Source organism: Polypterus senegalus, chromosome 6, assembly GCF_016835505.1.
Source record: "Polypterus senegalus isolate Bchr_013 chromosome 6, ASM1683550v1, whole genome shotgun sequence".
Classification (NCBI taxonomy): Eukaryota; Metazoa; Chordata; class Cladistia; order Polypteriformes; family Polypteridae; genus Polypterus; species Polypterus senegalus.
The window spans coordinates 94,969,949-95,023,570 of NC_053159.1; the positions used below are offsets into that span (position 1 = coordinate 94,969,949).

A 53,622-nucleotide genomic window follows, 5' to 3' on the forward strand; every position below is an offset into this window, starting at 1 on the left:
GAGGTAAGTTGTAATTATGTAAAATTGAACTTTTAGATAATATATCTGGATTGTTGGTACTGTTTGGAGATGAATACTTTTAAACAGTAAATTGAAATAAATGCTGATGAACACGGTTTTCATTTTAGGATTTATTAATTCAGGGTGAGCCAGAAGAAGATGTACAGATATGGTCAGATCGTGAAAAGGTCAGTAGGAAGCAAGAGATGTAAGCATCTTTAACCCAGGGTCCTGCTGTTTGAGGAGATCAAAGTACTTTACATATTTGAAATACTGTATATTTAAAGTTTATAAAAATGTATATAACCAAAACATTTATAAAGTTAAATATTTTAAATGCCTAAGGGGCCATAGTATATGTAATTTTAAGACAGACAGTAGTAGTTGTAACATATGTTAAATATTTCATCTTTTCAAAGGTGCTCCAGATAGATGCATTTTGGATATATAGACACTTATTTTAGATAAGTTACTGTTGTAAACAAATGGAAAGCACATCTAAAAAGACAGACCTTTAATATTAATTCTTATACTAAAAATCAAAAATAATGCACCAAAATTGTTCCTAACAGCATAAAAATCTAAAATCATAACAGTTACCAAACGTGTGGGTGGCCAATAATTGTAGTAGTATTTTCTGGTGTAGAGCAGAGCATGGTGACACTCTTACTTGTATATCTGACAAATAAACGACATGCACTCTCAAGTGCCATTCTACTGTTTTTTGTTTTTTTTTTTTAAACTATGCCTGGCTTCTCTTTCTCTCTCCCCCAACTGTGCCCTTGTTCAGCACTCCTCTCAACTTCAAGTTCGGTTTTCTAGTGATTGGTAAGAAATTTTAAGTCTTAAGTCAGAAACCACATCTAAGTATGTCCCAGGAATGTTGTCTAGGGGTCATAAATGCCCTTGGCAACTCCTGGGGTTTTGAGATTTCCAGTCCTGAACTAGAGTTCATTCATAAAGGGTTAAGCAACCTGCAGATCGATGGCTCATTCCAGTTTGTAGCAGGTACTCATATAAAATATATGGCCACACTGCTTCCTTTCATTGGATTGAGGTATTTCTGCAACATAACGCTTGACTGGTGCAGTACTGCCATTATATCCTTGTGCACAACTGTTTCTGGGGTATTCTGTGCATTTATGGGGCACAGCCATACCACCTGCACTTTAGAACAGCTTCTTTTACCTGAAGCCAAGCATGTTTGGGCTTAGCTAGTACTGTACCTGGATAATGTGGACACTAGAGGGCACTGTTGCTCCTCAACCCCAACACAACAGACACCAGGCACTAGTTAAAAACAGAAAGAGCTTTTTACTTTAAGGAAACTCTTCATAAAGTGTTTCCCACCACCTCTGCCACAAGTAAATAATAAACAACACACACAATCTTTTTCAGTCTTTTCTCCTCCGCTTCTCCCACAAGCTTCATCCACCTTCCACCCGACTCTTCATTTCTCTGAGGTTAGTCCTGTCCTTTTACATTGGCCAACTCGAAAGTGCTTCTGCTGTTCCACCCACATGATCTGCAAGCACTTCTGGGTTAGGCGGAAACATCGTGCTCCATGTTTCATCCACAGCACCCCTTGGTGGTACCCACAGTACCCAACAGGGCTAAGATATTGAATTCCAAGTCCTATGGTGCCCTGTGAGAATCTAGGGCATCGCTGTAAACCAGGGGAGCTGCCATCTAGCGTTTTGGGGGAGACAGTGCCCTAAAGCAGCTGCCTTCCCCCATACTTCCATCTTTTGAGCATGCCAGCCAGGTTGGGTTGCTGGCTGTCTCTTAAAATGGGTAAAGCTTGGGTTGCTGCTGGAAGAGGTGTTGGCGAAGCTAGCAGGTAGTGGTTACCCTGTGGTATGTGTGTGTGTAGACCCCAGAATGTTTACAATGTGTGTGCAGTAAGGGGGGCACAGTTGTGTAAAAATTGGCACTGTCCTTCAGTTGAGATGCAAAACCAAGGTTCTGCCTCTCTGTGGTCATACAAGATCCCTGAGCATCCTTTGAAAAGAGAAGGGTGTTTTTCAATGTCCTGGCTAAATTGCCTGGTTATTCTTGCCCCCGAATCACCTCCTGACACTGATTGGTTAACTACTTTCACCATCTAATAGCTAATGTGTGATGAGCGTATTGGTGCATAAATGGTGTAACATTGCATGGGTGCTACATATTGGTTATTGATTGACGTGATTCCTCTTGTCTATGTAAAGCACTTTCAGGTAATTAGAATAGTGCTATATAAATGTAATTAATTATACTCTCCAGTGGTAGTAAACAATAACAATAGAAAAATTATAGTGTCATGTAACAGTTGGGCACTGCCAGTCCACAATCAACCAAGGTTCCCTAGAAACTTGAAGCCTGATGAGAATGGTACTGTACTGTCTGCCACTCAGATAGGATTACCTTTACTATATATTCCTTAAAGAAATCAAATCTTTTTTTAGTTGTTATTTTTAATTTTTATTGCTTTTCCGTGGTAAATTAAATCATGTGATGACAATGCATACATAAATGTTGCCATTACATAAGGCAGGGGAAAATGTTATATAAAATATAGATTATAATTTAAACTAAAGAATATGTATATATCATATGAGGAAGAATTCCACAGTTCATCTTTGCTCAGTTTTGTGCATAGTGTTTGGTGACATACAAAAGCTGTTAACTTTGTACTAATGCTACTCTGGCCATTGTACATTTTATGTCTGTAGATTTTTCTTTTTCTCCAATACAAAAACATTTCCATCAGAGTTTCTTTAACTAATTCTGTAATGGCATGAGCATTGGTATAGAAATGAACCTGTGAATATAGGAATTCTCCGAAGGAGCTGGGAGCTGTTGCTAAAGATGCGGTGCCTGATATACCCTCATCAGAAAAAGTGGACCAACACTGAATTTATGAAAATGTTTAAAAAATAATGCACTTATTATCACTGAAAATCTTTTTTGTGTGTGTGTTTTGTTTTTTCTAATTAATCATTAAACAAAATATTTAGTGCTTCATCCAACTCCCAAACACAGTTTTTAGTTGTTCACTGAAAATTTATGTGTGGTGTATTTTTTTCTTTTCTTATCAACACAAAATTTTTCTTTTTACAATATCTTTGGCATGCTGTTTTTATTATGCTGGCTGTTCTTCTTTTGCCTAAATAATCTAATACAGTATAAGCAGTTACTGATACAGTATTTACATTTTTCTATTTTATTTTACAATTTCTGTTTAACACATTAGAAAAAAGTATGCATGGCATCCATTATCCAACCCACTATATATATATATATATATATATATATAACTACAGGGTCTGCTGGAGCCAATCCCAGTCATCACACCCTGGGCAGGGTGCACACACACACACACACACCCAAACACCAAGCAAACACTAGGGACAATTTAGAATCGCCAGTCCACCTAACCTGCTTGCTTTGGACCGTGGAGGAAACCGGAGTACCTGAAGGTAACCCACACAGACACGGTGGGAACATGCAAACTCCACGTAAGGAGCGCACTACCGATTGCGCCACCATGACGTATGCATGGCATATATTAGTTAATTGTTTTGAAAGTGGTTGCGCTTTTAATTTTTATTTATGTCTTCAAAGAGACACATACAGCACTGTAACAATAAGACATACCTAAATATAACGGTCCTAGCAGAATTTAGTTACTGGTACATTTATTAGTAGAGTGCATAAAATGCATCATTGATTAGTAGTATTTTATAATATATTGTATTTATAACAGCTCAAATAGGCTAGTGGCAGATTCCAACTCAAGCTGAATTTAAAAATAAATTGCTGGATGCACTATTGTGAATTGTCAAAGGAGATCTTCTGGTCATAGTGATAATCTGTATAGGATGCACATCTAACTGTATGATTATTCATTATTTTAGGAGCAGATGCTGCTGAACATTAATGAGACTGAGGTAAGAGAAGTCTTGTGTTATTGCTAGACATTTATTTAATAGTATAACTTCCTATTTATTAATAATATTTGATAAATGTAAAGCTCTTACTTAAAAATAATGGTGTCATGTTCAAAAATTAGTAGATTAATAGAGAGATGTTACGATACTAAGAACTTCTTTGATGCTATTGATCCTCTTAGTGAAACAAGAAAGCTCGGCATGTGCTTGGAAGTCAAAGAGGTAAGATGTCATTTTGCATAGGGCATCCTGCATTATTAGGGGTATTCACCGAAGACTAGAATCACACTTTTCTTAATGTATTTACATTCATTTTTATTTATTAGATTGTTTACTTCATTTTTTCCTGCTTTTGATATGTATCTTTTTTTTAAAATATTGGAGACATTTAGATGGAAATCTTTCACCTTCCTGAAACAACAGAGGCACAGGCTACGGAAACGTAAGTCTGTGTTCCATAATTTTAACAATGCCTGTTGCTTCCATTTCTATTACATACACTAATCTGTAATAGTAATTTATTTTCATTAATGCAGAAATCTAGCAGTCGGCTTTAATTTAGTTGGTTAGCCGGTTGCTTTCCACAATATGTGTTACAGGGAATTGGAAGCATACTGCAGGATAGCTTTCAAAAAATAACGCCTAAACTTGTTCAAAATGTATGCTCATTACTTCTTAAAAGCATAATGGATACTATTGGGAAAGCATAAGGGAAAAAGTACATGGCCAAAACCAGTGAAAACTTCCTTCCTGCTTGGACTTCCTTCGTGGTTATTTATTCTGTGGGGTGACTTCTTCACTTTCCCACCTCCTTTGTATCACAAAGCATTCACTTACTGCCTCTCTCTCATGGCCCTCCTTAATCCCACCATTATGTCATAATTCTTTGTTCTGGTTTATGATTGTGTGATTTATGGAGTAATTTATGTATTGTTTCTTAATTTAATAATTTTTTAAAATTTTTTACCATAATGTTTTGGATGCCATTCAGTGATGTCTTAATTCTTGAATATCACAATATATTTTTATAATATTTCTTTTATAACCTTTTTATTGAGGTTTTTGTAAGCTATATAATAATCAACCTATCACACACACCTTATTCAGTACTGTACTAGGATTCTTATCACCACTTCTGATATTTAGAGTCTCCTCCTTAAATCTTACCTCATTTCCACATAACAAAAAAAATAGGAGAGATCTAATCTAAGATCTGGTGACCTGAAAAAGATACGCTTTATTTAAAACAGACTACCATATCTAGTAAAATCTCTAGATTAAAACCATTTGAGTAAATTGTTCTGTTTTGTTTACAGATAATTAATCCTAATATGATTAAAATGCCTCAGACACAAAAGAATTCCAAATAAAAAAATCTTGAAATAACTGCATTGACTTCTTGTGTTGTTGTTGTTCAACATACCCAAACAGAAAGCTTCACTTTTTAAATTGACTCTCGTACAGCTGCTTATTCATAAACTGTATATGGAAGGATTGTTCAGTTTTACATTTTTAGTGTGTTTTTAAGAGAAATCTGTCCATTTAAGGAATAACCAGCTTTGTGGGTTGTTAAGGTTATTTCATCTTTCTAATAGGTTTCCATAAGAAAAAGTTTGTACCTTCTGTTGATAAGGGGTTGGCATTTTGGATAGAAAACCTATATAAGCAGAAACGAATTTTTCATAAGAGATTTCGCCAAGCAAGTGAAGCAAGGACTATCTACTCACTGGTAAGTTGGCCCCCTAATTTAGATCATATACAGATTCATTCATTCCTCCTAGGATGGGATATGTGGTTACATCAAGCTTGTGAGCTACATGTTTATTGGCAAAAGTTACATCTCCAGGATTTTTTTGTTTGTAAGCAAGTTGACTTGGAACAGGAATATAGTTTCTGTAAATATTTAAACATACACAGATTGTTCATCATACAGCCTAGTTTTGATAAAGGGACATGTTTGAAGATTCAGGAAGAATGAGTAAAATAATGTATGAGTGTTAACACTCCTCTTAAGTTGATAATGTGTTCTATTTAGAATTTCATATTATCTGACAATGTTATTTATTTTGATTTTCAGGAGGAGCAGTGCTGGATGATTTATGAGCTAATTAATTGGGTATGTTTTTGTTTATTCTAATGTTTGCTAGCTGACATCACTTAATGTCTTTGTAAAAAAATAATATAAAAGCTCTATTAAATAATTGTTTGAGTGCTTGTAAATATTAGATGAGAGATATTGCATATTGGATGGATTAGGTCTACCTTTGTAACCAATTGAGCAACCGTTTGATCATTCTTTACAGTTGGTGTTTTACTGAGAAAGGAAAATGTAATACTGCATAAAGAAACTCAAGCTACCAAAGTCACTTACAAGCAAGATCAAATCCAAGATGAATTCCTGTGATTTTTAATTCCAATTGTTTTCTTTCAAAAGATTTTAATTACCATGATTGATTATGTAAATATATTACTGCCAATTACAGTCCATGGTGATGCCTGATTGTTTGTTTCTTTTCAGAAATTGGAGTACTGGATGTAATAATAAATCTGATAAATCTGGTATGATCATTTTTTATTTTTACACGTTAAATAAAGTCTGGAAGATACGTGAAACATATTTATTATCCACGTATGACTTACGAAACATTGTAAGCCATTGATTGGAGTTTCATTGTACACGTTATGTGTATACACTTATTAAATTGTCAAAATTTTAAATATGAAATCACTATTTGCCTTGACATGTATTCTTCAAAGAATATTATTGGCCAATATTCTAAAGAAAGAACTTTAATACATGTGACTATATTCTGAACGAAATTATATAACCAAGGTAAAGAAACACAACATTATCATCATAGTTCTTGTTATGGTAATAAAATAATAATTTGCTTCTGACTTGAATTTTCTCAAAGCTACTCCACCTCCCAGTCCACTATTAGTTAGGGTGAACACTGCCGTGTGTGGCAGTTTATAAGACAATCTATATATATATATATATATATATATATATTGTCTTATAAACTGCCACACACGGCAGTGTTCACCCTAACTAATAGTGGATATATATATATATATATATATAATTGACTAAGTCGCCCGACCATGGGATATGCACGACAGAGCCCCGCCGACCAACTCTAACCCTCCTCCCGCGTCCACCCTCGCTCTCGAGGCATGCGCACTGCCTGCTCATGTGCCCGCACAGAGCACCTCACCAAACACAGCCTCAGTCACTTTCATCTCTGCTACAGTTTACATGCACCTCTGAGCCACGTTGACTCTTACTGTTCTTTTCAGTTCCGGCTGCTTTTCTATATATATAATCAACCAAGTCGCCCAACCATGGGGTACAATACTCTCGAGGTATCGTCTTCTCAACTGTCACTCCGGAACAACTCAGTACTCGAGCTATATTAAGCGTCCCCAACGAAGACTCGCTACACCTTTATGAACAAGTACTGAAACTTATCCCTACCGATGAAGTAACTTTCACCAGCATTGACTCCATCGTCACGGACAATCCTGCAGATCAACTTTCATTCCCCGAAGAATTTCTTAACAGTATTACTCCCACTGGCATGGCTCCACATAAACTCAAAATTAAAATTGGTTCAGTCGTCATGCTTCTCAGAAACCTCATACCAGCAAGAGGTCTCTGTAATGGCACTAGACTGACTGTTACCAGCATTCACCACAATGTACTGGAGTGTAAAACTATTGCAGCTGCTACCTTTCAAACTGTCCTTATTCCCCGGATTTCCCTGACCCCATCAGATTCAAATTTGCCATTTACTTTTACACGCAGACAATTTCCGTTAGATTAGCCTTTGCAATGACAATTAATAAAGCACAGGGCCAAACTTTCAAAAAGATATGCCTGTTTCTGCCAAAACCAGTTTTCAGTCATGGACAATTGTATGTTGCTCTCTCCAGAGTTCCATCTTTTCATTCACTCTGTCGCATCCTCAAACCCACCCCATTTGGACAACTGTGTCTTTCAGGAAGTGTTCACCCATCAATAAATAATTATGCGGTGTATACTACGCCGCGGGTCAGCTAGTAAAACATACACCTACAAGATTTAAGTGGGAACGTTTTACACAGTGTACTGCAAAGTAAATGACTGATGCAACAAATATTGCACCAATTCATTTTCTGAACTAACTTTTACCATAGGCTGGGTTCTAGTGAGCCGTGGAACCTAATCCTGGCAATACTGGTTACCAGGCAAGAACCAAACTGGATGGGATGCCAGTCTGCTGCAGGGCACACTCATGCACACACATAAAATTAGCAATTTAGCTAATATGTGCATCCTTAAGATGTTGGATAAAACCAGATGGTCAAGAGAATACCCATGTAGATAGACATGGAAGGAACATGTCAACCTGACACTAAATCACTGGAGCTGTGAGGGTGGTGTGTTAACAACTAGGCTGCCCTACCGCTCATAAAGAGCCTTCATGCCTTTGTTATAAATATTACACCATCTGTCTTTTAATACACTGTATTCACATGGTGTTTACCATAGATATCTACAACTAATAAAACATTATACCTTGCATATTATGTAGTGCAGGTGTGTAATTTCTCCACTGCAAAACATTTGTAGATATATAAATATAACTTATTTACTCACTCATGCTTTTTCATTTGGAGTACATCAGCAGGTTAAAAGACTTGCTCAGAGTCCGTGAGTCAGTAGAATGGACTAAATGTGAAGCCTTGTGGTTTGACTTTAAGATTGGGTCTGCCAAATATTAAAACTTACATAGAACACATGATATATTTTATAATCCATGTGTCATTCTTGCACTTTTGTGTATTGTATGATTAATTAATCCTCTGGGATAGAAAATGTAAAAATGCTTAAACTTTAATCAAATAATTTGTATTTTACCTAGAATTTTTCATGATGAACACTCCAAAATACTTTACAGGTACTGTGTAAGTTTTTTTTCTTTATATACAGTAATTTAAAAACAGGCAGATTAAGTGATTTGCCCAGGCTGACATAGTTATCCATTTCAGGATATAATTCTGTGATTTTTAGGATTTCTTATTTAGCACTCTTGTATATTGTCTAGTTTGCGACACACAACTTGAAGGGATCAGATGGAAAACTGAAGAAACGTTTATATAGCTAATTAAATGTATTTCAATAAGGTCACTATTTATTTACTTTGTTATTCACACATTATTCTTCAGCTCGTATTGCTTTTCCACAATTAACAGAAATCTGTCTTATGGCTTCAGTTTATTAGATTAAGTACATTGCTAGATAATGGTTTTTGAAATCATTTGTCAGGCTGCTCAGTATGAAATTGTACTTTAAATTTAAAACTTATTTAATCAATTTCATCTTTCAAAGGAAACAATAAATGAGATACCTGTATTTATGGCCAGTTTCTGCAAAGAGGAGCTAGGCTAAGATGCTGAAAATATCATGCTGCAGGAGAGAACTACACTGATGCCTGGGAGAAATCAGGCTTTCAGGTTGTGTGTTAAGGGTTATTGTGCTAGACTAAAGCGACAGAGTGTCAGGTAGGTTTTTATCTGCAGAAGATGTTACAGGCAGTGAACAACATCTGAAGGGAAGTTGCAGGTGAGTCCAAACATCAGGATGCTATGCTGAGTGGGCTGTTTGGGCGACCATTTCCCTCAATGCTGCCAACAGATTATATAAACTTGCATTGAATCAGTGTCAGTATGTAAACAAGGAGTAGACTGATTTTGTTGCAAAGTGCTGAGGACTCCATTTTTAGATCAGATGCCACTTGTTAAAAGAGATTGTAGGATTGCATTATGGAGCAATGAGAAAATTAGTATATCTAAGGTGTAAGGATAGTGGAGAATGCAGACAGCCAGCATGAAGCCCATGAGTCAATTAACTGGTGTACGCATGTCAAGAGTGGAGCTTGTTATTAAATAATTGTTTCCTGAAATTAATAATATGTGATGATTGAACATTGATATCTGATATGAGGTAGGCCAGCAGTGTGTGGATTAGTTGAAAGTGTAATATGGATACCCTAAATCCTCTAGCGTTGCTTGTGTTCAGCATGAATTGTATTAGATGCACTGAGAGTAAATTCGGAATTTATTGCATATTGGACTCTTTTTAATATATGACGGTTTATGCAATGCTGAATTGGTTTAGGTGGGCTAACAGTTGAGAGATGAAATGGAATCTAGCATAGAAAACATGTGGCTTTTTATTTGTTTGTAAAAGATACTTTTAGGAATAATGATTCTAACCTGAATATGTAGCGAAAGAAAGCTGAGATATCTGCTATGGAGCTGGACGAGTGTCGGGTCTGGGAAAGTGGAGCTTTTTTCCATTGAATGAAGTTATTCCACATAAAGTGTAAGAGGATTTTTAACTGTACAGTATGTTCTAAAAGACACAGTGGTACCAAAGATAATGCCTAAATGTTCAGACCAAGTGAGTGAAAACATGGCAGAATATTGTTGTGGCCTGCATCATTCCTTTCAATAAATAACATTTCTGTGTTCACTGTATGCAATGATAAGTAGTTATCATCCATCCACTCTTTTAAATCACTGAAAAAATTATTTATGGACGATATTGGAGAATTGACATTTGCTTTAAAAGAAGCGTATGGCTGGATATCCTCTGCATATGAGTGAAAATGAATGTTAAGTTTCCTAACGATAGTTCCCAATGGAAACATGCAAAATGAAAACGGTAGAGTACTGATCTCTTCGGGGCATCATCTTTGAATTCTGAATATAATAACAGAGTACTGTCTTGTCAACACACTTCTGTACATACTGAAATCAACGAACTGAGGAGTGTATGCTAGGTACCTGACTTAGTTTTGACGTCATCAAAGACTGTACCTTCTGAATAACCAAAAGACTCATTTACCTAATGTAGCATGAACATATGGAGATAATGTGGAGCAAGTGAGAGTATTGGGAACTTGATGTAATTGGTTTGTGTGCATTGTATCTGCTTGGGGTTCATTAATGCTGTTGTGTATTCTGAAACAGGTGGTGGGAGAACAAAGAATGTTGTTATTATTGAGCTGATATGAGTGTTTGGGTTAGTTAGGATAAAATCTGTTATAAGTGCATTAGATGAAGCTTTCATAATATGAATATGGGAAATTTACCTGTAGCTTTTGGGGTATATGGGGTGAGACTGCAAGGGGTTTCTAATGGAACACAGCAAACTCTCGGGTAAGTATATACATGTTTGAGGTGTGGAGAATGTGGAGCTTGCAACTGAATACAGGTACAGTATGTATCATGGTGCAGGTAGGTCTTGTAGAATTTAGAAAAAATATTTTTAAATGGAGTAAAACCTGTTGGGAAATTAAAATGCAGGCTAGCATGGATAAAATTAAGCACGTGAAGAAGGAATGGGTCTGTTTTAAGGTAAGTAAATAAATTGAATGTGACACAACAGTAATCTGGTGAATATTGTTGCCATGAAAATCTGGACACCTGAGGCCTCATGTATAAAAATTGCTTACTGTTAGAAAAATGCTTAAACTATTTTTTATGCAAAAGTTCAGATTTTTAAAACAGAAACTTGGCTTAAAGTTGTGACAAGTTTCGACCAGCCCTAAGTCCTACGTGGGCATTTTTTTGGTGTTGGCAGTTTAGTGACTTCAGGCAACAGAACAATGAGGTGAACAGAAAATCTGATTGCATTGTACATTTCAATTATGTGTCAGTCACATCCCATTGTTCATTTCCACTGCTGTGTTCAGTGTTGGAAATAACACCTTTTTTTTTTTGCTTAATGTCAGTTGCTTTTAGGGTGTAGCCAATTTTGTCTTACAAAAAAAAAAGTGTGCAGTGTGTTGTGTGACAATAACTGGCAATGACAGCACTGGCTGTTTTGGGGCATATTGCCAATGACAGGCTCAAGTTAGTTTTCAGGGACTGCAATGATTTTTTGTCTCATAACTATGACTGGATTTAGACTTCCTAGAGCTATCCTCTTGGAGTTGCGTGCTAAATTAGAGCCTACGTACAGAGACCTTCACACAAAAACCTTGTGATCCCTGTTCCATTAGGTTTTGGTGTCAGGTGTTTTTCAGCGTCAACTGGCTTACTTTTTTTAGAATATCGCTGTCACATTAAGCCTGTATGGGATACTTACACTACTCAGATACATGCAATATCCTTACCATCAGCTTGAGCAAGCTGAGATCAATTTGCAGCAATTGCTGATATTACAAATGTAGTCTGCAAAATTTGCTGCACACATGTTGTGATAAATGCACCATCATAGAATGAATTTGCTTTTATAATGTGTCCAATAGGGGGTAGCACCAAGCCCCAAACCTTAGACAGAATTGCACCAACTCCGTTCTGGATTTAAATCAAGAGTACTTTTAATATGCATGGTTCCTTTTTCAGGCTCTTATAATCAAATATCCACCTTCCATTCATTTGTTTGTTCATTCTTCCCTCTATCACTCCTCCTTATCTTCTCTAACAAGTGTTGTCTTCTTCCATCCAATTCTGACCTCGAGTGAGATCAGGTAGCCTGGTTTATACAAATGTATTTGACCCTGGGGTACTTCAGGTGTGATAGGATCACAACCAGGAATTACCTCTGAGACAGGCTGAGGAACCATAGGACAGTGAAGTCTTTTTCTTGTATTGCACCCAGTGTCCCCTGTGGAGCCCAACAGGGTTGTTTCCAAACTGCACCTCCCATGTACAGTAAATGGAAGGCACTTTCAATTAATATTTTAACTGATATGTGATACTCAAATGTGTCTGTCTAATGTAGTTGCTCAGCTCAAACCACAATTCCTTTTATTTTATCAACTAGTAATGTTAAAAACAAAGGGTCATGCTTTATGTGATGGTTCGCTTCTTGGTAAGTAAGCTTAACTGATACAATTGCAATTCAGTTTAGTACATTGCAGACAACTTCTATAATCTTTCTTTCAGGTGATAGCAAGAACGCCACAAGAGAGGAGATATAATGAAAGATAGATGAATAGACCGGTTTTTATTTGTCCTCGGGAACAATTCGGCTCACTAAATAAATGCAGCAGAATCACTTAAAAGAAAGAGAACTTCTGACTTGCCAGTCACAGTCCCAGTGATGTATTATTGAGTCGTATTACTATTTCTATAAAGAGGCCACAATAGCATTTCTTGGCACGCTTATGCTGAACAATTCATTGCTGAAAGCACTTGGTGTGTCAGAGAAATGATTTGCATCATTGGTCACAATGAGCACTCCGTTTGTCTTCATTCTTTCCTTTGCTAATACCTCCAGTCCAGAATGCATCCCATAACCAAGCCTTCCCTTTCAAATAGTTTATTGACTCGCTGGACCTCTCATGAAGTGATGTTTACTGGCACAACACACCACATTTGCAGAATATGTGAAAGATGTCTTAACACTCATTAAAGGAACACAGTCTCCTAAGAATAAGAGTCTGCTGTGCCCTTTCTCATTTAGATCCTCTGTTTTATGAGACCAGTCCAGCCTGTCATTGATATGGACCTCCAAGTACTTGTAGCAATGCACTAAAACTATATCCATTTTGGTGCAATGAAGATCAATAACCAGTTCCTTGGTTTTGCTGATGTTAAGTTGCTCACAATTATTTCTGGACACAGAAACAAAGCTATCACCTTGACTCCTATACCCTGTCTCATCCCTGTTATTGATGCAGCTCTTAAGTGCAGAATCGCCTGAGAATTTCTGTTTATGACATGACCTGGTATTATATTTATAGACTGAGGTGGACAGAGTGAAGAGAAAAGGAGACAGGGTTGTCCCTTGTGGTGCATATCAGAGACACATTCATTGAGTCTCAGAAACTGCAGGTCTACTGGACAGATTGTCCATTATCCAGGACACCATAGGCTCATCCACCTGCACGTCTCTGAGTTTACCCCATGACAGGGATGACTGGATGGTTCTGAAGGCACTGGACAAATCAAGAAACACAATTCTCACAGTGCTGCCAGCTTTGTCCAGGTGAAAAAAAAGTCTTATGGAATAGATAGATAATTGCATCTTCCTCTCCAATCACTTTTTGCACCGTTAATGACAGACTGAACAGATGGAAAAGGCACTCCCACGCCTAATTGGTGATAGAGCGGACCATTGCTTCTTTAAAAGGTATTTTGCAGAGTTCGGAGTTGTTGGATGCACACTGCTGTACAGCCCCACAAAGTTTTGCTGCATTGTGATGGCTTATCCTTTGCACAGAAATGTAGATGGCCTCAGGACATCAACGCAATGGCAGTTCAAATACATTTGGATGTTGCATGTTACTTGTAAAGAAACTAGTATTGAGCAACACTGACATTTACTTGGCAAAATGTTTCTTATATTTTTTTTATAGAAGCTCAATAATGATGTTCTTAAGTATAATGCAGGTCTGTGCATACAGCCTGAATCAATTCATGCTGTGTACTGGTGGCAGTCTGGGCACTGCATGATGGCACTTTGCTATTGCTCTCACCTCTCATCTGCTCCCACTCTTGTTTTTCTCTTTTGATTGTGACTCCCACAGAGAAACCAGAAAAATGGAATGGTCTTGTGATTCTCCTCTTCAGTCAGAAATACCTCAAGTTCACATTCACTTATTTTTCATTTTCTGCCTTTTTTTCCTTCCGTTTTTCCATGGTTTGTAATAAAGATATCACTCAGGAATATGGACAAATTTTATATGATGATTTGACTGAATATTCAAAAAAGGAGTTTTTATGACATATATGGTTGGTGACAAAGAGTGAATAAAAGAATGTGCACAAGTGCATATCTTTAAGTTGATTTGAGATTTATAAAGTAATTTGGTATAGCACATGGTGTATAATACGGTTTTATAAACCCAGCTTTTTTTTGTGAGTATATAGTTTTTGTCTTATGAGTGTAAGCATAATTTTAATATGGAATCTAAACAAGGTTTTTAAACATGAGGCCCCTGGTGCAAAACAGATTGTGCTGTTGCTGTTATCAGCAGATAAAACCTGATTGAAGTTTCATATGTGTCCGGTGTGCAGTGTACGGTGCTCAAATTGAACAAGTACAGATTTTTAGCATGTAGGAGGAGAATTGAACGAATCAAATATTATCTATAACATATAGTCAATATAAACATTTATGGCGTTCTGTTATTCTAAATTTAATAATTATGAACTCCAAATCCCTTATATACAAGTATATATTTTTCCTTATTAAAATATTTCTAACATTCCATTCCCTTGTCTTGTGTTAAGTGGACATAATCAGCAGCTAAATGATACGAACACTGATCCTCTCCAGATGACCGCAAATGGGATAGGGTAAGTTTTCTGAATGTTTTAATGTGTGTATTATAATGTTCAAGTCCTGATTATATGTAATCTTTACAATAGGTTTTCCCAGGTGGTATACAGAGTTCTAGTTTCAACCCTACACTATCTTAGGAATGCTCACTGTCTTTTTCTTGTAAATTTTATTTGCAGAATACTGAGGATATCCTCAGTGATACTTAGATACTAGGACTCACATTCTGCCTGTCTTTGTAGGCTGGGAGATAAGTCTGAAATTTATAAAAGTTATGAAATCTGTCACACATGGGCACCTGAGGATCATCTTTCTGGCTTAGACAAGGTATGCAATACCCCACTGAGGCCAGAGGGGGCTCCAGTACTAACAATGCCATCTCCTTTCTTCTCCATAGCTCCAAGAAGCTGCCAAGTGAGGGCACCTCCGCCACACCCCCATTCAACTAAACCACAGTGCATGTACACCTTTTGCCCTAGAAAATGTAGACTTGGCACATACAATAGGTTTATGTTTTGCACCAAATTCTATTTCTTTATTTAAATATTTGGTTTTTGTTTTAAATAATTTTAATATTTATCTTGTAAAAGTTCATATAATCTTCGCTTCCCGGGTCCTCCCTGCATGGAGTTTGCATGACATGCAAGTTAGGTGGATTGGTGATTCTAAATTGGCCCTAGTGTGTGCATGGTGTGTGGATGTGTTTGTGTGTGTCCTGCGGTGGGTCGGCACCCTGCCCGGGATTGGTTCCTGCCTTGTGCCCTGTGTTGGCTGGGATTGGCTCCAGCAGACCCTCGTGACCCTGTGTTCGGATTCAGCGGGTTAGAAAATGGATGGATGGAAGTTCATATAATTTATAACTGAAACTATTTATACATCTATTAAAATGTCACAATATTTGAATATTGATTACATGTTGATGTTGATAGGAAAAGAACATTTTTCAGAATTCTAAGTCTTGAGAATCAGAGTGAAAGCACACACAATTTTTGCTTTGTTTTAAAGAATGTTGACAAAAAGGGCTGGCGTATCATATCCTTAAATACCAGCTGCCTGGTGATGACACAAGTTCTGTGGGATGCCTGGTAGAAATGGGAGTAGTTGCTAATGGCGTCACCCATAAAAATAAAGGAGAATCTAAAAAGGTGACTTTAACTATAAACAAAATAATATTAAACAAAATCCCTGAGTGGGGAAAAAAATACACAAGTGTCACAATTTAAAAAAACACATAAACCCAGAAATTTGTAACAGTCTTTGTCTCTTTCTCACTCTGGTGTCTTTAAAGTATCTGTTCCTGTGTGTCCAGCATGCACCAGCTTACTGCACCCACAGAGGCGTGTGTGCAGAATGGGCCCTGGGACTTCTCTTCATTAGGCAATAGAAGGCTGGATTTGTGCTATGCGAGATACTTGTCCTCAGCTTACCACAGACATCAAAGTATTTGTGCAAATTCTGGTGGGACATCTCTGGGTCCACAGTTCTTGAGGCTGATCCTCCAATTAGCTATGAACCACCCAATCTCACGGAGATTGCACAGGTGATGAGCCAGATGAGGATAGGGAATGTGGCAGGGATCTGTGGTATCCAGGATGAACTTCTCTAGGCTGGTGGTAAGGCTATCCTCATGGCATTGCAAGCAATCTTTGCTTCCATCTTAGGAGACTGGCGTCATCCCAACTGACTGGAAAATGGGACTTGTCGGCCCTGTCTGGAAAGGGAAGGGTGATCGCCTGGATTGCAGCAACTACAGGGGGATAAAACTGCTCTTGGTGCTGGGTAAGGTCCTTGCTAGGGTCATCTTCAATAGAATCTGTGATTATTTGCTCATCTGGCAGTGACCAGAGCAGTCTGGTTTTACGCCTAAGAAGTCTACCATTGACCAAATCCTGGCACTTAGGGTTCTCATCGAGCACAAACACATATATTGGCAGTTTATTTGCAGCCTTTGTTGACTTTTTTGTAAAGTGTTTGACTCAGTTGATCAAGCTGCCCTGTGGGACATCATGAGGCTTCACAGGATCCTTCTGAAGTTGCTGAATATCATGGCCAGCCTGTAAACTACTACTGTGACCACTGTGCAACGTGGAGGCAGAACCTCTGCATTTTTCCCAGTTGATTCAGGGATTTGTCAGGGGTGTGTTCTTTAATGACCTCTTGGGCACAGCCATCGGCAGTGTGTCTGTCTGTGGAGAGAGTGTTGCCCTTGTTGAGAGGTTCATCTACTTTGGCAATGACATTTGTGTCTGTGGAGACTCTTCCTATGAAGTCAGTAGGTGGATTGGAAGAGCACGGGGGTCATGAGTTCGCTGGAAAGGGGTATGTGCCGCTCCCAAATCTCTGCAAAAGTATGGAGGTCCAAGTCTTTAGAGTCCTGGTGCTCCCTATTTTGCTATATGTTTGCGAGACATGGATGTTATCCAGTGACCTGAGATGAAGACAGGTTCCTTCGCTAAAGTGTATCTTAGGAGAATCCTTGGGTACCGTTGGTTTGACTTTGTATTGAATGAGCAGTTGCTCACAGAGTCCCGAATGAGGCACCTTACCTGCATTGTGAAGGAGCATCCATTACAACACTACAACCATGTGATATAGTTTGCTGAGGGTGATACAGCTCATAGGATTGTAATTGCTGAGGACTCAAGTGGCTGGACCTGGCCAAGGGCCTATCCATGTATGACCTGGCTGTGACAGATAGACGGTCATTTTCTGAGGGTGGGATTAGACTGCATGTCTGCCTGGGGGCGGGGGTTGCAACCGGCATCTCGTGATATTTCGTTGTGTTGTGGGTGTGGCAACATGCTGTACCAGTACATGTTCCCTGACGTGACCTGGTCAAGGGAAAAAAAAAGCTAAGCAATACAATGATTAAATTCAAAAAACGCAACTGCAAAAAAAAAATATATGTATAGAGTCCAGAAACAAAATGTTTCAATACACAAATCCAAATCAGAACAAAATGACTAAGCAGAGTCCTAAAAAAAAAAAAAATTCCAAGACTGACCAAAAAAAAAAGCTAGGAGGAAAATCGAGAAGCGCTGTACATGCTGGCTGCAGCAAAGACAGGAATACCATTGGTTGAACATCAGCAATATCCGTGACACTCCTTTTTATGCCTCTTGGCTCTCCCTCACATGATTGCAAACAAACACAGATGGAAGACCCCTGGGTTAAAGGATTAGAAGTGGAGTAGTTCCCCATTATGCCACTAGAGACCGATGACATTGTGTGTTTACTTAACTACTGGTCAAACTTCTGAAAAACTGTTTAGTGTCAATCTTATCAATATAATGGTATCTCATTAACTACCAAATAATTAACATATTCCATTCATCCTTAACAAAGTTCTACTCCTGTGAATACTGTATTTATGAATTAATTATAAACTGAGCTCAAAATTACCACTCACAAATATTTGCCTGACAAACTTGTGTGAATGTTTAGTATTCTACTTTACTTTGTACATTCCAAAGAGATCAGTTTATCAAGATTCAAAACATTCATTTTGGTTTAAATTTTCAATAAAAATCTGAACCCATTGATATAGTTTTCCAGTCATCAGTTTTTGCTGTATGAAAGACTGTGTGCTACTTTGGACCTGACATGGAATATGGTAAGTTCTGAAAGGATCCCTTTTTAAATAAACTTGCATTGTCACATCAATTTGTGTCACTATTTAATTACAGCTACAAACATGCATATTAAAGTAAATGCATACAATTAGTTCTGTGTCATTTTTATGATAGAATATCTTGTGAGTCATATTTTTTTTGCAGGTTCTGAACAAAAACAACATTTATCATGCTGCCAGGAATGATACAGTATATATATATATATATATATATATATATATATATGTACTGTACACAAATTGATTCTGGATGGGGCATCCTATTGTTCTCAAAACAGCCATAATGTGTTGGCATCAACAAAGTTTCTACAGCTGCACATTCATGCTGCAGATTTCAGGGTTTATCACATCCCAAAAGTTTTCTACTGGATTCAGATCAGTGACTAAAAAGTACACTGGAAAAATTGTCATGTTTGTGAAACCAGCTTGAGATAACTTTTTATTTGCAACATGGCTCATTATCATCCTGGAAGTAGCCATCATTGGATTGGTAAATTGTGGCCATTAAGGGATGCATATGGTTAACAAAAATTAGAGTTTGGGTTAGAATAATGTTAGGTTAGAATAGAAAACATTTCCCAAACATTTAAGCCACCACCACCAGTCTGGACTGTTGACATCAGGCAGGTCGGGCGCATTGATTCATACTCTTGATACCAAATTCTCCCCTTATCATCTGTGTGCTTCAGCTGAAAGTGAGATTCATCCCAGCAAGCTACGTTTTTCCAGTCTTCAACTGTCCAGTTTTGGTAAGCCTGTGCCCACTTTAGCCTCAGCTTTCTGTTCTTAGTTAACAGGAGTAGAAACTGATGTGGTCTTCTGCTGTTGTAGACTATCTGCCTCAAGGTTTGACATGTCGAGTGACGTCGGATGCATTTTGCAGATGAGTTACTATAGCCTTTCTGTCATTTCATTTCAAAGCAGTCTGACCATTCTCCTCTGACCTCTCTCATCAGCAAGGTGTTTCCACTTGCAGAACAGATGCCCACTGGATGTTTTTAGTTTTCCACACCATTCTGAGTAAACTGTAAAGACTGCTGTATGTGAAAGTGCCAGGAGATCAGCAGTTTCAGAAATACTCAAACTGGCCCACCTGGCACCAACAATCATGCCACACTTGAAATGATTATTGTCATGGATGAACTAGCATCCCAGAACGGCATGCTTTACATACTTCCAGCCAAGTCTTGCCATTGTGTGCAGTTTCTTGGCCATGAAAACTCATTTCATGAAGCTCTAGCACACAGTTCTTGGGCTCATGTTGCTTCCTCAGGCAGTTTGGAACTCTGTTGTGTGTGATGCAACACAGAGTAGGCGATTTTTATAGATAGATAGATATATATGCACTTAAGGATGCACAGGCTCCACTCTTGAGAGTTTGTGTGATCCATCACTTCATGGATGCTTCCACTGCCCAATAATAGCCCTGGGCAGATTTAGCAGAGTAGTATGAACTTGTGGTCAAGGTGGCATCCTATTGCAAAGGTCACTGTGCTCTTTAGTATGACCCATTCTACTGCCAGTGCTGGTCAATGGAGACTACAAGCTGTGTTCTTGATATTAAGCACCTGTGTGGCTGAAACACTTAAACTCAATCACTTGGAGGGATGTCCTCATACATTTGGCCATATAGTGTTATTTAGTATGTATCTTCTCTATAGGATTTTGCAGCACTTTTTGACAAATTAATCTGTTCAGATATTTAATGAATGCCAGTGAATAAATCTCATTTAAGAAATAAATATCCCTTTAAGTAGACCACAGTTGAAACAGAAGAACCATTTGAGGAGATTGACAGGGATGAGTGCCTCCGCACTCTTAAAAAGAATACTTTCTTAATGGCATTTGATGGTTCTTAACTGAGGTGTATAGTAGAACTAAGCAAGGTTCAATTCTGGGAAGGGTTCTTGGCATATGAAGTTGGTTCTTTGTGCTTTGAAAAACATCCTAATATACTGTATGTAGAAAAGAAAAAAAATAAATCTTGAATATATAATAGAGTACTTAGCAGGACACTAACAGATTAAGAAAACTAGTGTTATTATATGCAGTGAGAGTCCTTTTACAATTATGAGCCATTGGTATTTCACAAATCTATTACCATTCATTCATGGTTCTTTACTGGATGGATCGAGATAAATAAAGGGTTCTTTCTGGAACTTTCATATGGTTGAGTCTTTTGGGAACCAACAATGGCTCCACTATGGCATCATTCTGAAGAACCACTGTGGCACCTTGATTTGTAAGAATGCAGTATAGCTTTGCTGTAAGAACAACTAGACATTCTCGACATTAGATGGCAGCATATAAAAGGCAAAGCTTTTCTTTTATTTCAGGTCCTCTTGTCTTTCCTTCCACATTCCAAACACATGTCTGTTTCTGTGAAGTGGCCATGTGTTGGTTTGTTTTCACAATTCTGCCCTGGTTGATGTCCCATCCAAAACTGGCTCCTACTCTGTGCCCAGCACTGCTTTGCCAACCTGTACTGGATTAAGTGGTGTCATAAAGTGGATGGGCAGATGTATTAGCGTGTTTCCACAGTTTTAAAGTAAATTCTCATTTTAATTCTATAGTTTTACAGGTGTTGATGTCCAGCCTAATAACGGTGACTATAAAAATATTTTTTAGTGCCTACGTCATGATAGAAATTATTTCCAATTACTGGGTTTTGTCTGCAGTGGGCTGGCACCCATCCCGGGGTTTGTTCCTGCCATTCGCCCTGTGTTGGCTGGGATTGGCTCCAGCAGACCCCCATGACCCTGTGTTAGGATATAGTGGGTTGAATAATGGATGGGTGGTTTTTGTGTTCGCCTTTTTAATGGTGGCTACAAAAACAAATGCTTTAGTGTCTACATATTGATAGAAGCTAATTTTGATACTTAAAACAGTTACCAAGTCCTTGTATCTGCCACTTTTTAGACAGTAATGTTTCCAATGCATGCTTTGGTTCTAGTTACAGTGGATGCAGCTTCTAGTGTGCAGCATTACAGACATTGTTTAAATGTATGTTTCTAGCAGTATTTACACAGTTTCTACTGTTCATTTATTTTTATAGTTCTTCTTTGGCTCAATTGGATGAGCACTATTTGGGGAAGGAAATATGGCTGAGTGGCTAACACGCTATTTTAAATCACAAGATTTGCAGTTAATTTCCTGTCTTGACTCACTCTGTGCAACTGGCCTGCTTGTATTAATGTAAAAAAATGGTATTGTATTACTATAAATAGAAAAGATGTTTTATATGTGTAGAGCACTGAGTTAAAATTCACTACTGAATGACGCTATATTAAATAATAGTTGGTGTTTTTGTTATCTGTTTATTTAAGATACCCGCACTGGTTTGAGTATATAGAAATGTCTTTCATCATTCGTTTTTTAAATGCTTATTCACTGCGGTTTTTAGGTAGACCAAATGATACAGTGGCCAAGGCACTGGACTCAAATGTGGCCATTTCAGTCCTGTTACTCGCTGTGTCCCTGACCAAGTCGACTTACTGCAGAACATCCATATATCTCCTGTCTGAAGTCACCGTCTTTATCTGAGGGCCCTGGTGGTGTCAGCTGCAAGCCAAATGCCAAGTCAGCACAAGGTGCCAGTCCATAAAAAGGTACAATCATTTACACCTTGTGAGACTGCCTGGGGGAACCCATTGTTCTATGCCGTCTCCATACAAACAGGCCACAAGTTTGAACCAAGGTCATCTGAGCTGTGAGGTGGTAGTGCTAAACACTGCGCTACTGTGCCACCCTTCTGTATTACAGTCATGCTATATACTGCTTTGGATGGGGTTAAAACGTCCACATATTGATCCACAAGTAAACAGGCTAATCGGAGGGGACCCAAGGCTGTGCTGGCAGCACCTGGCACAATGGATCTCCTCACAATGAGGTGCCCGGCACACTCACTGATACAGCGCCAGTTTGGAGTCGCCAAATAGTCAAAAATGTGTTTGTGGCAAGTGGGGAAAACCCCATACAAGCCTGGCAAGAGCATAAAGACTTTGCAGAGACAGCAGTGCCCATGGCACCCAGGTGCAATCACGAAATGAATTTAGTCTCTTTGTTTAGATGTTGTTTCCAGGCTCAACCATCTGTCAATATACATCCAATGTTTTTTTGCTTTGATTTATCCATTTAAGGTGGTTAGGGGTTTTTAATTGTTTCTGGTTATCTTAAGTACTAATTATATGTGTATCTAATTATTATTTAGACTATTTTTAGTATTTGCTTATTCTTAAATTCTGTTTTCGGTGTCCACTTATTTTACACACTCACTAGTTTCTGCATATTGTGCGAGTCGATTCTATTGAGCTCCTGTTTTATTTTGAACCCTGGGGTATTAAGACTGTGTTTACACCTAACGCCGACGCGTTTGCGTTTCAATTCACAATTTCTGGTGCTTAAACCTCCGAGGCCAGTATTAGAGATTGCCTTCCTCGGGGTGGTGACTGGGAGTCCTGCTCGATGCGGTCTGTGAGCGGCAGCTCTACCTTGCTCGCTGGGGATGACTGTAAGCTGCAGCGGACGATGCGCTGCCAATTGATTTTAGGCCAAATCCCACCCTTGGGGTGCTTGGTCAGTCGCACGTCTTGTCTGGGAGATCCCTGAGTTGGTATTCTCCATCCTTGTGAAGCGGAGATCGCAAGACGGGCCGAGGCGGGGCAGCGCAGCCCGGAGTCGCATGCAGCGCAGCCCTTTTCCAGCCTTGGCATCACCGCTCGAGTTGCAGCTCCATTGCAAAGCTTCAGCAGGTTGCCCAGTAGCAGCCCAAAGGTATGGTGGTGATCTCGGGTCACGGAGCGTCTGCCAACCTGGATGATGCAATGTCGAGCTCAGACTCCGCTGAAGAGGACTTCAGGAAAACCACGGCTGCAGTCCCCCGTGTCGGTCTGGAAAAGGCGACGCTGGCAGGGGCCACGCTGCAGGAGGTGAGGTTTGCTTTAGTACTTGGGTGTGGGGGTCGTGCCAGTTCTTTTCGGTACCCTCTACTAGTTTGCGGCTACCGTCTCGTTTTGCTGAAAGTTCATTGGTGCCGCGCGCGCCTGAAAATCCGTGTACGCGTGCCGATTGGTTAGCGCAGCACAAGTGTGATGGACTGACGACTTTATTAGATGAAACCGGGCTTCTTAGAATCGGGCCAGTGTCAGTTGCAGAGGTACTGCATCCACGGGTGTTTCGATTATGTGAACGTCTCCTTCTACCGCTTTTACTGTGGAAAGCTAGTCCTGCACTATAGAACTTTAAATAGCGTGTCACGCCCCAGGATACAACAAAACCGTTAATCTAGAGCTTGTTTACATCCCGACTTCAAGTGCAGGTTGCCATGTCAACAACGTTTAACCAATTAGGTGATCACGAGGCAAAACAGCATAAGTGCTGGGTCGCGGATTGGTCTGGGAGAAAAAAAAAATGACAGGAAGGGACATTGGACCAAAAGCTGTTAAGGGTCAGGAACTTCGGAATAGCGGTGATGCTGGTGAACTTGAATTACATTAAGCAGGACTGATAATGTAATGTATGTTGACTTGTAAAATGTTATATCAGTTCATTATTCTTGAAGTGCATTTTTTGCATTGAAAATTTTTCGGTACTTACCTTTTCGGTACGTATGTACTAAACGGACGGCATGACAAAGGAAAAGAGAAGTGGGTATTTTCTAATGTGGTACAGCACTCAAGCAGCCTCACCATGACACGTTGTAGGGTACAGGATGTAGCCTGTTAACGGGACAAGACCTCGGAAAGTAAGTCAAGTATTTCTGTGCTATTTATGGCAGCATGGTGCCGCAGTGATTAGACCTGCTGTCTCACAGACCTGGCCGGGCCTCGACCTGTGTGTATATGTTATGTAAAACTGGCCGAGTATGAGTGCCTGTCCTCAGCAGATCAGTGACACTTATTACAGTCTGCTTTTATGCAAGCAGAGGGTTTGCCAGTAATCAAAGGGACACCTATAGGAATTGTTCGCTGTCACACTACATGCCTCGCAGTGATGGTCTATATCTGTGAGTACGATCTTTTGACCTCAATTCTGTGCTTTGACACACCTGCCAAGTCCGTAACTTCCTGTAGACTATGCCCTTTGGCATGGCCAAATGCAATTACCCCTTTTTGCCAATCATTAATGTGTATTGTGCGGCATATTTTTCATGGAGTGAACAAAACACACATATCTCACCCCTGCTCTACGAAAAACCATAGCACATGACACAGCTCTCTGTAGAACGGTATTCACACTGTCAATTTGGTGTATTTATAGAGCACATTTGAAAACAACAGAAGTTACTGGGTGTGATCATTTGGTGTCTGAAGTATTTATCACCTCTTACAGACAGTGACTCATTTTTTGACTGGTATGCATAATTTATATTAATTTTCTGAGTATTCCTCTAGCAGTAGACCTGACAAGCAGGATTAAAGGTGCCAGTCCACCACAAGATACCTCCACCTACCAGGCTAATTTAGAGACACTGAGTAAAATAACCTGCTTACAGCATGTACAGACTACACATGTAGGCAGCTCTGCATGAGCAACACGAAACAAAGGGCCACCTGGCTCCCCTGCTTTTCACAGTTGAGTGAAAGTTACTCTTTCCTTACACAGAAATGGTTTGAATCTTTTAATCGCTCTTCATAACTCACACTGAAGGTTTGACTCATTTAATCATTCCTTATAACTCATACTTTTCAGTCCAAATAGCTCATTTCCTGACTTACCATATTGTTGTTATACCCTACTAATATAAAAATACTAAAATATGGGGATTAAATTGCACACAGTATTCCAAATATGAGTTGCACAGATAATGCAAAACTTAGTATTGTGCACAGAATGCTATACCGCCCAACGTCCATTTCTTATTTTTACTTGTGTCTAACAAGTCCTTTTTCAATAAAGTATAACTTAAAATTTTATCTGCCCCCACACGCACACTTTCTAATAAAATTTGAATGATGTGGCTATATTTGTTACTGTTCCCAGCTTCCTTGACTGTGTCATGGAAAACAAATAATTCAGGAAGTGAATGAATAGATGGGTTTTTCCTTTCTTCTTATAGAATTTTAAGGTTGTCATTTTCCACACTCAACAACAACAACAAAAAGGCCCAAGTCACACCCAAAAACATGACAGTAGTGTCGACAAAATTGACTTTGGTGGGGTGGTTAAGTAAATGAAAAGGAATCGCCTTCAGATTTTTTTCCTTCCTCTCTTGTATGTCTCGTTCACACTAAGGTTGTATCTTTCTTTTTAACTGAATATATACACATACCGCTTAGAATTAAGGCCAAAAAGTTCTATCCTGGTCTCATCAGACCAGAGAATCTTATTTCTCACCATCTTAGAGTCCTTCAGGTGTCTTTTAACAGACTCCGTGCGGGCTGTCATGTGTCTTGCCTCTCCTCAGTGTGTGGAGACAACCAGGCACTGCTCATCACTTGTCCAATACAGTCCCCACAGTGAAGCATGGCGGTGGCAGCATCATGCTATGGGGGTGTTTTTTCAGCTGCAGGGACAGGACGACTGGTTGCAATCGTGTTAAAGATGAATGCGGCCAAGCACAGGGATATCCTGGACAAAAACCTTCTCCAGAGTGCTAAGGACCGCAAACTGGGCCAAAGGTTTACCTTCCAACAAGACAATGACCCTAAGCACACAGCTAAAATGACAAAGGAGTGGCTTCACAACAACTCTGTGACTGTTCTTGAATGGCCCAGCCAGAGCCCTGACTTAAACCCAATTGAGCATCTCTGGAGAGACCTAAAAATGGCTGTCCACCAACATTTACCATCCAACCTGACAGAACTGGAGAGGATCTGCAAGGAGGAATGGCAGAGGATCCCCAAATCCAGGTGTGAAAAACTTGTTGTATCTTTCCCAAGAAGACTCATGGCTGTATTAGCTCAAAAGGGTGCTTCTACTAAATACTGAGCAAAGGGTCTGAATACTTAGGACCATGTGATATTTCAGTTTTTCTTTTTTAATAAATCTGCAACAATTTCAAAAATTATTTTTTTTTGTCTGTCAATATGGGGTGCTGTGTGTACATTAATGAGGAAAAATATTAATTTAAATGATTTTAGCAAATGGCTGCAATATAACAAAGAGTGAAAGATTGAAGGGGGTCTGAATACTTTCCGTACCCACTGTACACTCCACACATAAATACCAGAAAGATTAAATTCACTGTAACAACCAGACTAGAGTATCGCAGAGATTACAAGAGGGACGTGTTGTACACACAAGACCAGCAAAATCTACTTGTGGTGACACGGGTTCGAGCAGCTGTGGCATCAGGCCTGCTCTAACCTATGACTGTGATTTCTGCCACCAGTTAGCGTATTTGTACTGTTTGTTCCAATTTGTTTTAGCCTCTTACAAATGCTTTCTTTTGATCCGTTTTTACTTCCTCTCACACCCTCTCCCCTTCCCTTGCCAGTTTCCTGAGGTGGTTCCTCTGAATGTGGGCGGAATGTTCTTCACCACTTGTCTATCTACATTGCGGCGATACGATGATACCATGCTGGCTGCCATGTTTAGTGGGCGGCACCACGTCCCACAAGATGTTGATGGCCGTTTCTTCATTGACCGCGATGGTACCTATTTTGGGTGAGTGTTGTTCTTTATTCATTTTCTTTATGCTCTGATCCCCATGTGCCTTACCAAGACAACAGCCATGACCTGTCGGATCAAGAAGTGATGAAACTACAAATGTAAATGTTCATAAATGTATTTTTAACTAGCAGGATACCCAGTGCTACCCAGGATGGAATAAAGTGAAGGTGTTTTCATTAAGTAAATTCTACGGGGGAATATATTTATGTTTTTTTTATTTTATTTTTTTATTAAAATCAAAAAACATTCCATACATGCAAGTCAAGTTTAACAAAACTGGTTTGAAACAAATTGACCCCCACCAATTAGAAAGAGAACTAGGTCAGCAGAGTAGCATTTTAATAAAAGTAAAAATATGTAAATAAATAAATAAATAAAGATAGATAGATAGAACAAAAAAAGAGTGGAGAGAATCCACTTCCTCAATTATAATGCTTATTCTAAAATGTTATTGATTAGGCCCTGTCAGGTTTTGATAAAGGTTTGTACAGATCCTCTTAGTGAGAATTTTATTTTTTCCAATTTCAAATAGTATATAACATCAGTTACTAACTGACTTAGAATAGGCGAGTTAGGATTCTTCCAGTTGAGCAAGATAAGTCTATGTGCCAAAAGTGTAGTAAAGGCAATCACAGTTTGTTTCTCCTTCTCCACTTTAAGCACATCTGGAAGAACCCCAAACACAGCTGTTAATGGGTTAGGAGGGATTGTGACACCAAGGCAGTCTGAAAGGCATTTAAAGATTTTGGTCCAGAATGATGTTAACTTGGTGCACGCCAGAAACATGTGGCCCAGTGAAGCTGGAACTCGATTGCAACGTTCACAGTTTGGATCTTGCTCTGGAAACATTTTGGACGGTTTTAAACGAGACAGATGTGCTTGATATATAATTCTTAAGTTTAATAATTGTCTGCTTTGAGCATATGGAGCTCGAGTGAATTCTGTGCATTGCTACCTTCCACTCCTTTTCTGAGATGTTGAGTGAGAGATCCTTTTCAAACTGTTCTCTTGGTTCTTTGAAAGGGAGACACTGTAAAATGGTTGTATATATTATGGAGATGCTGTGTGAGTCCTCAAGACTGATCAATATTTTTTCTGGCATAAAGGTGGGAGGTGAGGAAAATTGGGCAGGTTCTGTTTAACAAAGTTTCTAATTTGAAGGTAGTGAAAGAAATGTGCTGCTGGAAAGTTACATTTGGAGTGTAATTGTTCGTAGGATGCAAAGACATTGTCTATGTACAGATCTCTAAGTGATTTAATCTTGGATGTTTTCCAGACATTAAAAACTGCAATATTTTTGACCCCATATCAAAATTTCACCGACTAAACACACCATGGGCAGCAACTTTACATACCTTAGGCAAGTTCCAAAAGTGTTACTGAAACACAAAACATGTTGCATTTTGTTTTGCAAAATTTGCACTAAAATTTTTTTTTTTTTTTGCAGGTGAATTTTATCATTGGAAAACACAAAACTCACTAAAAGTACTTTTGGAATGCAAAACAAGAAATATTTCACTCTAAAGCATTATTCTCACTTCTGTGTTTACCCTTGATCTTTCCTATAGCTACAAAATGCATATAATCTGTAGCAACCAGTAAAATCAGTTCTGTTTTTGCCTCTCTTTCACGTGACTGCAGAGGATTGCAGTGTGTTTTCTAAAAATGTGACCTGCTGCTTATTTTTCACACAAAGGCACACTAAAACACACCATCGTGCACATTACTGTGTTTTCTTCACAGGAAAATCGCATTACACGGTAAACCCCTGTCATTCCCCCCTCCATCATTACCTAGCAATTGTCCCTTCCTGTTCATCGATTCCTGCAGAAGAAGGTAAAGATATGTGTTCTCCAAGCATGTCAGGTTTCTCTTCTGTCTTCAATTGTAATCACCAGTATTGCCACCATAATTGACAAAGTGGGGATCGTAGTACCTGCTCAAAAAAAATGTCTACACATGACAGGAAATGAGTCCGGTGATATTTTTTTCCCTCAATTTGAGATTTTTTCTTATATACTTCATGACAAGCAGAAATATGCAGAATAAATTCAGACATGTACTAAACATGTTTCTTCTAGAGTCAATGGCATGAATTGTTTCACTCATCACTACTCCTAGGGGCTCTTCCCTTAAGCCGATATCACATTATACGACTTCTAGTTGTTCTAGTGGTGGCTCTGAGGCTATGGATCTGCGCTTTCAGTCGGTAGGTTGCCAGTTCGAATCCCGTAAGCATCAGAAGTGATTCTATTCGATTGGGCCCTTGAGCAAGGCCCTTAACTTGCAATGGGTTCGCCCTTAGTATGACGTTAACTTGGATCCAGCCTTGCAACTTGCAAGGGAAAACACGGTGGTTGGTAGCAGGATTGGCACCCCAGCCACTGTAAAAAACCTCACACTGTTCCATTGTGGTGCTGAGGTTTCACTGTGACGATGTGGGTTCCGCTTCACACTCTCATCTCTCGTTTGGGAGCCTCTTGAAACTGGCACTGCTGGTAATGTAACCAGATGAGATGGACAGTGAGGACACCAAATGAAGCAAGGGTGCTTTTATTAAAAACAGTCAAAACCAAAAAGTGTTCAAAATAAAATGCAGTGCTCTAGTGCCCATAAATAAATAATCCATAAAAAGATAAAATCCCAAACAGTAAGAACAAAGCTAAAACGTGACTAAAATCCTGCAGCAGACATTGGGGTCATACCAGTCAAGCACAGCTCCTTCCCAGTCTCTCCAGCTCACCCAAGGCTTGCTCAGTTGGGGAGACTTCAGCCACCATGGTCCTCACACTACTGACCCCCATCTTGGCTGCCCCTGGCGGCGTCTGCCAGACCACTCAGGGTCGGTTATCCTCCCGTCTTCCTTCTTACATTCATCCCTCTGATACCTAGGGCGAACTCCTTCACGATCAAACCCACTCGTCCACATCATCAGTGGATGCGATCCGTCCTTCGAGTGCCGATCCTTCACTCCACAAGGGACCCCTGACCATGCTGACCTCTCTTATCTCTTAGCTAGCTGGCTTGTCCGCTCACTTTCACTGCCCCCAATGCCGCACTCTCACTCTCCAAGCCTTTCTTTCTTTCGTTTCTTTTACATCTCTCTCCTCCCCATTTTTCTGTACTGGCCCATTCTTATATGACTCCATTGGCGCAGCACCTCAACCAAGCACTGCAGGAAGCCGATTAAGCAATTGAGAACGATCACACCCTCACATGCAGGTGCGGCTCACCGCATTTACCTCATCAACTCCCCGCAGCTGCACGATTGTACCCACGGAGACTGACACGGTGAAATGGATTATTTAAACACTGGCCTTTCCTTCTGAGCCACAGAACCCCGTATATCCCAGTCACTTGTTGCATGGCTGCAGTCAGATCCTAATCCAGGTGGTTCTTTGTGTGGTGGGTGCGGTAATGTGGTAATTGTGAGAGCCTGCTCCCAACCATGCACCTAGTTGTTGGGTATGTCGGGCTTGTTGACTTTAAGGTGCTGATTTTGATGCCAGACCATGTCAATTTTGCTGGGCATGTTACATTTCACAACAGCCAATAGCATGCTACTTGATGGATCTGGCGCTGTACGGAGGGGTTAACAGGTATGGCGAGTTCAGCCGCAATTTCTTCCCATTTTTCCCTTTGTTACATTTTGTCATGGTATGTAAAACACAACCCATCCGACAGATTGCCTTCTCTTCTGTTTGTGAGGTCCAAACCACTCACATTCCTTTTTTCTCATTGTTGCCTGCTGTGCATTGCACTTCCTAATGTGCATTCATTGGTTGTCCGCTCTCCTGCACACACATCCTGCCCCTCAGACAGAAGGCCAAATCAAACCTCTTCGAATTTATCGCAGCGAGTCGCAGACTAGTTGGAGTGAGTTGTTGCTGGGTTTGTCACATTAGGTGGCCAGCTTCATGGGAGTTCGCCGCCAACTGCCTACGATTTGCTAAGATTATGTAAATGAAGGTTATGACTGAAACTGATGGAAAAGTCACATAATGTGACATTACCTTAATAAAGTGCAGGTGCAGTCACTAATTAAATTTTCCCAAGGGGAATCATTTTGTAACAAAATATAGTATATGGGGATCTGCACAAAAGTTGGCCGAGATATGTTGAATAATGTGGGTCTGCATATCAGACAAGCACAAATTCAGATTTATATGTTTGAAAGAATAAGCAAATATTTGGTTACAATCGTGAGCATGAGGTGGAACCAATCAAACTCAGTATGTTTAATTAAACAAAACTAGGAAATTTCACTAGAGTTTTTCTTCTGCAGTTACTAGGGGGCTTTGCCCTCTGCTCACTTCACTTGCCAACCCCACCCTCTTTGCATCTTGCACAGCACACTTCTGTCATATCACCTATGTCCATATATTCAATCTCATTTCGCTTTTATCTGTTCATCAATATCACATTGAATTTTGATTCCATGTTTGGAATTACATCGTGACAATACAATGTATAACTGCCTGTGAGTGAATATCGTTTCTTTCTCTCTACAAGAAATGTGTCTGACAATAGCATTCACACAAATGAGAAATGATTTCTCTCGCGGGATTTCGCTTTCACCAAACAGCAAATCTTTTAATTCTCGTGGATACTCCTCTTCATTGGGAAGAAACACTATTTTTTTTTTTCCCTGATGGCAACACAAATTATACAGTCTACAAGTCTCCAACTTAAAGTTTAAATCCGAACAATACAGGCAGTCCCCTGGTTATGTACGAGATAGGGACTGTAGGTTTGTACTTAAGTTGAATTTGTATGGAAGTCGGAACAGGTACATAAATTTAATAAATGCTATTTTTGACCAACTGTAACCAAGTGCTCTGCCAATGAATGATGGAGTTTCACCTCTCTCTGACCTTTTTATTATTTCTACTTTATTTTCAATGGTGATGGTTTTTCTCTTCTTTACTGTATCACCAGCACTTGCATCGGATTTGTGTTTCAGAGACATTCTTGAGGTGTGAAGACAAAAGGTTAATATGAGCTCTTCTGCACAGCACTGTACACATTATCAAAGCAGGAAGGCACCCGTCATCAACACGTCTGATGTACTGACAAGAGACAACTTCCTGTTATGTACGTAACAGTACAACCAGGCTTGCTATTGAGAGTGAATGGGAGCGGCGAGGGGCGGTTCACCACACAGTCACCTCCATTACAGTATGCTGCCTGCAGCGTCCGTCCACCGAGAATGAACACGATGCGGCCAAAGGCAGGTAGTGAATCACCCCCATTCAACAGGCAGCCACCCTACAATGCTACCCCCCGCCTCCACGTTCACCCTCAATGGCATCCATTCAGCCACAACCGGGTCACCGCTTGCAGCATTACCAGCCACCCACCAAGAACAAATGGGGCAGCCGTGTGTGGTGAGCAGGGACCCATCGAGCATGGGTCCAGTCAGGAGCAGTAGCTGCGGCAGCATAGTGGGTGGGCAGCGAATCGCCCCATCAAGCCTCTGTCCTGCACATGAGCGGTAGCTTGGCCCCAGTGACTATGGACCACGGGTCTCCGCTTCTGCTGGGAACCGCCTGATGGACACTTCACAGCGCGAGCAGCAAAATCGCCCCCCTCCAGCCTCCGTCCAGCCACCGCTTGCAACTTCCCCAGGCCCGAAGATGATGGAGTGGCAGTTACTGAGGTGCATGTGTCGCAGCTGCGGTCCCGTTCGTAAGTCGTAGGTCAGATGTCCGTAACCTGGGGACTACCTGTATATTCAAATCTCTTTTCGCTGTTCCGTTATTTCACCGAGTAATATTTTCCGTTTGTTTGCACTAATGCGACCTTTACAATCCTTTTTTAGAGACTTTCAAATATTCGTACTTCTATTATCTGTAACCTGCTCTGCATGTGTATCGTGCCAACATTTTTGAATACTTTACGACTTTCTGTTTTGTTGTCTACTCTTTGTCTGTTACTTCCGGGCATGAGTGTGGTTAAATCTATTGGCACAAACACTCATTTCATGGGACATGAAAGTGTCTCTCTGAGAAAATCACGCCTTGTCTCCTTTCAACCTTCCATGATTTCTTTTTATAATAGAGAGATATCTATACACAATTTATGACATTCACCTGCAGTATGAATACTGTATTTACTCGTGTACCACACGCCCTCATGTAAGATGCGTATCCTAATTTTTACAAAGAAAATCGCGAAAAAATGTTTTGCCCTGAGCACGACATGCGTTGTGATTGTATAGGAAGCGTTGTGAGTGCGAGAGAGAGCGCGAGCGAGCAAGTGAGCGAACAAGCCCAAGCAGAAGTAAACATTACATTTCCATATGTATGACGCTCACCTGATTTTCTAATGGTAATTTTCAGGAAAAAATGTGTGCACGGTACACGCGTAAATACGGTAGTATTCAAATCAAACAAGGCATGCAGGCTTTAGGCACACTGCTTCTTAGAAAAAAATATCCCCCTCCACTCTGCCTTAGCCACATGAAGAAAAGCATGATGGAGATTAGGCCGTGAGCCTTCTGTGACAGTGATGCAGTGTGACAGGACAGGCTAACACAACAACAAAAAAAAGATCCCTGCTAACCTGTTATTTACTGTAGTGCCATGACCAAGTGTTTACAAGGCTACTAAAACAATAATGCTTAGATTGTGCAAGATTAATATCTTTAATCCTGGGTGCAGTCGGAATCAGGGGTGTGAACTGTGAACCATCATGGCTGTTTGGTGTATATGCTGCTGATTTAAAATCTTTATGCTGCTGATGGGGACAAATGTCCAAGACTCCCCTTGGCACTAAACAAGTACTTCTGTATTTCTCAAGGTTAGTTTCAGGGAAAGATTTCGGAGAGGAAATTATAAGATGAAAGAAAAAGTACATTTTTGTTTTTTCCAAACAAAGGTTAAGTGTCAAAAATCAACAAGGATGTTTCAACAATATGGGGACCCTAAATGGACAAAGACTGGCAAGTTATGGTTTATTGATTAAACTGTCAGCCTTTGAAGTTGTATTATGAAAATGTCTGATGTGCACATGAGGTTTTCCTTATTTTCAGCATGTGAATAGTATAAAGTTCTAAAATATTGGCAAGATGCATTGCCACTGAAGTTTATTTAAATAGTCCCATTTTAGTCTGTTTTAAAGGAAGGTCCCTAACAGGTAATCAGTGTTCCTTTCGTCATTGAGATTTCTCCTTTTGAGAATATTTAAAAATTTTCAGTCTTTAAGTAGATGGTATGTGTTAAAATAGAATCCATATGAATGCCAGGATCTAAGGGGTTTCCCAAAAGGACATTAGCCAGAGTATCACACTGCATCTGCCAGTTTGCTTTCTTCCCATAGCACACCCTGCTGCCATCTCTTCCCCAGGTAAACAACACACATGGATGCCGCTGTCTACATGGTCTAAAATAAAACGTGATTCATCAGACCAGGCCACCTTCTTCCATTACTCCATGGTCCACTTCTGACACTTATGTGCCCATTGTAGGCAATTTTGGAATGGGCACTCTGCCTGGTCTGCGGCCACGCAGCAAGCTGTGATGCACTGTGTGTTCTGATTCCTTTCTGCCATGGCCAACATTCAATTTTTCAGCAATTTGTACTTAAGTAACTCTTCTGTGGGATCAGACCAGATTGAATGACATGTATCAATAAGACTTGGGTGCTCAGTTGTCCTGCCTTGGACAACGTTCGGTAGTTAGTAACGAATGTATGCCAGGAACATCCAACAAGACCTGCCTCTTTGGAGATGCGTTGACCCAATCGTCTAGCTGGCATACTTTGGCTGATGTCAAAAGTCACTCACATTGTTAAACTTTCCTATATTTCCTGCTTCCTTGAAGAACTGAGTGCCCACTTGCTGCTAAATATATCCCACCCTGTGACAGGAGCAGATAAAACAAGATAATCCACGTTATTCATTTTAGTTATGTTAATGTTGTGGCTGATTGGTTTATGTCATTACTTTTATGTGCATTTCTGCAGATATGTCTTTAAATCATATACAAATAGGGTCCCCTTTGGGTTTATACAAATGGTCACACTATCCATCCACCCATTATATTCTAACTACTGTACAAGGTCACAGGGAGCAAATCCTAGCCAACACAGGGCACAAGGCAGGAAACAAACCCTGGGCAGGGTGCCGCAGAGCACACACACCAAGCACACACAAGGGACAATTTAGAAACGTCAATGCACCTAACCTGTATGTCTTTGGACTGTGGGAGGAAACCCAAGCAGACACGGGGAGAACATGCAAACTCCACGCAGAGAGGACCCGGGAAGCGAACCCAGGTCTCCTAACTGTGAGGCAGCAGCGCTACCACTGTGCCACCGTGCCACCCACAGCCACACTACTGAACATAATTTGTTTAGTCAAATGTAAAGTAAAATTTACTGCAATGTTTAGATTGTCTGGGAACATAGCTATTATTTATATTATTGTAGATCATGAAACAATAAAGTTTTGAAGCTTTTTGTTGTATTTTAGCCACAAACTAGATAAAGGTTAGCTCTTTTGTTCAAGGAAGTGCCTTAAAAATGTATTTTTAAATTCAGTTGTAGAGATCTTTACATGTTATTGCTTCTTCTTCTTCTTTCGGCTGCTCCTGTTAGGGGCTGCCACAGTGGATCATCTATGTTGTCCGCATATTGACTGTGCAAAATTTTACACCGGATGCCCTTCCTGACGTAACCCTCCTCATTTATCCGGGCTTGGGACCGGCACAAAGAAACACACTGGTTTGTGCATCCCCTGTGGCTGGGTTTTTACATGTTATTACTATAATTTGATATTTCAATATAAGAAGCGAGTGCTCTTGGCAGTTCAACTGTTGGAATTTTTCCTAAATCTGGAAATCTTAGTTAAACAAAGAGTAGCTTCCAATTAATGTACCTTTCATAAAGGATACTTGCAGAAATGATTTGCCTGAAAGGCATTTGTGTGACTACTTATTTATGACAGTGTCTAGCTATGCAGCGTTTTCCATAGAAATGTGAAACTGACACCCAGCAAGGATAGAAACATCTTGCAGCAGAACACATTTAAGAACATATTCTTTTAGGAACGTTACATTGGCGCTATCCATACCTTTACTTACTGACAAAGCTCCACAAGAAGGTTTTTTTGTTTTGTTTTGTTTCAGAAGGAGTCATGAATATCCTGGTAATTCTGCTTATCACTCCTCCACCAAGTAAAATACTAAATACAACAAGTTTGAGGATGATAAAGTTTGGTAATGTATCATTTGTAATTACTTCATTTTTACCTTTCCACTTACTGACCAAGGCAGTCAGATAATTCAGCTAATATTAGTAATAACAATATAATAATAAATATATTTAACATTTGTATAAGAGTACTTTTCTCTATTAACAGCACCGACAATTGGCTCTTGAGGCCATCCGCAAAGTGAAATATACCCAAAAGGGAGTGAGTGAATTTTTGTTTCCTATGCTCAAGGCACTTACAGAATATAAGAAAGAATGGCAGGGTATACAGTATATAGCTTTGTACAAACCAAATAAATAAATAAAGAAGATTAAGACAGTAAATTCAGAGAAAGCCTAACAGACAACATAATTGATGGTTTAGCACACACACATACAGGTTACATGAGCATCTTGACAGAGAGGTAAACTGAGAGAAGGGTAATAAAGTCAAGTAGAGCTAAAAGCCTTCCTGAACAGATGAGTTTTGAGTTGTTTTTTAAAAGAATTCATGGAGTCAGCTGACCTGATTAATTTCGGTAGGTCATTCCAGAGTCTGGGCGCTATACAGCTGAAGGCCCTGTCACCTATGGAGTGTAGATTAGTGTAGGGCACAACAAGATTGCCAGAATAAGAGGACCTTAGTGGGCTGGCAGGCACATAGTGATGGAGAAGGTCACTGGTGTAGTTTGGTGCAAGGTCGTTTAAGGCTTTGTAGGTTATTAGTAGAATTTAATATTCGATTCTGTAAGACACAGGGAGCCAGTGAAGGCGGAGCAGGATGGGTGTTATGTGCTCGCTGCTGCTGGTTCGAGTAAGGACTCTTGCAGCCGAGTATAAACTGCAGCTGTTATATAAGATTAGAAGGGGCACCTACCAGTAGGGAATTACAATAATCTATGTGGGATGTGATAAAAGCATGGACAAGTTTCTCAGCGTTAGAAAAGGAGAGGAAGGAGCGAACACGGGATATGTTACGGAGGTGAAAGTAAGAAAGTTTCTTAATGTGATTTATGTGGGCGAAGTAAGAAAGGGAAGAATCAAAAATGACACCAAGATTCTTTACAGTAGAGGCAGGTCTGATGAGATCACCGCCAAGCCATCTCAGTAATGGCCAGTTCCTAAAGGATTTAGCAAACAGCAGAGCTCTTACCTCCTGTACTTAACAATTGAACTCCCCGTGTCTACATTTTCTCCTCTTTTCTCGCAGTAGCATGCTTCACACCCTTCTCAGTCTAGGTGCAGTCCTGTTTTATTTCATTGGACCGCTTATTATGATTTTTCTGAGGTGTTATTGCCCAGATTAAACTTCATGGAGTTAATTAAGGTGGTGCATTACAATATCCTCATGTGGAGAGTTGAGAAGAGCGCAGTCATAGACTGACGTTAAACAAAAGAAAAATGCCAACTGTGTACGTGACATGATGCTATTTATTTAAAGACGTACAGTAAGCGGTTTGTGGGAGGTAAACACAGTGAGCTTGCATACCAAGTTATATTAGAGAGTTTGGTTGCCATGACTACAGCGGTGACCCTTAACCCTGTATGCAGAGGGAGCCACCAGTATGAACTGTGCACTGCATATGTGACTGCCTTGTAAATGAGTAGCATGTTTGTGTTTTCTCTTTCCAGTCATTCATTCTTCTACTTTCTTAATGAATCAATCTTAGTTAATGTCATGTACAGGCAGTATCTATTCTTTGTCACACATATTAAATAAACTCATAAAAATAACAATACAATGTTTAGATGGTTTAAATATTGTATAATACTAGAAATGTGTATCATAACCAGGGTCTAGGTTTTAGGACTGAGCTACTCATTATTATTTTTGATCATGACTCGCGGTCCCTACACTACACTGTTAAAAATGACCATAATATTTTAAAAGTCCATACATTCTGTCAGTTTGCATATATGTTTTGTCCAGTTCATGCTCACACAAAGCTTGAGCTTATTCCAGCAACAAGACAGGAAGCAACCAACCAGTTTTGTTTTTTTTAAATAATTCTTTGATTTTATTTTATTAAGACGTGGGCATAAAAGAACCTCAGTTTGTAACTCCAAATACAGGTTATAAAGTGTGACTGTGCCATTGAAGAATATAATTTTAAAAATTGGATTTAAAGATTCATAGCTGACTTTTGTACACAATTTTGTCTCCCTGTCAACTTGTAGGCAGCTTCTGTATTCTGTGCCTGGAATTGGAAGTTGCACCGCTGTCTGTCATCCAATCCATGCCTCCTAGAACTGGTAACCAGATTACCTGCTGGAAAATATTATACACAGTTTTATTCAGCACGTGCTAACATGCAGCTCATTGTTTGAGAAAGGGAACTGAATGAATGTTGATGCAGTAGCAGGGATGAAAAGAATTTATTAGGGCCATTATTGTCATGTGTAGAGAGTCCAGACAAATTGTTACTTGTATGTGTCAATACATGTGCCACTCAGTGGACCATGATTAGCGAGTACAACTACCTAAATTTGAAATGTCTACCTTCCTTATTGGAAATACTACCTTACCTTAAAACTCCTGTCTTCCTTGCCTCAAGAATCACAGAACATATTTTTTCTTTACAAACAAACAGATTAAGGATAATCATCCATCCATCCATCCATTTTCCAACCCGTCGAATCCAAACACAGGGGTCTGCTGGAGCCAATCCCAGCCAACACAGGGCGCAAGGCAGGAACCAATCCCAGGCAGGGCACCAACCCACCGCAGGACATACACACCCGGGACAATTTAGGATCGCCAATCCACCTAACCTGCATGTCTTTGGACTGTGGGAGGAAACCCACGCAGACATGGAGACAATATGAAATCTCTACGCAGGGAGGACCTGGGAAGCGAACCCGGGCCTCCTAACTGCGAGGCAGCAGTGCCACCACTGTGCCACCATGCCGCCCTAAGGATAATCATCTTCTTATATAATACACTACCGTGGCTGTCCGTTTGTCTGTCAAGGATTTTAAATCACCTGCAGCTCGCAAAACCATTTGACCTGTTGACCTGAAATTTGGTACACATATACTACGTGACCTCTACTATCCGCTTCGGGGTGATGATTGACCCCCAAGGTTATTCCCCTTTTTATTTTTATTTTATTGTAGAATCAACTCTCGGCAGTGGCCAGTAGGGCGGCTGTGTGGTGCATGTGTACGGGCGCCGTTCTCATCCCTACCACCTTCACTGTCACTTCCTCTGCCTCTTCATATGTTAAATCATTCTTGAGGCAGATTGAAGATTTAAGTGCCATGTTTAAGTGAAAAATTAAGAAAAACCTACTAAGTAATTGCAACACAAACCCTGACTTAATCAGTTTTAACATGAAGAGATGCCGACAGAAGAAGAGAAGAAGCAGGCCGCTAGGGTGGAGAAGAGAAGAGCTGCTCAGGAAGCAGCAAGCGCATCAACCTCAGAGCAAACGAATGCTAAACGTACAGAGAAAGAGTCTGAAAACTATGAATGCTCAAGTCAAGTGTATTCACTGCACGTTATCGAGCAGTCCACCGTGACTGGTATTATACATATTAGCTGTTTAAGTTGGATGTCCATTCTAAATATATTTCAGTATTTGGAAGGTTGCTGGTTCAAATCCCATTACTGCCAGAAGGGATCCTACTCAGCTGAGCCCTTGAGCAAGGCCCTTAACCTCAAAATTGCTCCAGGGGTGATGTGCAATGGCTGAAATATGAAGATCTTAGCTTTTAAGTTAGAACTAATCATCACACTGAGTGCCAAAACTAATGTACTGTTCTGTAAGGAATCTGAAGAAAACTTGCAAATATGCAATATTAGTTATGGGCAGCATTATTTGAAAATTGGTGAGCTGTAATACTTTAAATGTCAGCTTTCACTATCAAATCAATGTTTATCCATCCGTTATCCAGCCCGCTATATCCTAACTGCAGGGTCACGGGGGTCTGCTAGAGCCAATCCCAGCCAACACAGGGCGCAAGGCAGGAAACAAACCCCGGGCAGGGTGCCAGCCCACCGCAGGGCACGCACACACACACACACCAAGCACAATTGAGAATTGCCAATACGCCTAATCTGTATACAAGAAATGCACATTTTATAAACAAACTATTTACACAGAATCATTGGAAGAAATCATTAAAGAGGTATGCATATAAATGATATACAATGAATGCAAGGTACTGCTGACTAAATTTATTCAATGATCAAGTTAAAAAAGATAAACCAGAACAGTCATTAAGCAAGGATTTTAATTAACATTAGGGATGAACCTACTGCTCAATAAAAGCTCATTTGGAATTAAAATATTCAGATCTTGACATACTACAGGAACGTGTTGTGATGTTCTGCAGTCTAATTTGAGACCCTGAGGCACTTTGAAACTGCAACTGCAACAGGAACATTTTCTGTCTCAAGTCAAATAAAAACAATGTGTTATTTATAGTATTGTAAAGATCACCAAGGTGAGGTACAGGAATATCACACAGAAGATTGGCAATAAAATTGTTAAGTAAAATGATTTAACCAAAGCAGATGATTGTTTGGCCTAGAGCAAAAAACTAAACTTCTACACAGTTGGGTCCAAGAACACAAAACTACATCCTTTGCACACCCGAAGATCGTGACTGTCTTTGCCTTGTCACACTTTGCCTTGATTACACATAAATCTTGCGTCATAATCTCTCCTCCAACACTCAGACTGTCCTTGGACACGGCAGACTCCACTGTCTTCTCCCTGTAGCACAACTAATTAAATCCACCACACCAATTCTGTGGGGTTGCCTGATCCCTGAATGGCAGAGATGGTGTCACTGTCCATCTGGAAGGATCATTGTCACCTCAGGCAGGTACTCCCACCCAGTCCGTGTGTGATCAATGTACCAGCCAGTTGATCAATCTAGAATAAAAGTGCTGATGTCTTTGTATAGCATGCCAGGATAACAAAACCCAAAATCCCACTTAAAAAAAACACTTAATTCAAATTTGCAATCTGAACAGTACAAATCTCTCCCAGCACTGTGAACATTTCACTCATTTAGTCATTTTTCACTCTTTTTGAAATTCCGTCCAGCAGAGTGGCAAAGTGGAGTGTATTGCTGCCTCATGGTGTTTCTACCCAGCTTCATTTAACTGCTATTGAACTGGTTGTTTTCTGTCCATGTTTGTGTGGGTCTTATTATGCAATCCAAAGGCATGCTGGTAGATGTATTTGTATCCAGGGTGTGCTTACCCTACAGAGAACTGGTATCTAACCTTGTACCATCCATCCATCCATTTTCCAACCCGCTGAATCTGAATACAGGGTCACGGGGGTCTGCTGGAGCCAATCCCAGCCAACACAGGGCACAAGGCAGGAACCAATCCTGGGCAGGGTGCCAACCCACCGCAGACCTTGTACCACTTCTAATAAAATAGGTTACAGATCCATCAAGCTAGGAATGAAGATTTTAAATTAATTTTTAAACGTTTTAAATACAGACTGTTCTTTGTACTCATTCATTTACTCTCTACTTGATATAAGCATACTGTGTGGTGTAGTGTTTAAGGCTTTTGGTTTGGCACAAGAAGACACAGGAAGCATCAAAGGTTTGGGGCATCCACCCATATAATATCCCTGGCTGCAAAATGGGTAATTTTGATGAGTTGTGAATGGTACAAAGTCCACAACAGAACTGATTTGATAGTGAGAACATGGCGGCTTTAAAGGCCAGTACAGGAAGTAACGTCATTGGGAGCAGAAGTGACGTCTTTAACGTCACCAGACGCGGAACTGATGTCTTTGGAACCGAAAATGGTGCCATCAATGGCGTTGGTACTGGAAGTGATGTCAACAATGGTGCTGGAACCTAGCGGGATTTTCTGTGGACAGTCTGCAGAAGACTGAGAGAGACTTAGTGCAGCTTGTTCCCCCCGATCTGGTGTGGTACTGCTATTGTTCAGGCCCTCTAGCTACCTCCCAATCGCATGTATGTGACAGGCTTTAAACCCTGACTTTGTGGGATCAAGTCCTTCTAGCCATACTGTATGAACATGAACAAGTCACTTCACCTGCCTAATCCAATAGGAAAAACAAAAGAAATGTAACCAATTGTACCTCATATGATGTAAGCCACCTTGGATAAAGTTGTCAACCAAATACAGTAACACGTCCAATCACTTTTGAGCCTCTGAAAATGGAGGGACTCTGTAAAAAATATCCAAATGTCCAAATACTTATGGACCTAACTGTAATAAGTAATACTAAAAAAAAAAAAATCCAGTAAACTTTTTTGAGTGCAGACAAAAACATTAGTGGTATTAATGAGATTATTCTGAATCTAGGAAATTAAACTAAAAGAACTGTCTGCTATAGACTGTTCTACATTTAACATTTGTGTTTTACTCTACAAACAACAACAACAACAACATTTATTTATATAGCACATTTTCATACAAATAATGTAGCTCAAAGTGCTTTACATGATGAAGAAAGAGAAAAAAGACAAAGTAAGAATTAAAATAAGAGAAAACTAATTAACATAGAATAAAAGTAAGGTCCGATGGCCAGGGAGGACAGAAAAAACAAAAAAAAAACTCCAGACGGCTGGAGAAAAAAATAAAATCTGCAGGGATTCCAGGCCATGAGACCGCCCAGCCCCTTCTAGGCATTCTACCTAACATAAATGATCAGTCCTCATGGTATTCAGGGTTCTCATGGAAGGACTTGATGAGGACGGTCACGTGGACTTCTGGCCTTTAATCCATCAATGTATGGACATCACGGTGCTTTGATTAGGTGCTGGTGGCTCAGGTCACCACCACAGAAAACCGGAAAAAGAACAGAAGAGAGAGCAGGGGTTAGTATGGATTTTGGAGCCACCATGAATAATAATGATAATTAATTGAATATACAGAGCATCAGGATTAAATTAAAGTGAGGTTATGAGAAAGCCATGTTGAAGTAATGTGTTTTTAGCAGTTTTTTAAAGTGCTCCACCATATCAGCCTGGCGAATTCCTATTGGCAGGCTATTCCAGATTTTAGATGCATAACAGCTGAAGGTCGCCTCACCATTTCTTTTAAGTTTAGCTCTTGGAATTCTAAGGAGACACTCATTTGAAAATCTAAGGTTATGATTTGGAATACAAGGTGTCAGACACTCCAATATATAAGATGGAGCGAGATTATTTAAGGCTTCGTAAACCATAAGCAGTATTTTAAAGTCAATTCTGAATGACACAGGTAACCAGTGCAGTGACATCAAAACTGGAGAGATGTGCTCGGATTTTCTTTTCCTAGTTAGAATTCTAGCAGCTGCTTTCTGCAGCTCTAGGGGGTTTTCCTCATCTGTAGTATGAGGCCCACTGTGGCATTACTGAAGTCTTACTGATCCATTTAAACTGAATGAAAGTCTTCAAGTGGGACCTCGAAATGTCTTTGAGATTCCACTGTTTTTCAGACAAAGCTTTTAGTAGAAGTTCAACCATTGCTTTTGTTTTTTTTAATTGGTCACAGTGGAAAATGAAAACCTTAAGGCTAAATATGGTTAAGAATATAAGTAACTACAGACAGACATCAATCTTTCCATATGCTGAGTCCCATCTTGGCAGCTATGAAAACAAGGCAGGAATTAAACCAGGATAGAGTGCAGATCCATCTTATGGCCCATTCACACACTCACAATTAATCAACGTTGTAAGGTAATCAAAAATTGCATGTTCAACATAAAGATATAGGAACAAATTAGATGACCTTTAGGAAACCCATACAGATGTGCAGAGAATATAATGATGTGACTCAGTTGGTAACTGGCAGGGAATTAAACACAGATACCAAACCACTGCAGCACTGTGCAACTTTTAATCAATGCTTGTAATCTTCAAATGCTTTTGTGTTGTACAGGAAAATGGCATAATGGTACTTGAAACCAGTAGGTGCAGGTTGGGGTTACACCACGGTTTGCGAAGCACATGCAAGACTATGTGGCAGATAGAGTGACACATCTAACCCGACTTGTAAGTTAGAGGTATCCAGAGAAAACATAGTAGATGATGTGGGAAAGCTGCTCCCCTACAATCAAAAATAGCCGCCAAATAATGAGCCTATCATTGTGTTAAGCTAGAACATGTGGGAAAGCGGTCTAAGATTAATCTTCTGTTTAAGGGAATGGCGTTTGCTGAAATTTTTTATCGTATTCCTTCATTTATTTAATTATTTTTTGATTAATGTCTTGACTCAACTACGTGATGTGTACTGTTTTGCAGGGATGTCTTGAATTTCCTGCGTGCGGGAGAGCTGCCACAAAGAGATCGCGTTCGAGCGGTCTACCGAGAGGCCCAGTTCTATTCTATTGGACCCCTCCTGGAGAGTCTGGAGGAGATACAGCCCCTTACTGGAGAGAAAGTGCGACAAGCCTTTCTAGACCTCATGCCTTACTACAAAGGTAAGTGAAGCCAGTGCTGTCAGCCTTACTACTCCCTGTTCAAACAATGTCTGGTGGCTTTGTGTTTTAGGTTTGTACACTTCCTACTGAATACTTGTATTTTATACTCACTTTTTCCAACTGATAATATTTTTTTTTTATTTTGGCTTTGGGTCTAAAAGACAGAAGTACAGTTTCAGCAGGATTCAGTAGGCTGACTAAAAGAAGCAAAAGATTCAAGATAACACATGAATGAATGAAGTGACGAAACAGCATGTATCCACTCCTTGACTTGAGTAAAAGCCCTACCAATTTTAAACATTTGTTGTCAAGCCTTCTATACTGTACAGTGTATTCTTAAGAGGCTGTGTCATAAATATTGCATGAAGTTAGCCGTTTACATTATATAGGTAATGGTTAAGAGACATTCAAAGCAGATTATTCTTTACATTATTCATGGTGTCCTACCATTCCCTGGAGGTTTGCTGTATTAGCAGCACAGTATGACAATGTGTACGTGGTCCCCAGTACATATAATAATAACAATGGAGTGATGGTTATAAAAGTTAAAATTCACCCAGTCACACTAAGCACCTACACACATGACTTGCACATCAGCAGAGAGGTGAGGAGAACCATGGTGATGTAAAAAGGAGTCTTAGGCTTTGTGGACAAGATATGCCAATCAACATTGGATTTGTTTCGGGTGAATTTTTTTTTCGTTATGTACATATAACACAGGTCATGTCAGAAGTTAGGTGCATATTTCTTACAGTTGAAGTCAGAAGTTTACATATACTTAGGGTGAATTCTTTAAAACCTCCTTTATAATCTCTTCACAGATTTTAAACTAACAGACTATACATTTTGCATGTCATTTAAAAGACATCTACTTTGTGCAGGGCAAAAGTAATTTTTTCCAACAATGTTCACAGACAGATTTCTTCACGTTTTATTGACTATATCACAATTCCAGTGGGTCTCAAGTTTACTGTACATACTCTGTTAATATTTGGTAGCACTGCCATTCCACAAGCTTCTTAGAATAAGTTGCTGGAATTTTGGCCCATTCCTCCATACATAACTGGTGTAACTGGAACAGTTTCATAAGCCTTCTTGGTCGCACATTCTTTTTCATTTCTGCCCACAAATTTTCAATGGAATTGAGGTCAGGGCTTTGTGATGGCCAATCCCATACCTTGTTATCCTTAAGCCATTTTGCAACAGTTTTGGGGTCATTGTCCATTTGGAAGACCCATTTGTGACTCAGCTTCAGCTTCCTTGCTGAGGTCTTGAGATGTTGCTGGAGTGTAGCTACGTAATTTTTCTTCTTCATGGTGCCATTAATTTTGTGAAACAAACCAGTCCCTAATGCAGCAAAGCAATCCCACAATATGATGCTCCCACTCGCACGACTGACGGTTGGCATGGTGTTTTTCAGCTTGCATGCCTCACTCTTTTTCCTCAAAACATAACAGTCGTCCTTATGGGCATACAATTCAATCTTGGATTCATTCAACCAGAGGACATTTCTCCAGAAAATAAAATCTTTGTCCCAGGTTCCATTGCAAACTGTAGTCTGACTTTTTATGGTGGCTTTGGGGCAGTAGCTTCTTTCTTGGTGAGCAGCCTTTCAGGTTAAGTTGATATAGGACTCATTTTACTGTGGATATAGATACTTGTCTACCTGTTTCCTCCAGCATCTTCACAAGATCCTTTGCTGTTGTTCTGGGACTGACAAAGTACGTTCTTCTCTAAGAGACAAAATTAGTCTCCTTCATGAGCGATATGATGGCTGTGTGGTCTAATGGTGTTTATACTAGCATATTATTGTTTGTACAGGTGAATGTGGAACCTTCAGGCATTTAGAAATTGTTCCCAAGGCTGAATTGGATTTGTGGAGGTCCACAAGGTGTTGGCTGATTTCTTTTGATTTTCTCATTATGTCAAGCAAAGAGGCACTTGAGTGTGATGGTATGCCTTAACATACATCCGCATATTGACTCCAATTAGGCTAATTGGTTATGAAAAGCTAATTTTCTAACTACCCAAAGTTACATGCAAAAGTTCGCTGATGACACTGCTATTGTGGGCTGCATCAGGAGTGGGCAGGAGGAGGAGTGTAGTCGGCTCTGTCCTCTCTTGCACAGAGCATCAGTATTGGCAGTCCAGTCCAATTTATCGTTCAGCTGCACTCCCAGGTATTTATAGGTCTGCACTCTCTGCACAAAATCACCTCTGATGATCACGGGGTCCATGAGGGGCCTGGGTCTCCTAAAATCCACCACCAGCTCCTTGGTTTTGCTGGTGTTCAGGTGTAAGTGGTTTGAATCGCACCATTTAACAAAGTTTTTGATTAGATTCCACTACTCAGTTTATGAAGCTGTAAACGTAAATGAACCACAGTGTTAGATTAATGTTATTACTGTTTCTGAATTTCCACAGTGATTCCAAGTCATGTATTGCATTGTGCATGTAGTGCAAGATAAAAGGCATTTTGGCAGCCAATTAATGTAAAGAGAGCAGACTTAAGAAAAGGAGCATTGCATGAAAGTTGACAAGCACCATCGACAACTCAGTTGTAGTGTGCTCCCTTCCTAAATTTAATTCAGTTAGCTTCAACACTAGATGCCACAATGACATAACCCACCCTGCCCTCGGTCATCACCTATGGATTATTGGGTGGCCCACCCACTAATTTCAGTCGTAGGGGGAACACGGCATGTATTTCCATCTGAGTTTATGTTATAAGTATGTTGATTCATTTCAAAATAAAAAGCTCAGATGTAAAACCCCATTCCATGGCAGGTTTGTGGCTAAACCTTTGAATCATCCACTCATTTAATCAAAATCTTTTTTACCAGTACAGGGTATCCAAACACAGTAGCCCATCGTATCTGCAAGAAAGGAATGAGTGAGACACTAATCCATTAAAGTGCATACTCTTGCATACACTCATAGTCATTAGGTCAAGATAGCATCACCCATTCTTATATTTGTTTATTGAAGCAACCGAATTCCAGTTTTATCATCACAGAGAGCTGGAACCAGTCTCATCAGCATCAGGTACAAGGCAGGAACAAACATGTCCATTGAAGTGCACACTCTTGCTTACACACATATTCACTGGGCCAAACAGATCAGTTTATCCATTTCTGAACCAATTTAATCCAATTGTAGGATCATGCAGAACCAAAGCCTAACCTAGCAGTTTAGGGTACAAGACACCCACCAACTCTGGACAAGGTCACTAGTCAATGAAAAAGTCCACCCTTGCCCATAACTATACTCCTCAGTCTAATACAGATCCATCTATTTCTGAACCCACTTAATCTAATTTAGGGTTGTGAAGAGGAATAGCCTATCCCAATATTCCCTGGAAGGGGCAAGTCCAGTACAGAGTGAGATGTTAACCTATAATGCATAATTATGAAATGCCCCAATGTCCCAAGAACTGTGAAACTATGATACCCTAAATTGAATATTTATGTCATTTTATTGGAATCTACTAGAATTAATCACATAGTGTTTGGTGTATAATACCTTTGCAGATTTTGGCTAGAAAATGAAGGTTAAGTTAACAACAACAACATTTATTTATATAGCACATTTTCATACAAACAATGTAGCGCAAAGTGCTTTACATGATGAAGAAAGAAGACAAAATATATAAGAAAATAAAATTAGGGAATACTAATTAACATAGAATAAAAGTAAGGTCCAATCGTCAGGGAGGACCCTAAAAAACAAAAAAAAAAAACCTAGAAGGCTGGAGAAAAAAAATTAAATCTTCAGGGGTTCTGAGGCCACAAGACCACCCAGTCCCCTCTAGGCATTCTATCTAACATAAATTACCTCAATCAGTCCTCATGGTATTCAGGGTTCACATGGAAGAACTTGATGATGATGGTCATGTGGACTTCTGGCCTTTAATCCATCAATGTAGGGACATCACGGTGCTTTGATTAGGTGGTGGTGGCGTAGATTGTCACCACAGAAAACCGGAAAAAGAACAGAAGAGAAAGTACAGGTTAGTATGAATTTTGGAGCCACCATGAACAATAATGATAATTAATTGAATATACAGAGTATCAGGATTAAACAAAAATGAAGCTATGAGAAAGCCATGATAAAGTAATGTGTTTTCAGCAGTTTTTTTAAAGTGCTCAACTGAATTAGCCTGGCGAATTCCTTTTGGCAGGCTATTCCAGATTTTAGTTACATAACAGCAGAAGGCTGCCTCACCACTTCCTTTATGTTTAGCTCTTGGAATAATAAGCAGATGCTCATATGAAGATCTAAGGTTACGATTTGAAGTGTAAGGTGAAAGACATTCTGAAATGTAAGAGAGCGAGATTATTTAAGGCTTTATAAACCATAAGCAGTATTTTAAAATCAGTTCTAAATGGTAACAGTAACCAGAGTAATGACATCAAAACTGGTGAGATGTGTTCAGATTTTCTTTTCCTAGTTAGGATTCTAGCAGCTGCATTCTGCACTTGTTGCAATCGATTGTAATCTTTTTTGGGTAGTCCTGAGAGGAGTGCGTTACAGTAATCTAGCTAACTGAAAACAAAAGTGTGAACTAATTTCTTAGCATCTTGCTTGTTATAAGAGGTCTAACTTTTGCTATATTTCTTAAGTGAAAAAATGCTGTCCTAGTGATCTGATTAATATGTGGTTTAAAATTTAGGCCAGAGTCAATAGTTACCCCTAAATTCTTTACCTCCGTCTTGACTTTTAATCCTAATGCATCAAGTTTATTTCTAATAACCTCATTATATCTGTTTTTGCCAATCACTAAAATTTCTGTTTTCTCTTTATTTAGTTTGAGAAAATTACTGCTCATCCATTCTGTAACACAAGTGAGACATTGTTTTAGTGAATCCAGATAGTCGGAATCGTCAGGCTGTATTGATAAATACAGTTGTGTGTCATCAGCATAGCTGTGGTAGCTCATGTTATGCCCCGAAGTAATCTGACCTAACGGAAGCATGTAAATCGAAAAGAGCAGGGTACCCAGGATAGAGCCTTGTGGAACACCATATAGAATATCATGTGTCTTTGAAGTGTAATTACCACAACTAACAAAGAATTTTCTACCTGCCAGGTAGGATTCAAACCAATTTAAGACACTGCCAGAGAGGCACACCAATTGACTAAGGCAATTTCTAAGAATATTAAAACATTTAGTTAAACAAATTGTTAAAACATTTTAGTATATGCACCACTGACATCTTTGGATAATTCTTAAGTTTAGCTAAAAGTTTCAATCTTTGGGCCGCAATTGCTGATATTTTTGCCTCTGTGATTTTGATCAAAGATCCTCATTAAAATTATCCTGAATGCTTCATGTAGTTGAGCCCCCCATTCTGTTAAGAAAAAAATCTTTCCTCAGTCTAAATTATAATTTTATAGTACTTCTGAGGATCAGCAATATTTGTTGAGGGATCTTTGCACAGATACATCCATATAAATTTTCCTAGTAAAACTTCATGTACGGAAAGAATGAACTACTCTCCTCAACTTTGAATTATAATTGTGTCTTCATTATTTCAAGTGAATTTTACGCATCCTTCACTCGTGTATTTTACCTGTTTTGATATTTGATTTGTAGAACTGTAAGACACTGCTCTTTTCCTGTCATATTTCAAAGTGGCATATTTTAGATTGGCAATATTAATAAGCATATTACTTTTGGCATGACCCTTGTGCTTAAATAGACATGTTTTTGCTGCTAAGTTGAACAGTGAAAAGTTGTGCTCTTGCTTTAAGTATCCCTTTTGAATGGTATTCTGATTTATCAATGTATCTTGTTTTACTGTTTTTGTTTTCTTTGTGTCCTCTTTTAGAGAATTTGGAACGTATAGTTGCAATTGCCAAACTACGTGCTATGCAGCGGAAGGCCCGCTTTGCCAAGCTGAAGATCTGTGTGTATAAAGAGGAAATGCCAATAACTCCTTATGAGAGGCCCCTGTTCAACTCTCTTCGGTTTGAGCGAAGCGAAAGTGAAGCCAAGATCTTTGAACATCATTGTGAAGTTGACGTTTCCTTTGGGCCCTGGGAAGCAGTGGCTGATGTTTACGACCTACTCCACTGCATTGTCACTGATCTAGCCAAACGGGGCATTACAGCTGACCACCAGTGTATTGGCATCTGTGACAAGCATCTCATCAATCACTACTACTGCAAGAGGCCCATTTATGAGTTTAAGATTACCTGGTGGTAAGGTTAGCCATTGTAGCATTGTGTCCTAGGATGCAGAGACTTACAAAGTTTTTGGTTTGTCCGCCAAGAAATGCGTTATTGTAGCACAGATAACTTACAACTGGTTTTGATCGCATTATTTTCCCATCTCATTCTCTTTTGTATGGAATTTGAATTTTAGCTGTGGAATTCTGTCTGGTAAAAGATACAGCTTATTTTTCTTAAACCAGGACAACCTCTGACTAAAAGCCATGTTAGCTATACCCATTTGTTCACTCCAATTTCTCAGAAAGGTCTTTTCTTGCTATTCTATGAAATACTGGATTGAAACTGACTCATGGTGTGCTATACAGAATAGCTACTACTTATATGACAGGAAGTTAGAATACTGAGGACAGAGTTACAACTTGTATGTAGTTAATTCCTTTTCTTATTTTAAAAACTACTTTAACAGAGGTTCATTCTTCCCATAAAAATATTAAATTAGCCAGCTCGTAGACTGGAGATTATCTAATTAAATCCCTACTTTAGTAAGCATGTGTTGTTATTATTTCGGTATACACCATGATGTAAAATGGGACTACATTTGAATCTGTTAAATAGCTGGTTCTAGTTTTGTCCATCTTTAGTCCGCTCAGACAATTGGAGATCTTGCTAACCTCGTAAGAGTTTTGAACAGGCAAGCAGATTTGAGATTTCCCTTTGAGTCTCTAATGATACAATTCTGGAGCTAACATGAAGCCATAAACCAGCGAAAACAGAGATGGCCTTATCATAACAGCAGATCTGTTTACCATTGCTATTTTAAATGATTAAACCAGACTGAGATCAATGTGGTACAGTTTTCTATGCAGGACCTAAACTAAATGTTTGCAGGGCTTTTCCTTTTCTTTCCAAAAGATGTGTCAGTGTTCCTGCTGAATTTTGCACTAATTGTTTTTTTTTTTTGTCATCGTTGTGAAATGTGAATGAACTGTGGAATTTCTTTAGTTGTCTTCAAAGCTACTACACTTATACGTGAGTTATTTTATATGATGGATTCAATGAACCTAGCTAAAGCTGCCCTGTTTCCACTTTGAAAAAGTACCAGTATTTATAAAATTGTGTAGTGTTACATATACCTTTTGTAATGTTACACAGTGGTGTGTAAGTGAGTTAGAGGTCATGATATGTGTTATGTATACGTTCAGATACTCCTCACCTTATAGTTGTTGACAGACAATGATAGCTTTCCTGGTGATGTCTGCCTACAGTAGACACACAGTCATTGCCCCGGCTGCCTGCCCAGAACTCTGATTGTATGCACTGCTATTTTATGCATTAATGTATGCTGTATGTTTCCTACTCCAATACTCCTTTTACTCATAATGAAAAGAAACCGTTGCCATCATCTGAGAATTAAGACATGCCACAGAACTCAGAAAACAGAGAGCATCTGGGACATTACTAACCAAAATCAGTTAACATGGAAAAACTGGATACAAATTAGCAATGGTGACACCAGTTTAATAATTAACTTTTATGGAATGAAGTGGCCCCATAATACCCAAAGACAATGCTGTATTTCTGATTAGTTAACATTTGACTGATATTTGTGCTCAAATCCACAAGGGCCTCCCAAGGATCCAGGCACTTTTTCTCTTTCCATTTCAGTTAGTTGTTATATGAAAGCAGCCCTCTAATTTGTTTGATATATTTATCAATGACTGTATATATTTTTTTTATTTAAAATAAGGTACTATTTATTTTAATAAATGTTCTGTATTTATTTCTGCCTGGCATGGTGCGTCACTTTGTTTCTTTCTAGGTTTTCTTTAATCTGTATCTTTTTGTCCTCAATGGGGAGTTCAGACCAACAGCAACATTCCCTGGATTACCCAGCATTGTTTATTTTTAGTGCGTATTTAAAATAGCATGTACAAACATTACATAGAAAAACAGCCCGAAATCCACCCTGGGGCTCAAGCTCTGTATTTTGAAATTGCTACCCTACAACAACAACAACAACATTTATTTATATAGCACATTTTCATACAAACAGTAGCTCAAAGTGCTTTACATAATAAAGAATAGAAAAATAAAAGACACAATAAGAAAACAAAATAAGTCAACATTAATTAACATAGAATAAGAGTAAGGTCCAATGGCCAGGGGGGACAGAAAAAACAAAAACAGACGGCTGGAGAAAAAAATAAAATCTGTAGGGATTCCAGACCATTAGACTGCCCAGTCCCCTCTGTCATTCTACCTAACATAAATGAAACAGTCCTCTTTGGATTTAGGGTTCTCACGGAAGGACTTGATGATGATGGTCATGTAGACTTCTGGCTTTTAATTCATCCATCATTGTTGGAGCATCATGAAGCTTTGAGTAGG

The 53,622-nt window shown here is 39.5% G+C and overlaps 1 protein-coding gene across 1 annotated transcript; it reads left to right on the plus strand.

Annotated features, from left to right (window-relative positions):
• The first annotated feature begins 23,231 nt into the window (after positions 1-23,231).
• kctd7 (potassium channel tetramerization domain containing 7) lies at positions 23,232-53,027 on the plus strand. Its single transcript, XM_039756555.1, has 4 exons — positions 23,232-23,775; positions 27,285-27,454; positions 44,882-45,060; positions 50,892-53,027. The coding sequence occupies exons 1-4, from the start codon at positions 23,623-23,625 to the stop codon at positions 51,266-51,268; spliced, it is 879 nt and encodes a 292-aa protein (XP_039612489.1). The 5' UTR covers positions 23,232-23,622; the 3' UTR covers positions 51,269-53,027.
• The last annotated feature ends 595 nt before the right edge of the window (positions 53,028-53,622 follow it).

What these genes read in the sequence shown, in the direction of transcription:
- kctd7 (XM_039756555.1), top strand. Translation starts at nt 23,623, where the DNA reads ATGGTGGTGATCTCGGGTCACGGAGCGTCTGCCAACCTGGATGATGCA. An exon ending in CAGGGGCCACGCTGCAGGAG is followed by an intron (nt 23,776 to 27,284) that starts GTGAGGTTTGCT and finishes TTCCCTTGCCAG; the next exon opens with TTTCCTGAGGTGGTTCCTCT. An exon ending in CGCGATGGTACCTATTTTGG is followed by an intron (nt 27,455 to 44,881) that starts GTGAGTGTTGTT and finishes ACTGTTTTGCAG; the next exon opens with GGATGTCTTGAATTTCCTGC.